A 72,089-nucleotide genomic window follows, 5' to 3' on the forward strand; every position below is an offset into this window, starting at 1 on the left:
GACGTCTGTTTCTTCGATAGTGACCACGGGCTCGGCTTTGACCCATTTTGAGAAATAGTCGGTGGCGATTAAAAGGAACTTGAACCCTTCGGGAACAACGGGGAGCTTGTCGACGATATCCATGCCCCACTAAGAGAAGGGCCAAGGGCTAGTAAGGGGGCTAAGGTCCCGAGCTGGCTGGTGGATAATGGGGGCGAACATCTGGCATTTCTGACAACGCTTGACAAACTCTTCAGAATCCTTCTTCATTGTTGGCCACTAATACCCTTGGGAGATGGCTCGGTGAGCATGGGACCGTCCACCAGAGTGACAACCGCTGTCACCGGCATGGAGCTCTTTGATGATGCTCGGTACTTGGTGGGGGTGTGTGACCAGCAGATATGGGCTGGTAAATGATCTTCGGTAAAGCTTACTGTTCGGATTTAGCCAAAAGAAAGCGGCTTTATTTCGAAGTCGGTGAGCATCCTTCTTGTCGGTGGGGATGACATCATCTCACAGGTAGCCAATGATCTCATCCATCCAGCTCGGACCGAGCTCTATGCTGAGTACCTCTTGATTCAATACTTCAAGTTCGAAACTGGGCTTGTAAATGAAGCTGAATGAGATAGAACGATGTCTCAAGTAGGAGCAAGCCGAGGGGAGCCCTGCAAGAGCATCGGCATGGGAATTCTATTCCCTAGAGATATGTTCGACTCGGATAGCTTTGAAATTTTTGATGAGTCGGATGACAGAGCTAAGGTAAGTACGCATTCAGTCGTCCCGAGCTTCATATTCCTCCAAGAGCTGGTTGACTACTAATTAGGAATCACTGTAAACCACAAGTTCTTCGATGCCTAGGGCTTCGGCCGTTTTGAGCTTGGATTAGTGCCTCTTATTCAGCCTTGTTGTTGGAGGCTGGGAAGTTGATAGATAGGGAGCTTTCATGTAAAATGCCGGATGGGGAGAGGAGGACAACTCTGGCTCCTGCACCTTGGCTGTTGGAGGCGCCGTCGACATACATCTTCTATACATCTCTGTGAAAAAGCTTCCAGACAGTTGTCGGGTTTGCCTGGAGCACTGCTTTGGTGCTTGGGGCTGGAGTTGAAAGTAGGAGGATCGGTTGGAGTGAGTTCGGCGATGAAGTCGGCGAGGGCCTGAGCTTTGATTGCTGTCCAAGGCTGGAAGTGAATTTCATAGTTCACGAGCTTGACAGCCCATTGAGAGATTCGGTTTGAAAGGTCCGCCTTCTGGAGGAGAGACTTAAGAGGGTACTCGGTGAGGACGATGATTCGGTGTGACTGGAAGTAGGGAGCGAGCTTCTTGGAGGCTGAGACGATGGCGAGAACAAGTTTTTCCAGTGGTAGATAGAGTGTCTCGGCGGGGGTCATTGTCTTACTAGAGTAGTAGATGGGTTGGTGATCCTGTCCTTCTTGTCAGACGAGCACCGAGCTTATAGCGTGCGGAGAGACGACCAGGTATAGAAACAAATCCTCCTAGTCCCGAGGCGTGCCGAGGAATGGGGCCTCGAAAAGGTAAGTCTTCAACTGCTGGAGGGCTCGATCACAGTCTTCTGTCCAATTGAAGCTTCGTTGGTTGCTCTTTAGGAGGGTGAAAAATGACTGGCATTTGTCGGAGGAGCGACTGATGAATCAGTTCAGGGCGACGGCCATGCCCGTTAAGCGTTGAATGTCCTTCTTGTTGTGGGGAGTCGATAGTTTCTCAATGGCAAGAAGTTGAGCGGGGTCAGCTTCAATATCGCGTCGAGAGACGAGGTGACCGAGAAATTTGTCGGAGCTGACACTGAAGGCACACTTCTCGGCATTAAGGCGGAGCTTGTGTTTTTTGAGGATTTCGAAGGCTTCGGCGAGGTGGGTCAGGTGATCATCGACGAGCATGCTTTTGACCACCATGTCATCGATGTAAGCCATCATGGTGTCGCCAAGTAGGTCCTCAAACATCTTGGTTATCATTCGTTGAAAAGTGGCCCGGGCATTCTTCAAGCCAAAGGGCATAACGAGATATCTGAAGATTCCATGAGGGGTGATGAAGGCCATGTTTTCGACGTCTCATTCGCTCATGGCGATCTGATGGTAGCCCCGATAGGCATCCATAAAACTGAGTTGGGCATAGTCGGCTGTGGCATCGACGAGTTGGTCAATCCGTGGGAGGGGGAAGAAGTCCTTTGGGCAGACATCATTGAGATTGGAATAATTGACGCAGACCCGCCACTTGCCGTTCTTTTTCTTGACCACCACGGTATTGGCCAACCACCTGGGTTATTGCACTTCTCGGATGACCTTCGCATTTAGGAGCCGGTTGACCTCTTTAATGACAGCTTCGGAATGGACCGGGGAGGATCGCCTTACTCTTTGCATAACTGGGCATTTGGCTCGGTCAATGTTGAGCTCATGGCAGATAAATGAGGGATCGACCCTGGGCATCTCATACGGGGTCCATGCGAATACTTCTACGTTCTTGTTGAGGAAGTCAATCATCTCGTTCCATTTGGTGTCACTGAGTGAGAAACCAACAAGGAACGAACGGGAACCGTCTTCGGTGATGGGGACGGAGACAAGATTTTCTATTGCTTTCTCGTCAGCTGGTCTGTTGACGTCTACCAGGACTGGGGCCTTGGGAACCTCGATGAGGTTGACCCGGGAAGTCTGCTTACTCCTTCGGACCGCGTTGACATAACATCTTTTGGCCGCAGTTTGATCTCCATACAAGTCCTCCTGGTGTCCATTAGCACCAATGAAGCGGACTACCTGGTGATAAGTGGAAGCGATAGCCTTCAGTTTATGGAGCCAGGTGCGTCCGACAATTGCGTTGTAAGGGCTAGGAACATTGACAACCACAAACTCTATTTCAAGGATGGCCGATCTGGCACGGACGGGAAGGGTGATCGTGCCGAGGGGCCATACCACTGCCCCGTTGAACCCCACAAGGGAAACTTCAAAGGGACAGAGGTCGGTGTCGGAGATCTTCAAATCCTTAAATAGAGAATAGTACATGACCTCGGCCGAGCTACCTTGGTCCATGAGGACGCGCTGTACATTAAAGGTTCTGATGCGTAGCGTGACCACGAGGGCGTCATTATGTGGGAGTTAGACACAGTCGAGATCTTTTTCGGTAAAGGTAATGGTCCATTTAGAACCATCACCGGTTCTGGCGCGCTTTGGTTCGGGACTGACCAACATGACCTGCTTGGAAGAAATAGCGTCGTTCAACTTAGCACGGATGATAGGAGTGGCCTCGGGGTTTAGAGGGCCGTGGATAACATGGATCATTTGAACTTCTTCTTTGGAATGGTTCTAAGCACGCTGTGCTCGAGCCCTGGTCTTCTCATGGTCGATGAGGTTATCGAGATGGCCTCCTGCGATAAGCTGCTCCAAGTAAGCCTTGAAGGGCTTGCAGGCAGTGGTGAAGTGGCCTTGCTCGTTATGATAACTGCATTTGACGATAGGGTTCTTGATTTTCCCGTTCTCGGTGCCGAGTTTTTGGTTCGGGAATGAGAAGAAAGGCTGATCCTTTACTTGGTCGATAATCCGATAGATAGGAATGGTGAAGACGGTTTTCTTGGTGTTGAAGTCGATGGGCTTCGGTCCTTTCCTTGGTGGCTGCTTGATGTTGTTGACCTGCTTCTTAGGGGTTGACACAGGTGTGGGAGCCGGAGCAGCCGCCAAGGTTAACGGTGTCTTTGAGCTCGTGGGCTTCCCGATGCCCCTTTTTGCTTTGGATTCAATGAGCTGGCACCAGCCCTCGATGCGAGTCATGAGGTCTTTCATGGAATTGGGCTTGTGGCAGGCGAGATCGTGGTAGACTTGTTCGTCCTGGGAAGTGAGATCGAGCTTGAATCCTCGAGCCAAGATGACACTATCACAATCCTCTATTTCATTAAATAACTCCCAGTAGCGACCGACATACTGGCGGAGTGTTTCGTCATTTTGTTTTCGGAGAGCGAGGAGGGAATCGATTTCCTTCTCGTGCTTGTTGCTTATGATGAACCAAGCCATGAAGGCGTCACAGAGGGAGTCGAATGAGGAGATTGACCGGGCTGGGAGCTGGTTGAACCATGTGAGACCCAAGTTCCTGAGGCTGGCAGGGAAAATCTTGCACAAGAAGGCATCGTCCGAAGGTTCGTTTTGGAGGAAGAGAGACAAAACAAGTTTGTATTGAACCAAATGATTGTACGCCTCGGTCTTGTCGTCATACTTGGCAAACTTGGGTTGGGGAAATCCCTTTGGGGGGGGGGGGGGGGGGTGACCGAGTCAATCTCCCTCGTGAAGGGAGAGGTCGTGAGTTTTTCGAGTCTAGCATCGCGATGAGGTCGGATCGAACGGTCGGAATTGTCTGGACGCTCGATCGTTGTACGCTTCTTCGGGACAAGTTGATCCAACCTTTCATACTCCTTTCTCTTCAGAACGACGCTTGCCGACTTATTGGGGGAACGCTTATGGTGATCTCTTCGGTAGCTATCCCGAGGGGAAGGCTCGAGGTGCTCGGTGACTGGGCTTCTATTACGGGTTTCTTTAGGGTGTGAGACGATAGGGCTTTTGGTTCGGACGTTTTTCAAACGCTCACGGTATCCCTTCGTCTGGAACTCTAAGAGGCCGTCATTTTCCTTTGCAGCCCTTGTAAAGCTTGGGGTGGATTCACGCTGCCCCTTGCCGATCCAAACCGAATGAGTGGAAGAGGCTGAGACGCTTCTTGCTCCGAGCCTCTCGAAGGCGGATGGTTTCCGACGAGGTTGCTTAGGGGAACGGGAACGTTCCCTATGCCATGCACCCCTTTCGGTTTGACCATCCTCTGCACCTGGTGGCTCAAGGCGGTTTTTGACTGAGGGCCGAGGTCGGAGCTCCACCAGGTGGCCTCCTTCGCGATTGGGGGGAGGGCTATGATGGCTTTTTCTTTCGCCACGGCTTCCGGAAGAATGAGATGAGGAGTCTGTAAGAGATGTTTTATCTCCGCCAACTCGTCCCAAACGTTCTTGTCTCGTTCCACGACCGTTGTTAGGTCGTCGATTTTTCATTCTAGGTGGCGGATGTAGGTGTGGAGTTCAGAGGACGGGCCTCCATCCGACGTTGAGGTCCCAGCTCCAACTCTGATGAACATGTGAGCTTTCCCCAGGGCGTTGGCTCCGCTTAAGGCTAGGTTATGGTTCCCAAGGGGACCGAGCCCTAGGGTGGTGTCACTGCGATGCGTTTCTTTGACCTCCACCATATCTGGAGTAGGAATGATAAACGAAGTTTTCTGGAGAGAAGAAGATGAACGCTGAAAGGATGGCTAGGTCCCCAGCAGAGTCACCAATTATGGGGGTTCGATTTGACGGGACCTTGACCGTAGTTCGGGTTAGGTTCCTTCCTCCATGGCTTCGTGCCTCTACTGCTGAACCAGTAACAAGTCACTAGGGCTGAGATAGCCCAGTGACCCTCCGATGATCAAGTTAGATCTCAGGGGAAGAATATATATCTAGGATTAGGGTAGAATGGCATACCTCTCCAGGTGAGTATCCCTTTGTATTTATAGACCTAGGTTTACTTGGCCTTCAAGTTAGCGTGTGGAGGATATGCTCGGGTAACCACCTCGGGTGACGTCATATGTGACGAATGGGGAAAAACGGTTACGGAACATATGACCAAATCTGATCCAATGATTATGCTTGCCGCACAATCCTTATGGGTCCCATCTGGCATAACTACTTTTCTTAGGAGGCTCCGGGAACAACGGAACGGATACACTCTGTGCTGTTGATAATTACCGAAGCAAACACAGAGGCCTTGTCACCAAGCAATAAACCAAACAGCATGTTCGGAACCATTTAGTTTCTACCAAGCTGCTGACCAGACCATAACGGGGCATCGATTCAAACCACTTGGCATGGCCAGGTTACCGAGATGGTAACCGAGGCCACCACAAATACATGTATATTTTTTACTTGGTCAGGTAATGCTGAAATGATAATTTGAGAATTTACCCAAGAAATGTTTTGCTAGGTCTTTTTGGCAAATGAAAAAAGAATAAAAACTTGTACTTCTTTTTAGTTGAAGTTTGTAAGGCTTGCGGCCATGGAGCCTATCTTTTAAGGAGTTTTTAATTAAGTGTGGGCTATTACTGCATGTTGTAATAATATCGAATAATGTACCATTGACACATATGTACGTTTTTTTGGTTAATGATGGAGAGGTTGAAAATCTCATTTGTCTTTATGTTAAAATTTCCAGGTTTTATTATTGTTGACCATTTTGAAAAGCCCTTGAAACAACCACACCCTTTCGATTCTTTTTTTATTATTATATAAAAATCTTATCACATTTGGATGTGGCTTGAAAAGAGTTTTGTAGCATTTAAATTGAACCTTGTAGTAAAGATATAATTTTTTTTTAGTATGTAGTTTGCCCCGTCAACTCACATGCTTGGGATCGGGGCGTGACATTAGGAGTATATTTAGCCCTGCAAACAGAGATATGAAGACTCAAATCTGGACATTGTCAAACCAAGTCCAAATTTCTAACACTCAACCAACCCCTCATTGGTGTTTAGCCCCAGCAATTCAGAGTTTCTCCCTTTCATCAATCCTTCTACCTCCTCCTACAGCCACCACCAACCCTACATACCACAATATTTGTAACCCATGAGCTCTCCACCCTTCCTCTTGTCATCGCTACCCTCCCCCACCCTTCTACGGACCCTCTACACCCTTCTCCCTGCCATCAATAGCCCTCCCCAAGCCCTCCCTCTAGCCATTCAAGGACTCCCGCAATCACATCCCTACTCGTTTTGCCACCCTCCCCCACTGCTTCTTCGATTGATATTTGCAAAACCAACAACCAATCGCAATCCCAAGTTCGGACAACAAAAATACACATATTGTCTATCTTCGGCTTTACTACGATGCCCAATGATGTCAGAGAAAGATGACTGTAGCCGAACCAATGGCAAGTGGTTGCATTTCAACGGTCAAACTGTTGCACAACATTCGGAAAGGCCGAATGGTGCCTACGGTTTAGTTTTCAAGCGCTGAGAGAGAATAGCAACTTGATTGTCACAAATCTGAAGAGGGCATGATGAAGAAAGGATGGGGATGGACGTGGGATTTCAAACAGAAATGGCAAGACCATTTCAAGGGAATGAACGCAATGTATTGCAGTTGGTGGTTATTAAATTTTCAGAAAGAGCTATCATGGTGTGGTATGCGTTGGGCCCATGGAGAAGGTGGGGTGTTCAAAAGTTGGGTAGGTGAATGGGCGGTTGTTTGTAGTTGATGGCTAGCTTAGTGTCTAGAAATAGGGTTGTGGGTAGGCTAAGTGAGAAGGTTGAAGAATGGTGGATTAGTCATTTACTAGATGGACAAATTACAGCAAAAAAGAAGGAAAATAGAAACGTATGGGTCTTCAGACAATTTGGGGGTGTGAAAACTCTTACCCCACATTTCCGACAAATTTAACCAATAGCAACTCATAAAATAGGGGAAGGAGACTAAAACGGAGTTTCTGTTTTGTATCATTAATAGATACATGGGAGAAAACCCGAAAAGCTTTTGTAAAGGGAAAACGTCCCTCTCTCCAGCCCACAAAGAAACTCAAAACAACCACCAGCAAATAGAATAAAATGCACTAGAGACTTCTGACGAATGAAATTGAATCTCATAATTAGGGTTTAAGCAGACAACTTTCGTAGAAAACGTAAGTGATGAGAATACGGACTTCCACATCTACAGGTTTCGGTTAGATTGATGCGATCTTTACCTCTGCCTTTGAACATGACACCACATTTCGTAATGGTGCAAAACAACACCACTGCACCAAAGCCTTCCGATGTACAAGAAAGATGAAAATATAGTGAATTCAAGAAGCAGAGTTGGTTTCATTTCTTCCCATATCATCTCCTCGTTCTTATTAACTTGCCCCAAAATATCACCAATTTAAAAATGGTTTGGATTGTTCATATCTCATGTACAAGCAAAACTCAGAACTCAATATGGTACAGAAAGTTTGCCAATGACATGTTTCTGAAACAGCACGACGCAACTGTTAATCAAAATGCTCTGAACTAAGCAAAGAGTCATTTAGAAGCATAATAGTATAATACCAACAGATATGGACAGAAATACATACATAAGGTTCTGTGGAAGAATGAATCCTGTTAATACAAAGCTTACAGTGTGAGATGTATACAAGATCGATCAATTCATGCTGTTTACGGAACTAATGGATGACTCATCGACAAGCATTGAACTTGTATTATTCTTGTTAGTCAGCAGAAAATCATCGCTTTTGTTCACTCCAAGTCTTTCCTTCAAAAAATTCGGCCAGCATCCGTTCAAGATCCTCCGGACTAAATCTGATGTACTTCTGGGGATTTTTACCATTCTCAATCATAGGCCTAGAGCAAATGAAATCCACAGTTTTGACATGAGGTAGAAGGAGAAGGCAACATTTGATGAAAACAGAGCGTTAATGACACAGATGGCCCAAACTATAACGGCTATCACTTTCCATATCTAAAAACCGCATATCTAGAGCCCCTCAAGTATGACTATTTGCCTATCGGTCCGACATAGGGCTCGAATATGCAAGAGTGAGGCTCTTTGGGCCTATGTCCTGGGCTGGCTCCCACATTGGGAGTTTGAGTTGAGTTGTGTGTGTGTTTAAGGGTCTCATACCCTCCCCTAGTCAGTAATTGCTTAGTGGAAATAGTAAATGGAATTACCCTTCTATCCTCTGACAAAAAAGTATGACTATTTAAAGTTGCTTCAACGTTAGGAAGACAGCCAATAATTACTATTATCGATTTGAACGGTTGAGGAATACAAAGGGAAAGGAAGGGCATTTTTGTCATTATTGCTATCTATTTTAGTCACATGATAATTACTTGTTAACATCTACGACTACGAAATTATAGGAGGGGTGAAACTTGGAAGTGATACATGCTATACTGGAGGAGTTCTGTACATAAGAGAGTTTTAGTTGGAAGGTGGAGTGGGAATCAGTGATCTATGAGGCCTTGGTACTCCTAAGACCACGTCGTACTTGTACTTTATATGATACTTCCAAATATGAACCGGGTCGCATATCACGTACTGAATTTTTCTCTATAGTTTTTTCTATAGCCAAGAATTACCCCAATATATTTTCAAGCCGTACCTAGAACAGAGATTAAGCTAAGTTGATAAGACTCCTCTTTTTTTATGCTTAGTATGATTGTAGAATAAAAAAATCGTGTGTAGGTTTTTTGGTGTAATTACATTAAGTTCTTGTCTGTACGTTAATTTTGATGTCAAAGTGTTATTTGATGATGTAGAATTCTTAATTGCCTATTGCCAAAGTCATTGTGGCTATGTCCTTTATTATAATTGTGATTAATAAATGTAATACATTGCTCTAAATTATAAAAGCACATTTAATACAATTGTAGCCCAGCCGTACACGTACCCTACATTTTTTAGGTTTTGTCGTATCCATGTACACTTATCGTGCTAGTACCCGCACAAGTTTGCCGGTGATAGTTTTAGTGGCACACATATAATTAACCCTAGAGTAGAAAAGATCCAGCAAAATGTGAAAACATACCCAAAACGTCTAATGAAAGATCGAAAGGCAGGCAAAAGGACTTCAGCAACAGCCAGCCTGAGCGATTCGCGCAGCTCACTGTCTGGAACTGACCATTGCGATTGCCTTTGATGAAGCTCCTCGAACTGAATGTTGAAGGTCTTGAACCTTTCTTTCACCATTGCCCTTGAAAGTCCACTATTGCTGCCGCTATCACTTCCTAATTGTCCTCCGCTTGACGAAGAAAGACCCTGAACAGTGAGACACTGCAGAATCTGCAGCATAAGAAAAATATTGATTGCTTAGCATAGTCTATATCCCCACAAAATTAAAAGAACAATAATTGCATTCCTTGAGCTACAAAATGAGTTGAAAAGAAATCAGGGAAGGTCATGAGCTCCCCAGTTTTCTTGATATAGCACCACCACCAAAAGTTAACGTACGATAGTAAGTTGTAATAAAGAGTTGAACTGTCTATAATATGACCATGAGCTCTTTACAATTTGACCGCTATTGGAAGAACTATCTTCACCTCTACATTAGGGATCTTACGATTCAGGATATGTATCTAAGTATTCGATGTGTTAAGAAGTAAAGTCGATACGTATCATTAAATGTAATTTGGCGAGATGTTTATTAAACTATATGTATCTTATGATCATTACATTTAGGCAGTTAATTTATAGGTAAAACCGAGAAGTCTCCCTAAAATGTATCTTATGTTCATGTAAAGATTCTTGCGATACGTGACACTACATATAAACATGCAATTAATTTCTTTTAGTCATTTTCAGACAGAAGTAATTGGACTTAGTTTTTGCGAATTCTAATTGCTGAACTTCGGAAATATCTACTCCCTTCATGTTAACAATCTTATGTACGAAGTAAATGATAGTAGTCACTTAAATCGTGTATATTTGGAAAAAAATATGGGAAATTCGTTTGACTGCTTTAAATTTGTAGACTAAATGTTGAATCAAGACAATTGACATGATGGAAGAACTGAAGAATAGTAGACTTAATTAGTTTTCAAGATACGCTTGATATCTTGGTTTCTTTATCGAATTTAAGATCTCTCGTTAGTGTATGAGTTGTAAAGGCTTACAAAGCATACAAGTAAGGGATGTGTGGTGGATATTTAGATTGTAAGAGCCAAATAATCTTTATTCCAAGACCATTTTAGAACATTCTTAGTGGCCTAACTAAAATTGAATAATCAAAAGTTGTCACATCAGCTTTTGATTATGCATTTAAGGGATTGCCAAGGTAAGCAATGTCAAGTCCCACATTAGTTATTTTTTGCCCATAATCAAAATGAGTTGGCAAAAATTCAAATCTAACGGTCAATTTTTTCTTTCCAATTTAATGGTCTACATTGAATGGCATTCTAATAAATTAAGTGAAAGTGGAGGGCGTTTGCTAAAATCCATAAATTGATCAACATTGTTATATGTACAACCACTTGCCAAAATGGAAAATGAGTTTCACCTACCAATAAAGCATTTGCTTTATGGAGAGTGAGTTTCACTTACTAATGATGGTGGAACTTGATTGATTGAGAAGATATGGGGTCCAATAAATTTGATTATTGGCAAAAGGTTGATAATTTTGATTATTCAATGGCCAAAATTTGATGAATTTCTAAGAAGTTACTAAGTTTGGTTATTCCAATATGAGCTTTTTTTTGAGCAAACGTTGCTAACTTTAGCAATATTTTAGTTTTGATTATTCCACTACGGATGATCTTATATGGCAGGTGGAAGACATGAAATTTTATGTTAGTTTATTTGTTATTTATGCAATAGATTATGTACTTTACAACACATATAACTATTTTCCGGACTTATACTGCTCTTATTAACCTATCCTATGATACGATTCAGAAAATTAGAAAACTGACATACAACACATATCTCATAAGTGCTTAAATGTACCTATTTAAGCTCATGAGTTCATTTGTTCAGCCCATTTATCTTGTTAGTTGGTTGGCTGGATCCTGGATGTTGGTCAAGTCTGATCAGAGTACGTTGACCCCATTTTTTGCTGTAAATTTGCAATTCTGACACGTGTCGAAGGCCCAAACATATAATATATATGGGACCTTAATTCCTTTTCAGGGGTTTTAAACTTTTTGAAAGCTAGAGTGGGGCAAGAGAGAACACAAGCGATCCCCCATGTCTTTCATCATCGAAAGATTGAAGATCCAACCTTCCATGGGCAGCTAAATCACATTCTAGGGTAGAGCTGAAACTTCCTCCCCAGCTAATATTCGAAGTCGATTGTATGACAAGGATATATTTTTCATTATGTAAATTTGAATCGAATGTTTTCTATCTATCTTGTGTTTGTATCCATGATTTCAAATACAGTCATGCAATGATTCTAATTAGTTAGCGATAAAGGTAATTGAGATGGTTTATGCTTGTAAGATGAATCATGTTATTGGATGCTTCGTGCATCGACACGGATTGTACTAGTAAGATGATTTATGCTATAGGATAAACTATAGCCAATTAACGAACCATAAAGATCTGCTTTTCAAGCTAAAGGATAATTGTGCATCCACACGGATTGTATGTAAGATGATGTATGTGTAATCCCATCGATTTCAATTGCATGCTATCCGATTATTTTCTTCTCTCTTTCAGAACCCATGTCCTGTCCGTTTCTTGTTTCCGTGTTGTTTTTTCCTGGATTGTATCGCGAAAGGTTACTTTCCTCGCCCTTCTAATGACCTATAGTCATCTAGAGTATGTGGTATCCCAAAGATTTCAATCGTGTGGTATCCTACTCTTTTTCTTATCTCTATTTGTATAACTTTTTTTATATCTTTTTCTATTGACCAAGAGCCATTCTTTGTAGCCCATCTTTTAGTTTTCTTTTTCGTCAGAAAACTGTCATGACTACCACAGTTTATTATGCACAAGAATCCCACAATCTCTAAGATGGCCCACCGAAACAATTATCCAAACTCTGATATTATCCTAATTTCGTGTTACTTCCGCATCTTAGTAGTTCTTTTCTTTCTTTCTTTTTTTGTCACAATGATAACAGTTGTTATTTATACATTAGGAACGATACATCAGACGGGAGATCCGTCCCTCGAAAGGGGACCAAGTAACCACAACGGTAGGGATTCAGTCCAAAGACTATACCCCGAACCACTCAAACCCTTACTTGCCAACACATGAGCAATTAGGAGCGGATATCGAACTTTAAGAAAACAGGAACTAGTAAATCTAATCCCTCTGGGCTTTAATATTCATTTCTTTGTAGAATAAAGAAGAGACCATAGAGGAAAAATATTCAGATCACCTAGATGAAAATAACAAACCTTAGACCATGAAATCCTCTTGTACTGATTTGCATGCTGCTGAACAATCCTTCGGTGTATTTGTACCCAGTCATCACCTAACAAATCCTTTGCTTCTGACCTTCAAAAGATAATTTGTTTGTCAAACAAAATGAAACAAAACGAAAATTGCTAATCTCCCCTGACACACCCCCCCGGCCCCACCTCCCTTTTCCCATTCTACCCCCCCTCTCTCTCTCTCTCTCACACCCCCCCCGGCCCCACCTCCCTTTTCCCATTCTACCCCCCCCTCTCCCTCTCTCTCTCTCTCTTCCTTTTCTTTCTTTCTTTCTTTACCGTTTGGTTCTCTCTTTTTTTTTGCCTTTTCTTTTCAGTTTCAGTTTCGTTTTTTTTTCATTTTATTTTCAGTTTCGTTTTTTTTTTCATTTTTTTTTCAGTTTCATTTTATTTTCAGTTTCGTTTTTTTTTGTCATTTTATTTCCTTTTCTTTCTTTCCAGTTTGAATTTTTTTTTCTCTTTAATAATAGGATCAAGTTTAATTCTAGGCTTTGTAAAGTAATTGAGAGAAAAAAAAAAAAGTGTTTCAATTGATCATGTTTATCCGACTGTTTTATTTTTATTTTTTTGTCCTTTATAGATTAAAAAATATAGTTACTAAAAAAAGTGTTTCAATTTTCAATCCGTTTGAACCGGTGCAAAGTTATTATTTTTCTGATCATTTCATCCTAAATGGTCCTAATAAATTTTTGGCTCCAAAGCCTTTCAATGAACACCCTAAGAGAGTTTTGAAACTAAATAATGAATCTTAGGGTATTTGTTGAAAGGCCTTAAACCAAAAAATTCATTATGACCATTTAAAATAAAATAATAATAAAAACGATCTTTGCTCTGATTTAACTGAATTGAAAATTAAAGCACTTAATTCTTGAATTATATTTTTAAATATACAAATGGTGTATTTATAGAAATTAAATAAATAAGGTATAAATAATTAAATAAAAAAATAAATTAAAAAGTAGGGGGACCCGGGGGCTCAACTGCTCTCATTGGCACAGTAGCCCTACGAAGCCTCTAAAACGTTTCCGAAGCCCCATAAATAATAGTTAACAAATTTATTAAATTGTACTATAGTTAAAAAAAAAGTAATCCTAAATATAACATTTGTATTTTGAATTAGTATGTCGTTTGCAAAATACATTTCGTAATTAGTTCCCGAACACTAATTGTAATCTTAATTAAAAATAGAATTTGAGTTAACCAAAAAAAAATAAGAAGGGAGGTAAATGGGAAAAGAAACAAATAAAGAAAATAATTGAAAAATAAAAAAAAAGATTCAAAGTGGAAGGAAATAAAAGGAAATAAAGAGAAAAAAAACGAAAAAAAAATCCAGCCGAAAAGAAACAAAAAGAAAATAAAGAGGGAAAAAGAAAAGTAAATGGGCGGAGGGGGGAAGCAGGAGAAGAAGGGAGGAAAAAAAAAAGAAAATGGGGGGAGGGAGGAGCAGGAGAAGTAGAACGGGGGAGGGGAGGGGTAATATGGGAAATGGGGTGTGGGGCCGGGGGGTGGGGGGGGGGGGGGGGGGGGGGGGGTGAAAGCAGCCCTCAAACAAAACGAGGCTCTTTGTTGCGCATGAGTGAATGTTCTATCTTGATTTGTATATGACAAACCTCCGCACAGATCGAACAATATAGTGAATGTTGTTCATAAGAAACAACTGAGTCAGGGCAGGATCTTTATACTGCTTAGATTTCCCATCGAGGTTACTCTGAAGAGCCTGCATTATTCTGGTTGTTACAGCTGTCAACCGGGCATCCGCATCACCTTCATCAAATTCTTGGAAAAGTAGCTTAAGTGTTGATTGATAGCTGTGGACATGTAACACATAGAACAACAATAGACCAACAATAGAACAGTAGAGTTTCTCTCCATTTAGTACAGTATAACAACAGCAGTGGAAGGGGAGGAAAAGGAAAAATACAAGAGAATTGTCAGGGAAATAACAAGGACACATACAGATTGCAGAGGACAAATACTGGGAAAGGAAACAAGACAGAAGGATAAAGGCAGATTAGAAATTTAGCAACCTTTAGATGCAAAGGCATGCAGAAAACAACAAGTGGAAGAACACAGCAAGCAACACAGTCAAACTCGTTCATGCAAAATTCACCCAACACGAATGAATTAAATAACACATGGCAATACGTAGTAGGCTGTGAACTTACTCAAAAAGAAACTTCACATAGTTTATCACATAGCTAGTGAGAGGATGGACAGTTCCATCTAGAACAGCTGTTTTTGTAGCATCTTTTTCTACTGCTTCCTCAAAATCTCCGAACGTTTCTTGGGCTGTTTGGGCTAGACGCTTTGTCAAAACTACGGCAGATTCTCGCATTTCCATGCAATATTTACCTTGAAAATTTGTTTCCATCTGAACGGGGTGCAGCCAAAGAGAAAAAAAAAAAAGGTAAATAAACAAACAAGATCCAACACAGCAATACCAGCTTTACATGCAAACAAGATTCTGCATCAAATGCAATTAATGCGTCATTTATAAATTCCAACAGCCAACCATGTATCAAAACAGCAACAGGGAAGCATCATTTCACCCTTTCAGCAAAAACTAAGACTGGCCAATACAAGCAGGGAAAATGTACACAAGCTTTGACCCATTCAGTATGTCTAAAACATATAAGAAAGACAACACAAAATTGAGGTCCAATGCTGATGGTAGGAATCTTGAGAAGTTATAGATCCGACTCGATATGTTTCCACTGTCTAGGACATAATGGAAAACGACAGAGGCCATTACCTGATGCTGATGCCTAATAACTAATGTTGCAGACATTGGTAGACAAGATATAAACCTAACTCTATTTGCAAAGACACAAGGAATTCTAGTGAAACAAAAAGGCTGCTACATTTTGTTTTCTACGCATACCTGAGGAGTAATAATGTATGACCACTAATTGACTCCACTAAAACATATCAGGCCTGTAAGAGCTTTTACTTGGTGTGGTGATGCAGGCATATAAAATAAGAAATAGTCTCTCTTAATTCTAAATTCAAAGCAAAACATTCTAGGTTCCACGTTTTCTCTTTTCTATTTTATAGGTGTTGAACTTTGAGGGAGATTCATTATGTCTAAATGTGCTTTGTTAATATACTACCTAAGTTCAGAGGATCAGCCCACTTTAGTCTCTTAGTTAATATTTATATATTACCTTAATAAAAACAACACTTGTACTTGTGCCTAGGCTGGCGCCCTCAGAGTATCCACAGGAGCCATATAACGTGTGCTCCTGCAGATCCCTAAAACACTAAATAAAAATTGAAGTCAGCCTTCAAAATTCTTCTCTCTTCAAATTTGGAGGATGCTTCTCACCCCTCATATACCAAAATAATACTATTACATTATTTTTCTTCTTGCTAAGTCATATCTAAATTGGGTTTTAAGACCATTGCTATTGCTGTTCTTTTCCAAACTTCAAACCCCATTACCATTGTAAAATAATACTCCCTCCGTCCCAATTTAAGTGTTCTCTACAGTAAATAGTGCTTTTTAAGAAGTGGAAAATTTTGCTCTAAACTTCCAAAATTAACATTAAAAACTGTGAAGTTGATTATATGTATTGAAATCACTTATATCTTTTAATATGAATCTCAAAAAATATACAATATGGATCTTGTTTGATAGATCTCAATTAGTTTAATTATACAAAGTTTTCAAAATCATGAACAATATTATAAATTGAAAGATATTATCAATCTAAAAATAAAACGAATATAAAAAATTATTTTGATGGTTATTTTTAGAAAGCGGACACTTGTTTTAAGACATTCCAAAATAGAAACGTTGACACTTAAATCGAGACGGAAGGAGTATATCAATTTTTTAATTTCACCAACTTGGATATAAACAAATTAATCCATTCTTCACATATTTCACAACCAAAATAACCACACCTCTCGCCTATCTTCCATTCATTTGTGTTTCTTATATCAATTCAAAAATGAGTTCTAGATGTGATTAAGCTTATGAGTTGAAGTGGTTGAGAAATGTTTAAGTATCTGAGTTGAAATAATCTCATTTCTTACTTCCATAAACTTGGGAATATTAATATAACTATTTAGGTTTTCAAAAAAAAAAGAGATTATAATTGAAGTATTTCGCAATAAAGAAGAGTGACCACAAAAATTTGTGATCCAAAAGACATCATCTTACATTTCGATCAACAAAATTAGAAATATGCAAAAATTAATCAAAATTCAAAATAATAAAGTTTGAAGGATCGAACGGAGAGCACCACAAAAACTCACTCTTCAAATTCTTAAGTATGGTAGCAAAGTAAAATTTTGAGGTATTTGGTAAAGATGCTCTTTAGCACATTCCATAAGTTATTCTTGACACTCTTTTTTTTTTTTTTTTTTAATTTCTCACCTATGGAATGCCCATTCTCTCTCTCTCTCTCTCACTTTGCTTCCATCCCTCCATGAGGGAAATTAATTAAGGCTCAAAGTTTACCATTAGGGATCTTACTAGCAATTGAGTTTACAGGCAGGAGTAGAAGCAAGTATGTTTTTAGCTAATTTTGAGGTATTTGGTAAAGATGATAGTTTCACTTTACGAGTAGTTATAAAACTCTAAACTCCTAGTCTCTCTATCTCAATCTGGGCACTGGTATAATATATAATACCCAAGAGCTTAGCTCTCGGTCAAATGTTCACTAGGAATCAGAAACGAAATAAAATTCCCCTAACGTAGATATTTCATATGCTGCATGGGTAGACTATAGCAGCAAGGTAGTAAGTCTGATTCAAGCTGGTAGAAAATCAGGAAAATAGCTCTTATACTACCTCCACATAACCAGTTCAATAAAAAATGCATTGGTTAGCAATAAAACAGTTCAAAAAAACAAGTAAATCCAAAACAAACAACTTTAGATGAAAGAATGAAAGGCATATATTAGTTTAACCAACTTCAAATGTATTTGTTATGCAATGATTGTAGTCGTCATACCTCTGGCTGAAGCTCTCTCATTAACTCATACATATCTAGAAGAACGAATAACTTTTCAGGCGACCTCTTGCTTTTGGCAATAGCCTCTCCAAAACTAAGGAGAACAGCAACACTGGTCGCTGTAACGTCTGCAAAACATTGCTCTTTGAGTGAATCGACACCTTCGAAGATTTGATCACAGACTTTCTTTTCCCCGGCAAAAAGCAGTTTGACCTGTTTGAGTTACAGAGAAATGTTGGGATATGAACTCTTAATAACTCGTACAATTCAACGCAAATCCTTACAGAAATACGCATGAAATGAATCCAATTTCCAATTTTAGCCTCTAAAACCTCCCATTGCATTCTTTGGACATCTTCTTTACCAAGTTTTTCTACACCTAGTTTCCGGAGGCTTTGTTCCAAAACCGCTGCACGGGTTTCCCTGGACATGAACAGAAAGTGATTGGCAATTTTAGGTGGAATGTGAAGAAAGAAATGCCAGCACAAACTATAACATAACATATGTATACGCAAGTATTTTTAACAGAAGAACACCTTCAAGTTGTGAAAAAGAAAAGATGATTCCATGTTGCTGTAAACCAGATTACTCAGAACCCTAATATATATCAACCAGTACTAATCTTCCAATGTCTTCATAACTTTAAGTGATACGGAAGATAATAGCCAGAAAATGTAAAGCCTCTTAAGAACTAAAACCACAACATGGCTTACCAAAAACACAAATTTTGTAATGACATCGACCTAGTACTGCCAAAAGTTGACAGCAATGCTATGGTGATTCTAGCACCGTATACTAATGACAGTAGTACTGCAATGATGACTCAACCCCAAGCTGTTCCTCCTGCATCAATATATGAAATGTTTTGATCTAGGTTTCAATGCTATCAATAGACAACCTATACTTTCCTTGAAGACCTCTCCTATTAGAATAATATCAAAGTACGGCCATAAAATGTACATTGTTTCAATCAACCAAGAACTTATTTTTCATTTGCGAACCTAACTAACCGATACCTTAGTATCGGAAATTTATCACCTTAGCCATCCAAAACAACTGAAGTGCTGAAAAGAACAATGACCTAAAAGAAAAGCCTCTAATACTATCCGCTAATCTTCCTGATAGGCAACGAATGAAAAGAACCCCTCTTTACCCATAAAAGGAGGTGACACTAAAGTCCAATCAAAGACAAATAACACATAGAATAATATAAATCTTCTAGTTCAAGAAACTTGTCCTCAGAGATAGTGGTGGTGGAGTGGTGGCAGGAGTGAAACAGTTGAGTGATGGTAGTGGTGACGGTAGTGGAGCGGTGGTTGTACTGGTAGTGGTAGCATTAGTGATGGTGGCAGTGTAGTGGTGGTGCTAGTGATAGCAGTAGGGGTGGTGGAGCAGCGACTGCAGTGGAGCGGTGGTGGTTCGGGTGATCTTGGTGGAATGGTGGTAGTGGTGGTGAGGATTGTGGCCTTGGAGTGGTGGTGGTAGACATGCAGACAAAGATTGCCGAACTGGAGAAGAAACAGAAAGAAATGGAAACCGAACATGTCAAGGCGCTGAAAGTTGAAAGTTTTGGAAGACAAGGCTTATGACGACGGATGGAAGGCTGCAGGTGAGGCTCTGAAGAAGGAAGTGAAGAAGATATGCGCCGAGATCCACGTCAAGTGCTTCAAGAATATATGGCTTCAAGGCTGGATATGAGGCTGGGGCACTTAAGGTCATGGATGACTAGAAGGCTTTGCTGGACTCCACTTATCGGCTAGCTCCAATTCAGGTGCCGGTGCCCGAGGTGGAGGTCCCAGCCGAATACATTGTGCCCGAAGAAGAGAATGAGCCACCAGCCGAGGAAAATTATGCAGTTGTGCTGGCCGTCATCGATGACTGATCTTTCCAATCCCCCTCTTGGGTTTACAAAACTTTTATAACATTTGATATTTGGACTGGACGGCTCCGAACATTATGCGATACCAGTAAGTCTGTAATAATGTTTTGTGTGCTCCTGGCACCGAACATTAGGCCCATGCCAGGGCACATTTTCAATTTCCACAGCACTTACAGTTTTTATGCTAATGTTCGGTATCATCCTTTTGCACATCATTGGTTTTCAATGCCTTAGACATTTTTTCCAATTTTTGCATGTGATGAACGTAGCTTGTTATTTTCTGTAATAGCCCCCACTTTGGTTAAGGGCTCGGCCAAGTTGCCAGTCCTTAGCCGAAGCAAAAGACTTAGTAAATTCAGAACAAGTTAATTTGTTAGGACCGAACGTTTGACCAGCCAGAGCGCTAGCATTCGGTAATATAGGATGTCATGTATCCCACAGTTACGCCAAAGCACAAGTCCCAGCCAAGATGTGGGGAATTAAGCTCGGCAGGAACATACTCTCCGAAGGGTGCTTGTGGGCCTCATATCAGACCGAAGCGATGGCAAAACGCCGTAGGGTCGACCATAGTGCCAAAGAAAAACACTTAACACAGCTTTAAAGCTGAACCAATTTGAATTTCCATTGATAACTTGTGGTTACACGGTTGAGATGAGACAAAAAGAAGTCAAAACTTGCCTTTTAACATGGATGGCCGAAGCCGAATTAAAACTCTTGTCAGTACATCATCTAAAAATGAAGACAAATGATGGCCGAGCTAAAACTCGTCGTTAATGAGATAAAGTTGGCAGAAGCCGAACTGATTACAGGTATGCTTTCTTAAGATTCTCTGCATTCCATGGATTGGCAACAGCTTTGCCATCCAAATCTTCCAATTTGTAGGCTCCCTCACCAGCTAACTTCACAACTTGGAATGGCCCTTCCCAGTTAGGCTTAAACAAAGTTTTCTTACTTGCCTGGACCACTAAGTCATTCGGCTTGAATGTCTTCAGCCGAACACTGCGACCATAACCCCGGGCCACCTCATGCTGGTAATTGGCAAGCTTAAACCGAGCATCATCCCTCTTTTCTTCGGCCAAGTCCAGTTCCATCTCGATGGCAGCATCATTGGCCTAGGGATCAAAGTGCATGGTTCTGAATATCAAAAACTTCAACTCTAGAGGTGTAACAGCTTCCATGCCAAAGGCCATGGCAAAAGGCGTTTGGCTAGTAGAACTCCTTGGTGTTGTACGATAGGCCCACAGAACGAGTGGAAGCACCTCAGCCCACCTGCCCCTTTTAGAGTTCAACTGCCATTTGATTCCCACACAGACTGTCTTGTTTGATGCATCAACCTGACCATTCCCCTGAGAGTAGGCCGGCGTTGAGCTGAAGAATCAGATGCTGAACTCGTCACATAGCCTTGTTAGGTCTTTGCATACAAATTGGGATCCGTTGTTCGAGACAATGGCGTTGGGGACGCCAAACCTGGTGATGATATTCCTCCACACAGAGCGATGAACGTGGGCTTCGGTTGTTGTGACCAGTGGTTCAGCCTTCACCCATTTTGAAAAATAGTCCATCGCAGTGACCAAAAACTTGAACCCTCCGAGAGCCGTTGGCAATCAAGCCCCCATTGAGCGGGCAACAACATCTTCCTTGAAAAATAGATGGGTTGATCCTCGGCCCCTTTGCGTCGGACAAGGGCCGAGCTAACTGTGTGTGGTGATACAATGAGGTAGAGATAGAGGTCTTCATACCCCCTTGTTGTTACAAGCAGTGGTGCCGAGCCCAAATACTCAGTTCCTCCAAACTTTGATCGCACTCCAGTGTCCACCTGAACTATCGCCGACTGCCCTTCAATGCCTGGAAGAAGGCGTGGCATTTATCTAAAGACCGGCTAATAAACCGATTCAGTGTCACTGCTATCCCAGTCAACTTTTGAACTTCACGTATTGTGGTCGGCGCCTTTAACTGTGTGACGGATGTTATCTGGTTCGGATCAACTTCAATTCCTTTTTGCATCACGAAATGACCCAAAAACTTGCCCGAGCCAACACCAAATGCACACTTCTTAGCATTAAGTCTCAGCTTGTTCATTTTGAGAATGTTGAAGACCAGCCAGGTGTTGCAGATGTTAGGACTCTTTCTTGCTTTTGACGACCATATCGTCAATGTTTGCCTCCATCGTGTCACCAAGCTGCGCACCGAACATCAAAGATACCATTCGCTGCTAGGTTGCAACAGCATTTTTAAAGCCGAAGGGCATAACCTTGTAGCAGTAGATGCCCCTCGGCATAATAAAAGTCGTCACCCCTCGGAAGTAATAAAAGTCGTCTTTTCAATATCATCAGAATCCATGGCAATTTGATGGTAGCCACGGTAGGCATCCATAAAGCTCGGCCAAGCATGCCCGGCCATGGCGTCCACCAAGTCTATCCTCGGCAAAGGAAAGCAGTCTTTAAGACAGGCGTCGTTAAGGTTGATGTAATCAACGCACACCCTCCACTTCCCATTTTTCTTCTTAACCACCACCGTGTTCACCAACTAAATGGGGTACTTGACATCTTACATGGCACCGGCCTTCAGGAGTCGATCAACCTCTTCAATTACAGCATCGACGTGCTCTGGAGCCGATCGTCTAGCTTTCTACACAATTGGTTTTTGACCTATTTGAACATTGAGTTTGTGGCAGATAAACTTTTGGTCGACGCCCGACATTTCGAACGACGTCCAAGCAAAGACTTCAATGTTCTCCTTCAACAATTGTACCAACTCTTCTCGCTTGGCATCCTCCATGGTGGAGCCGACCAGAAAAGAAACGAGATCCATCTTAATTAATTGGTACCATCACCAACTCCTCAGTTGCTTTTTCCTCTACCTTGGCCCCAATGTCTTCCAAAACAGGCTTGTCAGGGACCTCCACCCAACGGACCCGCTTTGGGTTAGTGGAATTTCTGACGGCCGACACATAACACTACTTTGAGGCGACTTCATCGCTGTAGAGGTCTTCTTGCCGACCAGTGGTACTAATGTAGCAGACCACCTGGTGGTAAGTTGAGGCTACGACTTTCATGTCATGCAACCAACTTCGTCCCAGTAAGGTAAGACAAGTCAGCCAAGAGGCCAGACCGGGGCCTCGTTAAATCTGACCAACGGGACCTCGATCGGTAAGAGTTCATCCTTTGGGATATTGAGTAGTTTAAATAGAGAGTAATACATGACCTCGACAGAGTTGCCTTGATCCACCAGGACTGTTTCCACTGCATGTGCTTCGATCTGGACTATAACCACCAACACATCGTTGTGAGGGACTTGTAGCCTTTGTATGTCGCGCTCGGCGAAGGTTATAGTCCATGGTTGGTCTTTAATCTTTGGTCGCATCGACGCGCTCCTGACCGAGAAGACTTGTTCAGTTGCCTTTGCTCAGTCAAGCTCGCTGCGAAGTTGTTTTTCAGTTTCTTTGTTGACCAGGCCATGGATGACGTTTATGACCGACAAGCGCAACTCCCTAAGGGTTGCGACCTACAGTGTTCGGTTGGTGGTAGGGTGTCTTGGCCTGGTCGATCCACTGGTCCAAGTGACCCTGGGCTGCCAACTGCTCCAGATGAGCTTTGAACAGCTAACAGGCCTTTGTGCAATGGCCTAGTTCATCATGGTACGAACTCCTGTTCTTGGTATCTCGGTTAGGTGATCTCGAGTCGGTGTCGAGTTTCCCCTTCGGCCAACAGAAGAACAACAACCTCATTATCGTCCGAAGCAACACAGACATGATGAATACAGTTGTCTCGGCCACGAAGTCATGCTCCTTCAGTACCCTTCAGCCACCTACCTTGATATTGTTCACCTGCTTCTTTGGTGGTGTCAGTGTCACGAGCTTCGATGCTGCAAGGAGAGGAGTAGGGGCAGCCTGCACAACAGTAAGAGTGGGAATGCCAAGTGATTCAAGCTCGGCATACATCTCTTCGAGATCGCAGAACTTTTCCACCATCAGCAATAGTTCGTCCATATCATATGGAGATCGATGGCTAGCTCGTCCAGGATCTTACTCCCAGATTCCAAGCCATTCTTGAACAAAAGCGTAGCCCAGTATTGATCCACCCCAGGGATCTCGTTGAACATTTGCCAATAACAGTCGACATATTGCCGAAGCATTTCACTCAAGCGTTTCCTCATTTGGGAGAGTGCATTAGACTCCTTAGCTTGTTTCTTACTCATTATAAATCGATCTTGTTTCTTACTCATTATAAATAGAGTATTAAAGGCTCGCTCGAGTCTGGCGTAGCTTCTAATAGACCCGGTTGGGAGTTTGTTAAACTAGAGCAACCCCAAGTTTCCCAAGCTTGAAGGGAAGGCTTTGCACATAATGGCATCACTAGTAGTATAGAGGGAGATTGTGTTTCGAAAGTGGATAGGATGGGTATACGCCTCGGTTACCTTTGGATCAAATTTAGTAAACTTTGGAAAATGGGAGCCTGGCTTGGGGATCTCGGGATCAATTTTAGCAAAGAAGGGGGAAATGTCGAGCTATTTGAGCGTGTAGTCATGGCCCAGCCATGGCGGTCGGTCGTGACTCTTGCCTTTCAGTCCTTGACTTATTGTATCTCTATGCTGGCCCAGTGTCTGTGGGCCGAACACTCTTTCTTTTGAGCACCAGCTCATTATGGAGCTTCCTGCAGTGGCTCATCGGTTTGGTAGACTTGGCGTTTGCCCCGACGGTCATTGTTCTGGATTACGACGCTAACGCCTTTTCCTCTTGCTTTGCGTCGATCATCCCTGTCGTCTCCCAGGCTCCCCTGGGGGGCCTTACCTAGGCAGTCGGCAAGAGACCGAGTCGATTCATGAAGTGGGTACATCACTACGTCGTTAAGCTCTTCATCTCCCAGTGGATGGGTTTCATAACTCTCCATGCCACAGGAGTATTCATAACGTCCGGTGGAGTAGGAGTTGATGTAAGAGGCACTGCTCACCCTGGAGTGGCTCTATGCTCGGTCACCCCCAAGTGACGCTCGGCTGAGGAAGCTGGTTGTCTAAAAACAACCACCTCCCTTACCCAGCAATCCTCAGTGAGCAGAGCAAGCCTATCATGGACCGAATCGCGCTTACGAGGCTCACTTTGTGGCACATACGGTGATGGAGGGGGGTGAAACGATCTCCTCTTTCGCCCTGCACCTGATCTGGAGTTCAAGGAGTTGGAGCGCGCCATCATCTCCACCATCCATGCCATTTCTTCTTTCATGGGGGCCATCTCCTCCTCCCTTTGTCAAGCATCCACGTGTAGGCTTTTGTGTCCTCAAGAGTAGGAGACAAATCTGAGGAGGGCTGGTGAGAGATAGCAATATGGTCTCCAACAAGCGGCGGCGATAGTGGATCCTTCGATCCACTGTAGATTTGGACTTCACGTCAGATTCACCAATTGTGGGGTTCGAGATCTTTGGTCAGGTTGAGTGTCTGGTTTAGTATGGTTAGATCCTGGCACTTGCACCTGGCTACACAAGGAAGCATGGCTACATAACCACATCGGAGGGACTCCAGGATGGTCCTCCGGTATGTGGATGAGAGTGTAAAGCGCTATAGAGCACGGGTATCAGTACGCGGTACGGGTACGGGAAATGGTAAAATCCCAAAAAGTAGGGTATGGGTACGGCGATGGCGATATATATAGAGTCCCCTTCAGGTAAGGGCGCCCTTACCTTGTTAAGGTAAGGGCTTCCCTTTTTCTCCCTTTTCCCGATCGAATTTCGATGATCCGAGCCGCTCAATGTGTTCAGAACGTGATTTTAAGGGTACCCGCGAGAAATCAGCAAAAAAAAATATTAAGAAGGGCTTCATTCGAACAGTTTTTATTTGAACCGTTCGATAAAAAATAAACAAAAACTGCTCGGATAAAGCCCTTCCCGGTCATTTTTTTTGCCGATTTCTTGCGAGTACCCTTAAAATCACGTTCTAAACACATTGAGCGGCTCGGATCATCGAAATTCGATCGAAAAATGGGAGGTCCTTACCTTAACAAGGTAAGGGCGCCCTTACCTGATTGAATCTGTATATATATATATAAATTTTTACTGTTTTTTATTGCATAAAATGAAATATAAACACCCATTTTATGAAAATATTTATTTTTTATATCATTTTTTATTTGGATAATAAGTTTTTTTGTTTTTTTTTAAACCTTTGACATAGAAAGAATAGAGTTTAAAAGAAATAGAGCCCATAGAATAAAATTAAAAGAATAGAGCCCAAAAGAAATAGTGGCCCAACCCAAGAATAGATGGCCCAACAAAGTACTAGAATGCCCTAGCCCTCAAACTAAAACAAACAGCAACAATAGTAATCCATTCAAAAAAAAAAAGTAGCAGTCAGCACCTGCGATCATCAGCTCTCTCTCTCTCTCTCTCTCTCTCTCTCTCTCTCTCTCTCTCTCCTCTTCTTCTTCTTCTTCTTCTTCTTCAATCGCAACTAGAAGAATCAAAGCCAGCAGCTCTTCTTCTTCGTCCAGGTCTCTCTCTCTCTCTCTCTCTCTCTCTCTCTCTCTCTCTCTCTCTCTCTCTCTCTCTTCTTTTCCTTCTTCTTCTTCAATCACTGCCAGAAGAATCGAAGCCAGCAGCTCTTCTTCTTCTTCATCCATGTCTCTCTCTCTCTCTCTCTCTCTCTCTCTCTCTCTCTCTTCTTCGTCCAGGCTAAAACGTACCCGCGAAGTACCCACGGCGTACCAACGCCGTACCCTTGCCATACCCAAAGATACCAAAAGTACCTGGTACAATTTTGTCGTACCGGGTATGTTTTTGCCATACCCGTGCCGTACCCGTACCTGGTGCGCGTACAATGATATTTCCGGAGTACCCGTGCTTCATAGGTAGAGCAAGAAGGGAAGTGCTAGGGTTTTAAGGTAGGTGATTGTGCAGTACCTCTTACGGGTGGCCTCGCTTCCCTTTTATAGAGCATCCTTCTTTGCTCCCCAAGTTTGGTCATGTGGCCACCACACGTCGGCTGAAGTCACATGTGACGTAGTAGATAAGGCATTTGACATTCAGATGCATCAGCTGTCAGCCCCATGTGCGCTCATGATTACTCCGTTGCATAACCACCCGGATGACGTCATACTCGTCACTCCTGATAGGGCAGTTGCAAGCACGTGGGTGAGCTAGCATGATGACCACCACCGAGCCTAGGGGCCGAACGCTGGGTTTGCCGTAATGAGTTGTCCTTCATTCTGAACGAGCCAAAGCTCACAGCAACTAGACCGAGTGCTGACATGGCCAAACCATGACCCCGAGCCTAAAAGCTCACTCATGGGTTCAACTTTGATCGAGATTTAGAGACTGGTCCCTATTGCCGAGACTAGGCTCAACCATCTCATAAAGTGACTGAACCATGAGATTAGGACCCACTACACAATGATACACACAAGTGCTCTTTTCGAGAAAGAGCAGCCTAGAGAAGTTTCTGAAGATTTCCTTCATGGAGAAGAACCCAAAAAGACTACTGAGAACCTCAGACAGCAAACCCTCAGGTTGGAGGTATCGCAGGAACTCCACCAGCAATAGCTAACTTGGTGAGAACTTCGGCACAAGTCACTTTAGCAACACCTCAAGTGGTCACTCCCCACCTCAGAGTTCCTCAATTTGGGGAGCCTCTGTAACGCAGCTAAGAACCTCACAAAACAACACAAGCTTCAGGTAGCTAACCTTCAGCGCCTCGTTTTCAATCACCCTCTGGAACACGTTTTCAGGGATCCTTTGCATCCCATTTTCGGACACATTCATGGGGAACCAACGGCCTTTGCCATTTAAGCCTCAAGACCATGGGGGTGATGATAAAACAAAGAGATTTTAAGAACCACACCCCTTCCCCTCTATTGAAAAAGTGAAGGCTTTTCTCGAAGCATTTATTGCCGAAGTGAAGGTCACCCTCTCTAAAGAGTATCAATACTTCTCGTTTGAGGTCTTTAAGGAGTCGCCGGTCATAGGCGAGTGTTGTCGGTCTTCGGTGAAGCTTCAGAGTGGTTCATCGGGGTGTGGCAGTTCTCCGATGAGTTGTAGAGTATCTGGTGAATGTAACAATGTACGGTGCAACAACAGAAAGGGTTGGATCCAATATTGTAACAAGGAGGAGAAGATGTATGTGATTGCTACTCTGACAAGATGCAATGTCGGTACAGCTCTCATACCATGATAGATTTCCGAGAGAAAAAAAAAATTTGTATTAGGAAAAGATGATTAATAGGACAAGAATAACAAGGTCTGTACAGGCTAACCCTATTAAACTGAAGCAAACACCTAATGCGATAAAAAGACAACGCTACCCTCACAATGAAAATGACAAAATAGTCCAAATATAAAATAAACTCTAACTTTCACGACATGTACCAAAGCAAATGGAGAAACTGGCATAAGGTTCCATGCTTTCTTCTAGAACTGTCCAAAGCTCCAGTCATGTAATTGACCAACAAAGCAAACCATACTTGGTTTGATAAAAATCAGTTTCATCTTTAGCAATTTTGCTCATCTTGAGTATTGCCAAGAGAAATAGAACTAGTTTTTAAACCGAAAAAGGAGAAAAGAAATCTCAGTAACATGAGCTGATTCTCAGGGATATTATGTCGCTAACCAAGAACATCAAGTCTACAAACAATCCATTTTGAATCTCACACAAGTTGAAAAACAAAGCATATAAGAAGAAAAGGACTGTTGGAACTTTTATAGAAACTATCATAGAAACCTTTTGGATAAGGACTGTTGAAAGTTGAAACTAATACAAAATTACACTAGCATACTTCAAATAAATCTTACTAAGTCAGAAATTGTAAACTGAAAATTTCCAACAAGTTAGAGAAATTATTTTAGAAACCTTTAGATAAGGACTGTTGAAGCTTATAGAAAATTACACTAAATAAATCTCACTAAGTCAGAAATGGTTATCTGAAAGTTTCCAACAAGTCCGGATAAATATAAGAAGAAATAAAAGGGATTGCTGACGTACCGCTGCAGGATATATTGAAGGCATAATTTTCACCTGTAAATAGTGAAGAGCTGCTGTTGGTGGCCAGCATGAACCATTTGTTGGGCTAAATCGTGTAGCAATGGCAGAATTCTGGGAGGAATTAGGGTTGGAACTGTGAAAATAGCAGCTTCTAGTTTGTGATTCGTTGAAGATAGTTTCTTTCCATTAGCATCACCTTGGCCAGGCGATCCTGACGATGGCCGCAGACAATTCGGTAGGCAATCAAAAAGACGATCAGGTTCCACAGGTTTGCTGGAATCCAGATGAGAGCTGCCTTATTTTGAAGAATATTGATTTTTTTTTCTGATAAGTCTTACTTGGAATAATAATTGTAAATCAAATAATCTCTACAAGAACTCACGCAGAGCATAAAGATGCATCATAGATTCAAACAAGCATTCATTTGACTACCTTACTCGATGGATATGCAGTCTAAGTATAACACTTAAAGTTTCCAACGTTAAATTTCACAGAAACTAAATCAGGCATATGAATAAAATAATATCCACTTGAGGATAATGTGAAGCTTATCTCAGTTGCTAATTACTAAAAACAACACAAGGTAACAGAATTAATCAAGAACTTGTATGACCAAAACAAAAAGGAGAATTAAGGTTCTCATAAAAACGATTGATATTTTGTTTTGGTGCAATTATACTGTCACCTCAGAAAGAATGTTTTTTAAATAGATGGGTAGTAAAAATATTATTTAAACATGGGGAACAGTTTGGAAACCTAAACTAAAACCAACACATAAGGAACTCTAATATTGATCAGTTACTATTTAAGGGCCAACATTCATCACCAAAAGGCATGACTGTGCAATCCTTATGTAATTACCAATGGAACCAAAAACCTGTTAAAAAAAATTAATCATTTTTCCCAAAGACAAGGTTGTATAAATCTCTACTTCGCATATTATGGATCAACTGCTTTGTGGAGCTAATGCTAGTAAGATAATAATCATAGTGGTAAATTGGCTACATCGCATATTATGGATCAGTTTCAAATCTGTAAGAGTTTAGCATAGTACCAAAGATGGTCTTCTGGAGGCTTTGGGAGAGAGCAATTAAAATTCAGAATAATGACAAACCTGTATGATGTTAGGAGTTGTCGGAACTCCTCTTCTAATTTTAGTATAGCCTTCGAAAGCAAGTTGTTAGCATGGTTAAGCACCCCAATACTACTTTGTAGGCTCTTGTTTCCGCTAAAAAAATGTACAATGCTCCGCAGCTGATCAACTGCTTCTAGGTAACTTTCTAAATCCTCATGTGGCCCTCTCAAAATCTTAGCCTCCGCCTGAAGTGAAGTGAAGTTACATTAGGACAAAAAAAAAATCGTGTGTCCTAGTGAACTAGGTATGTATTAAATGAAAGACATAACAAAGCTATCCCATTCCCAACTACCATTACATCTTTAACTCCTGTAGAATTATTTGATCATAATCAGCACAGTTAGCTCCTACTTAACAGATTTTCTGCTGTTTTTAAGTTTTATACTTCTAAAGTCGATGGAAAACTTCACATGATTCATGCTTCAAGTCATATCTGCCAAACTTTCGAGCCCAAGTCCGGACAAAAGAGGAGGGTTGTACGTTAGGATGCTGACATCCAACACATAAAAAAAATCCTGTTAGATCCACATGACATGAATCCGATTGGGAAAATAGATTAATGTAGCCAACTCCAAATGGTTGGGATTTAAGGCTTGTTTTTGTAAAGTTAATGGGACAAGAATATGAAGCATGACCCGAATAATCCTTTTTTAATTTTTTTTTCTATACAAACTCTACTCCTTTGTATCCGACAACCGATTGTTCCCAGTATCCTATTTACGTAATATTTTACCCAAGATGGTCAACGTTAGTCAATGCAACTCTCCATTTTATTTTCTCTTTATCCCTAATCAAATACAACCCTCTTTCAACCAATTCACATGTTTATCTCATTTCATTTGTAATAAAAGCCAAATGGCAACATTGCAAGAAAGAAAACAAAAAATTACTGTCTATAAATTAAGAATTTAAAATTATCATAGGAACAGCAAAGATTCAAAGTTCAAAAACATCCAACACTGTTGTAACAACAGCCACAAGCATTCATATAATGACGCATCAAATAAATCAGAGGGAAGAACAATCAACCTGGCGTGAAAGATCAAATTGGCCCAAAAAGACCTCAGCAGCCTTCAGTGTCTTATCAATGTTCTCATGCGCCCTCCGCATTGAATGCGTCCTTATCTACTTCAACAAACCGAAAATACATCAAAATGACGGAAAATTCAATACGAAAATCACATCCTTTTCTTATCTTTGCACATTGCATATGTCACAGGGATGATTACAGCACTCCACTTTGGTCTGCTAACTCTAATAGTTTGTTGACGGAAATATCACATTTCCGAGAGTATTTTTTACCATTTATTCGTACAATATGTAGATTCTTTTATAATTATAGGAGAGGAGCCACCCCTAATATTGGTATCTCTACATAGTATAGCGATATAATTTCGATTCAATTCCATAAGAATTTGAAAATTCTGTATGGCACTTCTTAGTTCTTACCTCTTCTCTTCTCTGGATCTCTCCCCGATTCTATGCTTTCACAAGGAAAGGCCAAATAAGGAAACAGCAATTCATGCTTTCATTTGCAAAATAAGGAAATTAAGAGCAGCAAAATCCCTTCTTAAAAAACCTTCTCTCTTGTGGCCATCAGGTCATCCACAGTGGTATAATCAAAAATGGATAATCAAAAGTTGACACATCAGCTTTTGACTATTCACTTAAGAGGTTACTAAGTTTAACAACGTTGAAGTTCACAATGATCACTTCTAGTCCATAACCAAAATAAGAAGTCTACTACAATTTCACACAATCTATCTCTCTCCCTCTGTTTCCCGCCATTTACTTCCCTTCATTATGGTTTTTTTTTTGGGCAAAAATATATCGAACATATGGTGTTCATCCTAGTGTTATTTATCAAAACAACACCGAAACTTTTTTTTTCTTCCTATTCCTGTAGCCTATATCACAAATCCACCACTCTCTTAATCTTTCAAAAAAAAATCAGATGTGTTCTTGAAATTGAAAAATAATGCAAGGTTCTTCTCTTTTTTTTTTTTTTGCAAGGTTCTTCATTTACTAAACTATAAGGGGACGAACAAAAAAGAATAACCACTTTTTAGTTGAAAATTTTATTTATTTTGCTAAAAAGTAATTATTTCTCAAAATACTTGGGTAAAAGTAAAAAAAAAAAATTCCCGATTTCTCTCGTCGAGATGAATCAATAACTCATAAAAGTTTGGCGCAAAATTAACAAATGCGAAAAAAAATCAAATAAAGACAATATTCAGATTTAAGTTAAGTTCATAAAAATGCAGCCTAAAATAGAAACGGGAAAAAAGAATGAAATACCGTAATCCGGCAATGATGGGTTAAATTGTAGATGATCGAAAAATATGAGCTTCACTTTTGGAAGAAAAGAAAGAGAAACAGTTTGTAGTTGAAGTGAAAAAGATATAAAGCAGGTAAAGAAGAGAAGAAGAAAATATTAGTTAAAATACGTGTGTATATAAATTTTGGAACCAATTAACTTATGTGGTGTGGGGTTCACAAATTTTGATTATTGAAAAAGGTTGTTAGTTTTGGTTATCCAAAGCCTAAAATTTGATTATTTTTAAGGATGTTGTTAAGTTTGATTATACCATTGTGAGCCATTTTTTGCACCAATATTGTTAATTTTAACAACAATTAGCTTTTGATTATACCACTGTGGATGGCCTCAGTAGGGTAATAATAGTAATCTATCCAACTAAGAATATTCCAAAGCAATACAGCAAAGAAGACCATATTTTTCCTACTGAAAAATTAAAAATAAATAAAAAGAAAAAGAAAAGAAAAGAAGCAGTGGGCTTTCCTTCGCTTCTTTCTGAAAGTAAAACCACCACTCCTTAGCAACACCCTCCTATCCATCACATCATTCAAACAACCTACTATCCTAAATTACGTGCAACAGCAATCTAGAGTAAAACCCTCAACTTCCGGCACCTTGAGTTACACGGGTTAGCACACTTGCCTTTGTGTTTGGTTTTATTTAGCTTTTCATTCATGCTTCCAGTGCCTTCGTCTTTTAAAGAAGCTTATGAAACTGTACTATTGTTAGCACAAGAAAGCTTTTCATTAATTACTGCATTCATGCATCCAAACACAATTTTAAAGAAGCACCACTTGTATATACTAAGCAAGCGTAGCCCACGCGGCGCTCTCTTTCATATAATATTTTCCAAAGCTGACTACTTTACCACCAGCCCAATAAAAGGTATTTAGATTTTGATATCGCAACTATTGTTAACACAAATTTGGCACAGGAGAGCAAGAGCACAAACGACAGGAAGTTACGGAATATCAACCACCCAACTCACATTGAGGAGAAACAAAAGTAATTAATTTATACAAGGTTTAGCAAATACTACATAATTTAAATAATTATATTCTTAAATAAAAAATCATAAATTTTTTTAAATAGCTGTACTAGTAAAGGTGCAATGGTAGTGGGAGTAACAAACCGTACATAGCGGGAATCGGTTGCAGCAGCCGTGAATTTTTCAAAATCACTTTTGGTGCAAAAGCACTTGAAGTGGCCAAAGCGGTCTACTATCGGCCGTAGCACCTTTGAAGCGGGAAAAAAATCGAATATGCAGAAATACATATAGGGAATCGGCCGATACAAGTGTAAATTTTTTGTAGCAACAATATATCGAGTTGTAGCACTATCACAGGGCCGAAAAACCATATACACGACAAAGCGGCCCATATTTAAATCAATGATGACGTATAATTCAAGTAAAGACAGTGGCGGCTCTTCATGGAGGGGAAGATGGTCACCTTACCACCCCAAAAAAAAAAAATCCTTCATAGAATACATGAAAAAATTGTACTATTGTAGGTTAGTTCATCAATTGAACACCCAGCCCAAATATGAATAAACACCCAACCAAAAACATTAGCCACAAATCAATCCATTTGAACACTCAGACTTATATTGTGAACACCCATCAATTCAAGTAATTCATAATCAAACACCGAATACATTAGCCCAAACAAGGTATGATGCAGTAGGATATAGGGTCGTTTGTGTCCTTAGTGTTGTTAGGATATTGAGTTTATAAATAGGAGAGTTGTTCTTTCATTTGGTAGCTTTTGATTATTAAGAATATTGAATATATAATTGAGATATAGTTTCTCTCTCTATCATTTGGGGTTTATCATCATGAATGGGATTTTGCTCATTTTCTTAGAATCTTTAATTCCCTTTGGCATCATTTGATATCAGAGCCTAGGCTCAAATCCTAGCCCTTCATCTTGCCGGAAATCTCGTCGGAAACCTTAACCTCACCGGAAAATCTCGCCAAAGCCTCAATCCACTTCGAAAATCATAGATCTAGCCAACCCAAGACCATAAACCACAATTTAGACCCTTAAAACTCTCCATTAAACCATTTCAAAACTGATTATCACTATCTCAAACACCCAAAACCCATTTCGGAGCTGTACAATTGATTTTTTGTACTTTTTGAAGCCCAAACAACCTCGAAACCCACAGATCTATGCTCGATTTTGCTTTTCAAGCTTGACCCAGCCTTATCCGAGCCCCGAATAGATAGAAACCAGATTTAAATAGGCCAATTGAGGGTCGTACAGCCTTAGTTGGACTCTACAGCCTCGATTGGACTCGTACAACCTTTGATTGGCTTTGAAATTGTTGATTAGTTGTTGAACAGCCTTTGATTCAAGTCGAATCTATTGATTAACCATCTTTCGACACTCAAAAACAGTGGTAAGGGTCTCCGAAGTACTCTTTTGGCACTTGAATCTAAAATTTAGGCTTGATTTTAGCTGGATTTGTTCATTTGTTATTAATTGTTGCGATTTATTGTGGGTTGATAGCATTTGGGGATCATTGGTGTTCATTGTTTGGGATTAATTTGATTGTGTGGGAGTGAATGAGTCATAGAGCTAGTTTCTGACTGACTTTGCTGGGTTGTGTGCTGAGTTGACCAACTTTGGGTTAGAAATTGCTGACATGACTGGGTTTCTTGTCAAACAAATGGCTCAAAAAGGTAGAGGAAGAAGAGGTAGAGGTTGAAATGTTATGGGAGATTTTGGTAATGAAATTGATACTTACTATTGTAGGTTATTTCATCAATTGAACACCCAGCCCAAATATGAATGAACACCTACCCAAAACATTAGCCACAAATCAATCCATTTGAACACTCAGCCTTATATTGTGAACAACCATCAATTCAAGTAATTCATAATCAAACACCGAATACATTAGCCCAAACAAGGCATGTTGCAGTAGGATTTAGGGTCGTTTGTGTCTTTTTGTGTCCTTAGTGTTGTTAGGATATTGAGTCTATAAATAGGTGAGTTGTTCTTTCATTTGGTAGCTTTTGATTATTAAGAATATTGAATATATAATTGAGACATAGTTTCTCTCTCTACCCTATGAGGCTTATCCTCTTGAATGAGATTTTGCTCATTTTCTTTCAATCTTTAATTCCCTTTGGCATCATTTGATATCAGAGCCTAGGCTCAAATCCTAGCCTTTCATCTTGCCGGAAATCTCGCCAGAAACCTTAACCTCACCGGAAAATCTCGCCAAAGCCTCATTCCACTTGGAAAATCACAGATCTACCTAACCCAAGACCATATACCACAATTTAGACCCTTAAAACTCTCCATTAAACCATTTCAAAGCTGATTTTCACTATCTCGAACACCAAAAACCCATTTCGGAGCTGTACGATTGATTTTTTGTACTTTTTGAAGCCCAAATAACCTCGAAACCCACAGATCTATGATCGGTTTTGCTTTTCAAGCTTGACCCAGCCTTATCCGAGCTCCGAATAGATAGAAACCAGATTGAAATAGGCCAATTGAGGCTCGTACAACCTCGATCGGTTGGACTCTACAGCCTCGATTGGACACGTACAGCCTATGATTGACTTTGAAACTGTTGATTAGTTGTTGAACAGCATTTGATTCAAGGCGAATCTATCGATTAACCATCTTTCAGCACTCAAAAACAGTGGTAAGGGTCTCCGAAGTACTCTTTTGGCAATTGAATCTGAAATTTAGGCTTGATTTTAGCTGGATTTGTTCATTTGTTATTAATTGCTGCGATTTATTATGGGTTGATAGCATTTGGGGATCATTGGTGTTGATTGTTTGGGATTAATTTGATTGTGTGGGAGTGAATGAGTCATAGAGCTAGTTTGTGACTGACTTTGCTGGGTTGTGTGCTGAGTTAACCAACTTTGGGTTGGAAGTTGCTGACTTGACTGGGTTTCTTGTCAAACAAATGACTCAATGAGGTAGAGGAAGAAGAGGTAGAGGTTGAAATGTTATGGGAGATTTTGGTAATGAAATTGATACTTACTATTGTAGGTTATTTCATCAATTGAACACTCAGCCCAAATATGAATGAACACCTACCCAAAACATTAGCCACAAATCAATCCATTTGAACACTCAGCCTTATATTGTGAACACCCATCAATTCAAGTAATTCATAATCAAACACCTAATACATTAGCCCAAACAGGGCATGATGCAGTAGGATTTAGGGTCGTTTGTGTCTTTTTGTGTCCTTAGTGTTGTTAGGATATTGAGTCTATAAATAGGTGAGTTGTTCTTTGATTTGGTAGCTTTTGATTATTAAGAATATGGAATATATAATTGAGACATAGTTTCTCTCTCTACCCTACGAGGCTTATCCTCTTGAATGAGATTTTGCTCATTTTCTTTGAATCTTTAATTCCCTTTGCCATCATTTGATATCAGAGCCTAGGCCCAAATCCTAGCCCTTCATCTTGCCGAAAATCTTGCCAGAAACCTTAACCTCATCGAAAAATCTCGCCAAAGCCTCATTCCACTCTGAAAATCACAGATCTACCTAACCCAAGACCATATACCACAATATATACCCTTAAAACTCTCCATTAAACCATTTCAAAGCTGATTTTCACTATCTCAAACACCCAAAACCCATTTCGGAGCTGTACGATTGATTTTCTGTACTTTTTGAAGCCCAAACAACCTCGAAACCCACAGATCTGTGCTCAGTTTTGCTTTTCAAGCTTGACCTAGCCTTATTCGAGCTCTGAATAGATAGAAACGAGATTGAAATAGGCCAATCTAGGCTCATACAACCTCGGTTGGACTCTACAGCCTCGATTGGACACGTACAGCCTTTGATTGACTTTGAAAACGTTGATTAGTTGTTGAACAGCCTTTGATTCAAGGCGAATCTATCGATTAACCATCTTTCGGCACTCAAAAACAGTGGTAAGGGTCTCTGAAGTACTCTTTTGGCACTTGAATCTAAAATTTAGGCTTGATTTTAGCTTGATTTGTTCATTTGTTGTTAATTGTTGCGATTTACTGTGGGTTGATACATTTGGGGATCATTGGTGTTGATTGTTTGGGATTAATTTGATTGTGTGGGTGTGAATGAGTCATAGAGTTAGTTTGTTACTGACTTTGCTGGGTTGTGTGCTGAGTTGACCAAGTTTGGGTTAAAAATTGCTGACTTGACTGGGTTTCTTGTGAAACAAATTGCTCAAAGAGGTAGAGGAAGAAGAGGTAGAGGTTGAAATGTTATGGGAGATTTTGGTGATGAAATTGATACTTACTACTGTAGGTTATTTCATCAATTGAACACCCAGCCCAAATATAAATGAACACCCACCCAAAACATTAGCCACAAATCAATCCATTTGAACACTCAGCCTTATATTGCGAACACCCATCAATTCAAGCAATTCATAATCAAACACCAAATACATTAGCCCAAACAAGGTATGATGCAGTAGGATTTAGGGTCGTTTGTGTCTTTTTGTGTCCTTAGTGTTGTTAGGGTATTGAGTCTATAAATAGGTGAGTTGTTCTTACATTTGGTAGCTTTTGATTATTAAGAATATTGAATATATAATTGAGACATAGTTTCTCTCTCTACCCTTTGGGGTTTATCCTCTTGAATGAGATTTTGCTCATTTTCTTTGAATCCTTAATTCCCTTCGGCATCATTTGATATCAGTGCCTAGGCTCAAATCCTAGCCCTTCATCTTGCCGAAAATCTCGCCGGAAACCTTAACCTCAACGGAAAATCTCGCCAAAGCCTCAATCCACTTCAAAAATCACACATCTATCCTACCCAACCCAAGACCATAAACAACAATTTAGACTCTTTAAACTTTCCAATAAACCATTTCAAAGCTGATTTTCACTGTCTCGAACACCCAAAACCCATTTCGGAGCTGTACAATTGATTTTCTGTACTTTTTGAAGCCCAAAAACCACGAAACCCATAGATCTGTGCTCGGTTTTGCTTTTCGAGCTTGACCCAACCTTATCCGAGCTCCAAATAGATAGAAACTAGATTGAAATAGGCCAATTGAGGCTCATACAGCCTCGGTTGGACTCTACAGCTTCGATTGGACTCGTACAACCTTTGATTGACTTTGAAACTGTTGATTAGTTGTTGAACAGCCTTTGATCCAAGTCGAATCTGTTGATTAACCATCTTTCAGCACTCAAAAACAGTGGTAAGGGTCTCCGAAGTACTCTTTTGGCACTTGAATCTAAAATTTAGGCTTGATTTTAGCTGGGTTTGTTCATTTGATGTTAATTGCTGCGATTTTTTGTTGGTTGATAGCATTTGGGGATCATTGGTGTTGATTGTTTGGGATTAATTTGATTGTGTGGGTGTGAACGAGTCATAGAGCTAGTTTATGACTGAGTTTGCTGGGTTGTGTGCTAAGTTGACCAAGTTTGGGTTAGAAATTGCTTAGTTGATTGGGTTTCTTGTGAAACAAATGGCTCAAAGAGGTAGAGGTAGAGATGTTATGGGAGATTTTGGTGATGAAATTGATACATATGGCAATTCAAATTGCAAGAGAAATGGGATTAAAGAGTTGAGTGAAAAAGTTGCTACCTTGTATGACAAGGTGCGGTGTTTGCAACGTCCTACCGAAAGGAAGGATTGCATTGCATTGAAAATTCGTTACGGTGCTCCGTATTGGGGTAGAGCAAATTTGGTTGGATTTGAATACACATCGGTGAAGGATGTTGTTAATGAGTTTTGTGGAAGCCCACTAGAGTTCGTTGGTTGGTTGAACACCATTGAGAGTGTTTTCGAATATTGTTTTGTTACCGAAGAAAAGAAGGTAAAGTTGGCATCTACTTGTCTTAAAGGGAGAGCTTCGGATTGGTGGACACAACTCAAAGTTAGTCGACAAAGGAGAGACAAAGAAAAGATTAGGGAATGAGGTAAGATGAAGAAGAAGCTCAAGGAGGAATTCTTACATTTCAATCAACTTCCCAATGCCGATTCCTTGACTAGTTTTGGTAAGAGTAAGTCTTTAGGGCCGGTCCCAAATGAAAATCAACTTTTAATCAGCACCTTGGAGGCTAGAAATCCATCATCTAGCGGAATATTCAAATGCTTCAAGCTTGGAGAACCATTTCTTGAGTTGGAAGTTGGTGAAAAGGCTTGTGAGCCCATTGTTGATGCTCTCTTTGTCAACGAGGTCAAAGAACCAAGTTGTGATGATGATTATGGGTATACTAATGTTCCAATCTTTGATGAATATCCAAGTGAAGAACTTAAGGGTGTTCTTCAAGATGAGTGTGTATTTGAGATTGAAGATGACTTTGAGGATTTGCCCATCTTTGTTGAATCTCCAAATGAAGACTTTGGAGGTGAATTTGAAGATGTGCCCGTCTTTGATAAGTTTGATGTTGATAATGACAAGGGAATGCTTATTGATATGCTCAAGGAGAGTTTCCTTAGGCCTAGACAAGATGGTGAGGAACTTTTGGAGGAGGGTTATGGAGAAGATGGAAGTCGTGACCTTGAGATTGAAGATTGCTCTCAAGAATTGAGTTTCAAGTTGCCTTTGGTACAATACACTCAACTTGAAGAGTATGAGAATGATATGGAAGCTCCACCATTTGATGAAGAGTTGGTTGAACCAAAGGTCAAGGGTTGCTTCCAACTATTGGCCCAAACAAGGTATGTTGCCATGATGCAGTAGGATTCATAATGTGACATTGTGACTTGGTCTATGAAAATAAAAATATTGTGGCTTGTTTTAATACCAATTTTTTTGCGTAACATTGACTGAGACTTTAGCAAGACTACTAACCTTCATTGCCCTAAATAGTGATATATAATGTCATACTGTATGGTAAGTGTGACCATAACAATCTGTAAAAAACGTGTTACTAAGAATTACAACTAGTTGGAATAATACTTTTAGTGGCAAGTATTTTCATATATAGTGGTACTTGTTTTCATGTATAATGGTAAGTGTAATCTAAACAAACTTATACCGTATCAACGAGATATATAGTTGGGACGATCTTTTGCTCCAAAATAAAAAAAATTCATTGTGTTCAAAATCTATGAATCACGGCTACAATAAGCTTAATATTGTACCTAAAAAGTTGTTAAAAATGTCTTAATACATAGTAAGTATCTTCTTTAAGAAAGGTAAGTACTAGCCAAAAACCATAGTATTTTGCTTTAAGAAGTAATGTCGACTGTTCTGGTGGTAAGTATTATCAAGTTTTGTGATATCAATAGCCTTATTCCATGGTAAGTATTGTATTAGGCAATGTGGTATGTACAGCCTTACACTACTAGCAAAATGAAATTTGGTGACGAAAAAGTGGTGACGAAATTTAATTTCGTCTCCAAATGAGTATATTTGGCGATGAAAAAATAAATTCGTCACTGTTTTGACAACTTTCGTTACGAAATAATTTTGTCACCAATTATACCTGTTTAGCGACGAAAAAAATATTTTCGTCACCAAAGGTACCGACCATTTGGCAATGAAATACATTTTTTGTTGCCGAAAGCTTAAAAAAGGTGACGAAATTATTTTTTGTCACCAAATATAATCATTTGGAGAAAAAATATATATTTCATCACCAAATGGGACCAATTTAGTGACGAAATATTTTTTTCGTCACCAAACACTTAACTTTGGTGACGAAAAAAAATTTTGTCAACATTTTAACGTTTTCGGCAATGAAAAATATATTTTGTCATCAAATGGGTACCTTTGGTGACGAAATTTATGAATTGTGTTTTGTCACTAAATATATTTCGGACATAACTCTTTACTAAGAACTCCGATTGAGATAATTCAAATTGGGTTTGAACAATACTCAAATGCCTACAACTTTCATGTTTATCAAAATTGTTAATTTTAATATTTAAAGGTTCAAAACTACATTCAAAATATATTTCATGTTAAACATATATGTTATAAATTAGATATTTCAAATATGTACTGAAAAGTGTGTGTGGTGCAGTTGGTCGAAACTTACCAGAAAAACTCAGGGGACTTGGGTTTGAAACCGAGCAAGAAAGAGGGAATGTTTTTTTAACATGTGTCTTTTGCAACGAAAAATTTCATCACCGATTTCTTATATTGGTGACGAATTTTTTTGTTACCAATGTGACCCGTCGGTGACAAATTTTTTCATCACCAAAAGGAATAATGGATGACAATTTTTCGTCGTCAAAAAGCACAATAGGTTACGTCACCAATTATTCACTTTTTGATGACGAAATATTTCGTCATCAAAAGACACTATAGATGACGAAAAATAGATTTCGTCATCAAAAGACACTATAGATGACGAAAAATAGATTTCCTCACCAGGTAGGAATCCTCGACAACCTTTAGTCGACAAATTTTTTTTCGTCACCTATATTATTTGTGACGAAAAATATGCAATTTGTGACGATTTTCATTCGTCACCCAATATAATTTTTCTTGTAGTGTTATTTTGTGGTAAGTATGAAATTAATGACATTTAGGTACGCATTTATGTAATATAACTAATGCACTATAGTGAGGGTAGTTAATCAGGTAAGTACCACAATAAATTCGATATTGCTTAGTTCTACTTAATTTCTGTTACCTTGTAATTAAAGTATAATACCTTAAGGATTAATGAAACTAAATGATTGATGTTTGGTCAAATAATATTTTGGGAGTGTGTGCTCAGAGATCTTTTGTTAGTGTTTTGTTGTACTGAAGACATGTCAAATGGATTGCTTATTCACACCTAAGTATGGCCACGGTGGATGTATACAAGAACAAGCTCATATTGAAGATTGGTTGTGCACAGGGTGACGCGTTGACCAAGGAACACTTCTATGTTTTCTTTATTTAGTTGTCTTGTATCCAACTTGAGGATAAGTTGTTTTCTTTAGAGGGGATGTATGATGCAATAGGATTTAGGGTCATTTGTGTCTTTTTGCGTTCTTAGTGTTGTTAGGGTATTGAGTCTATAAATAGGAGAGTTGTTCGATCATTTGGTAGCTTTTAATTATTAAAAATATTGAATATATGATTGAGACATACCTGATTTTGCTCATTTTTTTTGAATCTTTGATTCCCTTTAGCATCAAGGTACATATTATTATGAAAAAATTATAAAAAAAATTGAGAGAAAAAGAATGACCTATTGGTATCGGTATCATGCTCTACCTCTCACTCTCCATCTCCATCTCTTAAAAGAAGAGAATATGTTCTAAAAGATCTGTGCCAACTTTTTCGTCTCAATTTTCCCTAAAAGAATGTTAGTAGATTTATGCACCTATTTAATCTTGCTTGGTTGAAATGGAAATTTTGTCAAGAAAAATTGTAAAATCTATGTATTTCTACATTTTCTAATTGCAATATTATACTTCCTCCGTCTCAAATTGATAGTTTCCTTTGAAAAGACATGCAATTTTAGAATAAAATTAAATATTTTCGTACATGGGTTTTCGAGTTTCTTCGCTCCTAATTAAATATTTCGACCATTTCTCTAATTTGGTGAAGAAAAAATTATGAATGCAAATATTAATTTTTTTGATTTAAAAAACTGTCTTTTCGTTAAAGACCATCATTTTGGGACATAAGGAGTACAAAATTTTGAGTATATTCTATACTTCTTATATAGGGAATAGATTTAAAGTAATTCTAGAACACCCTCTTAAAAAATCCTGGTGCCGCCGCCACAAGCGCACTGAGTAAAGATTAATACTGTATATTTTATGGAGAACTTTACCAAACGCTTATACATGCATCAAACTCGACGTAGCTTGTACATGTATATATCAACAAGTATATGTATCAGAGTTGGAATCGTTAATGCATTCTAATACATAAGATCTATTCTAATATATAAAGGTTGAGCACCACTTTGGTGTTTCCCCTTCATGTATTTCCCTTACCCAAAAATACCCTCTTAAAAAAGAAAACACACAAAACAAAACAGTTATTGTGAGGATATCTATCCTAATATCTATTCTAACAAAAAAGATTAGTAAATGATGGTTGTGTGGGATAGAGGTCAACTAATTTCACGTTAGACCATTTTAACTTGATTTTGAAGATGAGTAGGTTTGTCAAAACTTTTATATACACTAGACGCCGGGTACATGCGATGTGTGTGCAAGTCAGATTTTGGACAAATTTGTGAACATTCGATCAAATAAAAAAACATGAAGAAATTTTGTCAAAATCTGATTTGCACACGCATCGCTTATGCCCTGGCGTCTAGTTTAAATAAATGGGGGACCTGAGTGGGGCGCATGGCGGTTTCAAGGGCGGAGAGGCGGTGGTCGAAGGAGCCAAGAATGGCAACCATGTTTTCGGTGATGCTCTGACTCTTCTGCAGAGATTCCCTCATGAATGCTGCCCTCTCTGCTAATGTTTCCATGACAAGAGTACCAACCCTCATTTCTCCTCCATGTATATATTCCTTTCCTTATCACTCGTGGTTTCTGTTTCTCTGTGACCATGAAAATTTGAGGGAGAGAGAGAGAGAACGCGAACGACGGAACAAATGCCTATGAAATTGGCTCATATTCCCTTCAAGTTTGTTGGTGGGTTTGGTTGTGATGCCCCAAGGTGGTTTTGGGGCATCAATGCCCCCAAATCATTCTAGCCATTGGATTCCCAAAAGTAATCTCAACCATTCACTCCCAATGAGCAAACCGGTTACCACCAGTACAAAAAGCTCACTGATACGATCAGAGTCTCCTCTCTCCCATCTCTTTACTCCTTTTTTTTTGGTCAAAATCCTCTGTCTCCCATCTTTCTCTCCTCTTCTTCTATGCACAGAATCTTAAATTGGGCATGCAATCGTTTGAAGAAACTCTGAAGATGACTGAATCTAGTCACAATTGGTGGTAGCGCCTCTCCCTCTCCCTCTCACACACACACACACAAAAATCAAGTTGGGGGAAGAAAGCAATTGGTTCTGTTGTAATTTGAGGATCTAAAAAAAAGCAATAGAAGGAACCACTGCTTTTCTCTTTTTCTTCACTCTGGAGTTCTATAAAAGAGAGCCAATTCACTCTATGCTCTCAGTACCTTTTTGTGTTATCAAATAGTAGAGAGAAAGCCTTATGAATGTACTGTTCTATTCTCGGTGTATTTTGGTATTAATGAGACAAGCTTTGATTTTATTTATTTATTTATTTATTTTATTTTATTTTATTTTATTTTTTTTTGGGGGGGGGGGGGGGGGGGGGGGGGGGGGTGGAGGTTGGAGATGATGCGTATCTATATGCAGGTTGTGAATTGAGACCTTTTTGGTGGCTGATAGGGGAAAATATATATATTTGAGACCGCAGTGTGAATTGTGTTTAAGAGTTAATAGTCAACTAAAAATAGACGTTATTATCCAAAAGAATCAATGGTTTGATCTTGATTGTAGTGTTGCAATATTCATAATGTGACATTGTGACTTGGTCCGCGAAAAAATAAAAAATATTGTGGCTTGTTTTAATACCAATTTTATGTATAATATTGACTGAGACTTTAGCAAGACCACTAATCTTCATTGCCTAAGTAGTGATATATAATGTCATACAGTATGGTAAGTGTGACCATAACAATCTGTAAAAAATGTGTTACTAAGAATTACAACTATTTGGAATAATACTTTTAGTGGCAATTATTTTCACGTATAGTGGTACTTATTTTCATGTATAATGGTAAGCGTAATCTAAACAAACTTATATCGCATCAACGAGATATATAGCTGGGATGATCTTTTGCTCAAAAACAAAAATCTCAATGTGTTCAAAATCTATGAATCACGGCTACAATAAGCTTAATATTGTACCTAAAAAGTTGTTAAAAATGTCTTAATACATAGTAAGTATCTTCTTTTAGAAAGGTAAGTACTAGCAAAAAACCATAGTATTTTGCATTAAGAAGTAATGTCGACTATTCTGGTGGTAAGTATTATCAAGTTTTGTGATATTAATAGCCTTATTCCATGGTAAGTATTGTATTAGTTTTGTGATATTAATAGCCTTATTCCATGGTAAGTATTGTATTAGGTAGTGTGGTATGTACAGCCTTATTTTGTGGTAAGTATGACATTAATGACATTTAGGTACGCATTTATGTAATATAACTAATGCACTATAGTGAGGGTAGTTAATAAGGTAACTACTACAATAAATTCGATATTGCTTAGTTCCACTTAATTTGTGTTACCTTGTAATTAAAGTATAATACATTAATGATTAATGAAACTAAATGATTTAGGCTTATCTACTTTTATGGTCCTTACAAAATTGGCTCGGTTTCAATTTTGTCCTCACAAATTTTTTTGTTTCAATTTTACCCTTCGAGTTTTTAACAGATTTCAATGTTACCCTTTCCGTCAAACTTGGATGGAAAAATGCCCAAGGGGCTATCGGAAAATGCTGACATGGCTAACATGTGCTTAGTTGGCGATGACAAGAATCCCAGATAGTGCCAATTAAGCCGTAACCCACACAAATCATAACCAAAGAGGCAAAGACCCACACAATCTCAAGCCTTAACCCACATAAATCACACCCAAGGACCCAAGCCCACCTATGAACAATCTGATTTTAATTTTCAGAACTGCACCCACAACAATCTGTTGTTTGGCATAAATCCCACTTGATGGCCCGTGCCAAACATAATTGATTTTCAGATTGGGTTGTGAAAGTTGGAATCCAATTGGGTCCTCTATCGACCATTAATGCCCCGTGCCAAACGTAATTGATTTCAGATTGGGCTGTGAAAGTTGGAATCCAATTGGCTCCTCTATCAACCATCTCCTCCCATTTCCTTCCCCTTCTTGATCGATTGCTAGCAGTAACAGAATGACCCACTTCTCAAAACAGAAAAAAAAAATCCCTCCAGTAAAAAAGAACAGAAAAATCCCTAATTTTTAACCCAATTGATTATGATTTACGATAGTTTTTGGCTTAAAGTTAGTGCATAGCAATGGGATTTAGTACTGTGTGGCCCGTGATCTCTTCTGGCTCGAGTCCTTCCTCCGCTGGTCCAATGTTTGCCTAGCCTTCTCCTCGCCGCCTGCACAATGAGCGCACGACTAAGACCTGGCCGGGGGTTGCCCGGCAAGGCCCTCCGGCGAGAGGATAAGTACGTGTAGGAAGAGAGGAAAGAGACTAGGGTTTTGAGTGGTTAATCGCGTATGAGAGTGCGTACCTCTACAGAGGCGTTATCCTTCAATATTTATAGAGTCTCCTTGACTTGCTCTCCAAGCACGGGCATGTGCCTTGCACGGGTCAGGCGACGTCGCCATGACGTCACCGGGTGAATCTGGTAACCGTTTTGGTGCGAGCTGGCACACCCCACGTGCGCCCATGATTATCCTTTGGCGTAACCGCCTCAGCACGCGGGGCGACACGTGAGTGTGCAGGTGGCCGAGCATGATCGATCGTTCGGGTAGCCGAGCGTATGGGATATCCGAGCATGAAGAGAAGCCGACCTTAAAAGGGAAGCCGAACTTGAAAGGTAGCCGAGCCTGAAGGGACTCCAGGCTAAGAAAAATAGCCTACGGGGCCACCTCCTAAAGGTGGCCGAGCTTGACATGGTTCTTTCCGTTGATGAATGCGAAGTGATGGCAAAGCCGACGACCGGCATGTCTCGGTGAAGCCGAACACTGGCGAGGCCAGAGCCGGGTTCGGTCCGCTACAATAGCCCCTCAATCTCTACTGATGCCGAGCGCGAGGTAGGGATTGATATCAAGCCTTGGCCGAACACAAGGACTACCGAACGTCACTTTACTTTTGTTCAAGGAAGAGATTCAGCCGTGCTTTATCCCATCCTTTCTTGGGAAGCAATATCAGCCGTTGGTGCAGAATCTCAGTGGGAGGGTGCCAGATGTCGCTCCATGGCTGGGTACGGCCAGCGAGAGGACGGCTGGCAAGCTTTGCAGGTTGTCCTCTTCTTGCCACGTGTTAATCGCTGAATAGTCAAAAGTTCGGCGGTGTAATGATGGGCGGGAGTTTCAAACCTCAAACCCTAATCCTATATAAAGGGTGAGGGGAGGAGAGAGAAGCTACGTTTTCTCTCTCTCTCTCTAGAACTCCATTTCCAGAACTCGAAGTTACACCCACTCGACTTCTGATCTTGATCTCCTGGGATTTCTTCAGCAGATCTTCGTTAAAAACCTCAGGTATGAGTTCTTTCTTCTAACATTATGGTGGTTTATGCAAGTTTTATTCATAGTCTGTTCGTTTTTTGGGTTCGCTGCCTCAAGTAAACAGTGGGTCGCTGGAGATGGCAGACTGTTCATCTTCAGCCCTAACATGTTCTTCCGAGCCCCAATCCTTGTTGTTGACGATCTGGGCCGATGACAAGGTCTGGCCGAGCATCAGTATGTTGTTAACAAGCTTGGCCGACAACGGATTTGGCCGAGGACGTCAACATACGTCCTCGATTTCCGAACACGGACCTGTGGATTGTGATAATAGAGTGGGCCAGTTTTAAGTAGCCGAACGTAGAATGGCCTCTGTCTTCTAGCCGACGACGAGGATTTTTCATTTTTTCAATCTTTTCTTTGTTAGGTCTGGCTCACTCGATTATCATCATTTCATCCGACTCTGAAAGTTCAGGGGACGATTCCACAAACCTCGTGATCCGAGCGTACGTGGAGAGGTACAGAAGCCGACGACAGGCCTCTTCAATTGCCTCCAATATGTCTGGATCTAGTGACTCCAATGCCGAGCGCGACTATGAATACGACGGCGGGTACGACACTGCGCCTGAGATAACTTTTACCACAAGTACGGAATCTATTTCCGAGCACGAACTTGGTCCCGAGGCGGAGTCCAGGCTCCGAGCCCAAACCGAGGCCACAACTTCTTCACGTACTGTTCCGGCCGAAACTTCATCAGAGAACAGGGAGGTTGCTGATCTATACGAGCGAGGGCAGGTTTGTCCATATGCCCACTATTTCAGCGGCCAGCCTGATGAGTACGATGCTTTCTGCCGAACGTACAATATCCCTGACGACGTCGTCGTTAGCCAGGTGGCCAGTAACAAAATAAGGGATAAGAGGGAAGACCACCCCGAACACATAACGGTTCCTCTCATGGCAATCTGTGAAGCTGGACTCCGTTTTCCTCTTCACCCATTTTTGAGGGAACTGCTGGCCAAATTCGGCATAGTTCCTCATTTCTTTGCTATAAATAGCTATAGGATAGTGATGTCGGCGATCAAACTGAAGGAGCTCCATAATCTAGAATTCACGGTCGCCGACCTCTTCCACACTTATATCATGTCCAGGCACGGCAAGACCGACCGTAGGTACTTGTCGACACGTAGTGGCAAGGATCCCTTGATAAATGGTCTTCCCGATACTGATAAATGGGCCAATTTTTATGTTGAAGTTAGTGGAAATTATGAGTTTGGCGACCAGTTGCTGAGGCTGCACTCAGTGCCGAAGATAAAAGATTTTCGAGGTTCAACTCCTTTCCCTTTATATGCCGAGCACAATTTAATTTCTACTGCAATTTTAACTCTTTATTTGGCCGACGATCTCTCTTCACAGATCACCGAGCAATTACCAAGAGGCAGCAGTCCTTTGCCGTAGAAGGGCACGTCGAGACGCTAAAGGCTCAGATCTGTCGTGACGCGCCGACGTTGCTTGGCTACGTACCTTCGTACAAGGGAAAATTGAAGAGAAGGGGGCGAGAAGCAGGACCGAGCACGAAGGGTAAAGGGAAGAAGACAGTCGGTGAACAAGAGGCTGGAGGTGTTGCCCCCAATCCTGGTAAGAAGAAGGAGCCAAGGGTGAAGTTTCCCACTCTAAAGAAGTCCGCGGATTTTTGGTTTCAAGAGAGTCAGCCGGCTGAGTTTCTAGGTGCCAGCATCCCACCAATCCGAACACTAATACCTGAATTTGCCGAAGATATGGGCAGAAGGAACGTGGTGAAGATTAACCTCAGGGACGGTGCTCTCGCTCGGCAGAAGGAGGCCGAAACGACTGAGCCTGCCTCAAAGAAACAGAAGGTTACTCGTGACTTCTTTCCAACCAGGCCGCCGACGCCAGTGCTAAAGGATCAAACTGATTCATCTGCTGCTGGTGGCTCCAAAGCCGTGGAGAAGTCGGCGGGCTCTGCGGGTCAAGTGACCTTGCAGGAGTTCGCGCCTTCATTTGCTACGGCCGAGGGTAGAGTTATAAGTGTTGACGATAGTGTCAAGCTGGAACCAGGCCTCGCCGTTACCGTGCTGCATGGTTTGGCTCTTCCGAGGGATATGGAGAGGGTTCCCCGGGAGCTGCAGCCGAGCATTGCTCATGCTAGCGCCTACCTCGTTCAGGTATTTTGTTACTCGATTCCTTAGATATGGAGTTTTTTGGCATTTGTTTTTGCTTTTGGGCATAACTGTTTTGTTCTTTGTAGGCAGGACAGGCTCTGCTGCGAGTTTCTGATCAGGCTGATCTGCTGGCGGCCGAGAGGACGCGTTATCGTGATGACGCAAAAGCCGAGCGTGAAAAAACAAAGGCTGCAAAGAACGCCTTGAAGTCGGCCAAGACTAAGATTGCCGAGCTCGAGAAGGAGAGGGATGATGCATTGGAGAAGGTCAAAAAATCCGAGCGCGAGCTTGGTCAGGTGTTAAGAAGAGAGAAGAGGAAGATGAAAGAAGTTGATGAAAAAGCCTACCAGGCTGGGTATGACAGAGCAGGAGCCGAGTATGTTCGGGAGGCTAGATCGATGGTTAATGAAGAGATCAAAACCCGGGTCCCCATTGCGTACCGTGGGGGATACAAGGCTGGGGTAAAAGCTGCGTGTGGGGTCTTGCAGCTCGAGGCGGACATGAATTTGACAAAGTCGATTCCTGCAGCCGAGGTGCCCGAGCTTGTGTTGCCTTATACCGACGATGAGTGTGCACCACTTCCTCCAGAGGAGTTTTCGGAGAGTGAGGAGGATGTAGATGACCTGACTGTTGCCGACAACGAAGGTGGTGGAGGTTTAAGTGGAAAGAGGGCAGATGAAGCCGAAGGAGGCGCGACTGAAGCTGCCAGTCAGGATGCTGCGCGAGCTCAAGTTAGTGATGGGAAAGCTGCCGAAGACGGGAGTGGAAAGAATGCTGATGTCGCTGCTGATGATCTTCCCCAAGTTTAGGATTTTCTCTTATTTTTTGTTGGACTGGACGGCTCTGAATTTAGAAGTTTTGCCGTACCAGGTGTAATGGTTGTTTTGGCTTGTGGATGTTTTTACCGAACTCGTCTTTTCAATGCTTTCTTTTTAATGGATGACTAGCGTTTTGCAATGCTTGCTCCCTGATATTCTGTAGTTTGTTCAAGTGTGTAGTTGCTAAGTTTTTGCCGAGCTTGGACCAAAGTAATGTAAGAGATTGGTATGAACAAAGTGCCGGGCATGGTGCTGTGCTCGGTTAAATTAGCGTGGCCACAGGTTTTGAGTGTTCTTACATGATATGTATCCGTAGCCCCCACTTTGGTCTATGTTCGGCTAAAGCATATGGGTATTTGCTCGACGTTGTAGTTTAGAGCTGTGGATTTGCCGAGCCTGTAGTTCTGCTTGGTCGTTTATGTTAGTCATTTCAAGTGTATTGAGTGGTGGGGCTTTGTCGAGGTGCAAGCCCCTAGCTAAGTTGGTTGAGGGATATGTTTGTGGGTGGTTTGCTCACCAAAATGTGAGTGTAACCAGGCTATGGCCGACCTTAGAGTCTTGCCGAGCCGAACCGGAGCCAGACTGTTTTGTCGGGCTCGGTGGACCTGATGTCCGTTGTGCTTCTTTTGGGCAGTAATAGTGGCCGAAGCGGAGGCATAGTAGCCGTTTGTGGGTGTGACCGAGGTCATCGTTTGTGGTCGGCTAGTGTTGCCGAAGAAAAGCACAGAACAAAGAATTTTTTTGGAGTTTGCAAAAGACAACTGTAGGACAATTTTTCCTTGATTTCCCAAACATGGAATTACAATTTGAAATAAAAAGACTTGGGCCGAAGCCAACTTAAAGGAAAATAGGATAGACAGTTGCCGAACATGGGGCATACTGCTCGGGATTTCAACTACATGTACGCCTTCTTGAGATTCTGTGCATTCCATGGGTTAGTTAGAACTTTCCCATTCATGTCCTCCAGCACGTAGGCACCTTCACCAGCAACTTTTACGATTCGAAAAGGCCCCTCCCAATTGGGCTTGAATTTGGTTTTCTTGCTGGCTTGCACAACTTTTCTCCAAACCAAATCGTCCGGCTTGAATTTTTTGATTCGCACGCCACGATTATATCCCTTGGCCACCTGTTGCTGGTAATCAGCAAGGTGCAGGCGAGCGTCATCACGCTTCTCTTCCGCCAAAATTAGCTCCTGTGCGATGGCATCGTCGTTTGTTCTGGGATCAAACGTTTCTGTCCTGAGAGTTGGAAACTTGGACTCCAATGGGATGACGGCTTCCATGCCAAACGCCATTGAAAATGGTGTTTGGCCCGTTGATCGCCTTGGTGTTGATCGGTAGGCCCATAGAACGCGTGGTAGTTCTTCAGCCCATTTTCCTCTCTTGGAGTTCAGTCGACGCTTGATGCCGGCACAGACAGTTTTGTTCGTGGCCTCTGCTTGTCCATTTCCTTGTGGGTAGGCTGGGGTGGAGTTGAAGAAGCGTATCCCAAATTCGGCACAAAGGTTTGTGAGGTCCTTGCCGACGAATTGAGTTCCATTATCGGAGACGATTGCGTATGGGACGCCGAATCTGGTAACAATGTTTCGCCATACGAATCTTCGGACATCCGCCTCAGTTGTTGTTATGAGAGGCTCTGCTTCAACCCATTTGGAGAAGTAGTCTGTGGCTGTAATCAGAAACTTGAAGCCTCCAGGAGCTGTAGGCAGCTTTCCCACGATGTCAAGCCCCCATTGGGCAAAGGGCCAGGGACTAGTGATGGGCGAGAGGTCCTGAGCTGGCTTTTTTGGGATAGGTGAAAACAGCTGGCACGGTCGACATTTGCGGACAACCTCTTCGCAGTCTTTCTTCATGTTCTTCAAGAAGTAGCCTTGACTCATGGCGCGTTGACACAGGGAGCGGCCGCCAGAGTGACAGCCGCAACTTCCTGAATGAAGTTCCGTCAGAATTTCAGGTATTTGGGTGGGGTGGACAACGAGGAGGTATGGCCCAGAGATGGATTTCCTGTACAGTTGGCCGCTTTCAGAAAGCCAGTAGTAAGCGGCCTTATTTCGCACACGGTAAGCTTCCTTCTTGTCTGTGGGAAGGGTGTCGTGCTTTAGAAACGCAACGATTTCATCCATCCAGCTGGGACCGAGTTCGACATTGAGTACCTCTAGAGTGGGTTCATAGGATGGGTGGTCAATGCTGCCGAAGTTGATGGTTCTGAATTCTGAGGTTCTGGATGCCGAGGCGAGGCCCGCAAGTGCGTCCGCGTGCGCGTTGTGCTCGCGGTTGATCTGTTCAATGCTGAAATTATGGAAATGGGAGATGAGCCTGGCTGTTTCGGTTTGGTATTTCAGCATTCTAGGGTCCCGCGCTTCATAGTCGCCAAGTACTTGGTTGACGATGAGCTGGGAATCGCAGTAGACAGCGAGGTTGGTGACATTCATTGCGACGGCTGAGCGTAAGCCGGCGAGGAGGGCCTCATATTCTGCTTCGTTGTTGGTGGCTGGGAAGTCGATGGTGATGGAGCTTTCATGAAGTGTTCCACAAGGTGAGACCAAGACTACCCCGGCTCCGGCTCCGTTGCTGTTGGAAGCCCCGTCGACGTTAAGCCGCCAAGTTTCTCCTTGAAAAAGGTGCCATTGTTTGGTTGATGGGCTAGTATCTGCAACTTCCGTTGGGATAGGAGCATTGAGTACCACTGTGTCTTCTGGGGTGAGTTCCGCTATGAAGTCGGCCAACACTTGGCCTTTGACTGCTGTTCGTGGCTCAAAGCTGATGTCGAAGTTTGCAAGTTCGACAGCCCATTTTGATACACGGTTGGAGAGATCTGCCTTTCGAAAGATAGCTTTGAGCGGGTGCTCCGTTAAGACGACGATGGGATGTGATTGGAAATAAGGCAGAAGTTTCCTGCCCGCTGTGACGAGAGCAAGTGCCAATTTTTCAAGTGGTAGGTAGCGTGTCTGAGCTGGAAGGAGCGTCTTGCTTGTGAAGTAGATGGGTTTGTCTTCGGCGCCCTCCCGTCGTATGAGTGCGGAACTTGTTGCGTGGGCGGACACGGCGAGATAGAGATATAGAATTTCGAACTCTTTAGGTTTCACCAGCAGCGGGGCGGAATTTAGATAGTCTTTGAGTTCGGTCAGAGCAAATTCGCAATCCGGGGTCCATTCAAAGCTGCGCCGGCTTTTTCCCTTCAAGGCGTGGAAGAACGCTTGGCACTTGTCCGATGATTTGCTGATGAATCGGTTCAAAGCGGCTGCCATCCCAGTGAGCCGCTGTACTTCCTTGATTGTTCTTGGTGGGCGCAACTCTTTAACAGCCTTGATTTGGTTGGGGTCGGCTTCAATACCTCTTCGAGTGACAAGGTGCCCGAGGAACTTTCCTGCGCTTACTCCGAATGCGCACTTCTCTGGGTTCAGTCGAAGCTTGTGGTACTTGAGAATTTCGATGACTTCCGCCAAGTCTCGCAAGTGGTTGGATTCCTGCTTGCTCTTGACGACCAAATCGTCAATGTAAGCCTCCACGGTGTAGCCAATTTGTTCTTGCAACATCTTGAATATTGCTCTGTTGAACGTCGCACCAGAATTCTTGAGTCCAAAGGGCATGACGCGGTAGCAGAAGATGCCATAAGGCGTGATGAAAGCAGTTTTCTCCATGTCGTCAGGGTCCATGGCAATTTGGTGGTAGCCACGGTAAGCATCCAGAAAGCTTAGCCGAGCATGTCCTGCTGTTGCATCCACGAGTTGGTCAATCTTTGGAAGTGGGAACCAATCTTTTGGGCAAGCGTCGTTGAGATTGGTGTAATCCACGCAGACTCGCCATTTGCCGTTTTTCTTCTTAACGACAACGGTGTTGGACAGCCACGTTGGGTATTGCACTTCTTGAATTGCATTTGCTTCTAGCAGACGCTTGACCTCTTCGGTGACGGCGTCGGCGTGTTCGGCTGCGGAGCGCCTGGCCTTTTGGACGACTGGTTTTGCGTCTTTCTTGATATTGAGAGAGTGGCTGATGAAATTTGGATCGACCCCCGGCATTTCGTTGGGGGTCCAGGCAAAGACTTCCATGTTCTCCTTGAGGTACTGAAACATTTCTTCGCGGTCGACCTCGCTGATAGAAGAGCTGATCAAGAAGAAACGGGAGCCATCTTCGTTGATCGGCATTTTGACGAGATCTTCCTCTGCTTTGTCTTCGGCTTTTTGGCCAACGTCGTCGGTCACGTTCAAATTGGGTACTTCAACACATTGTACTTCTTTAGCTTTGGCGGAGTTATGGACGGCTGAGACGTAGCACTTTTTCGAGGCGACTTGGTCACCTCTTAGATCTTCTTGTCGTCCGTCGGAGCCGATGAAGCGAACAACTTGGTGGTAGGTTGAAGCGATTGCTTGCATGTTGTGAAGCCAGGTTCGGCCAAGGATTGCGTTGTACGGGCTTGGCACGTTGACGACGATGAATTCGACGGTCAACGTTTTTGAACCTGCGACGACCGGAAGGAAGATCCGTCCAAGTGGCCAAACTGGTGCCCCGTTGAATCCGATGAGAGGGACTTCGGCGGGTTGTAGGGCCGATTCTGGAAGGTCGAGTTTTTTGAACAAGTCGTAATACATCACCTCTGCTGAGCTTCCCTGGTCGATGAGAATTCGCTTAACATCATGGACTCCGATTTGCACGGTGACGACAAGAGCATCAGAATGTGGAGTTTGTACGAACTCGAGGTCGCGCTCCGTGAAAGTGATGGTCCACCTGGGTGTTTCGTCCGGACGCGGGCGTTTTGACCCGGGTCTTACCGCAAGCACTTGTTTAGAAGTGGAGGCACGATCGAGGTCGGCTTTGAGATGTGCTTCGGATTCCTTTGTCATTGGGCCGTGGATGACATGTATCGTTGGCCGCGGCTCGTTGGGGTTGGGATTTCCGACAGGTGGGCGGGCTGGCGTCTTTGCTCGATCAATGTATTGGTCGAGATGGCCTTGGGCTGCCAGTCGTTCCAACAATGCTTTGTATGGAGCACATGCCGTTGTGTAGTGGCCGAGCTCATTGTGGTATGAGCACTTCTTTCTTGGGTTCTGATCCGCCTGGCCGTTGTCCGTGCCCAGTTTGCCTTGCGGCCACTCAAACCATGGTTGCCTCATGATTTCCTTTAGGAAGGACCAGATGGGTTCTTTGAAGTGGGTGGTTTCAGCCACGTAGTCGTGCTCCTTTGGCTGGCGTTTCTTCCCTTCCTTGATGTTGTTGACGTGCTTCTTTGGGTGGGATTGTTGAGTTGCGACTGGTGTCTGCAGCTGAGGGGTTGTTGTTGTTAGGGAAGCTGTCGAGTTGGGAATCCCCTGAGCGGCCCGGTCTGCGTAGAACTCTTCAAGAGCACAAAAACGTTCCACGACACGCATTAATTCTCCCATGCCGTGCGGAGGTCGAATGGCCAGTTCATCGAGTATTTTGCTCCCAGATTCTAACCCATTTTTGAAGGTACGCGCGGCCCAATACTCATCGATTCCGGGAATTTCATTGAAAAGTTGCCAGTACCGCTCCGCGTAGTGCCTGAGTGTTTCATTTGGGAGCTTCCTCAACTGGGTCAAGGATTCAGGCTCCTTCGCTGTTCTATTACTGGTAATAAAACGGGTGTTGAAGGCGCGTTCAAGGTCAGCCAGGTTCCGTATGGATCCAGCGGGCAATTTGTTGAACCACTGGAGTCCAAGAGAGCCGAGGCTGGATGGGAACGCTTTGCATTTAATCTCGTCCTTTGTAGTGCACAACTCGATGGTTTGACGAAAGTGAATGAGGTGAGTGTAAGCTTCACAGGTGCTTGGGTCGAACTTGGTGAATTTTGGTAGGTGGAAATTGGGTTCGGCGATAGTGTTGATGATGTGGGAGGTGAAGGGTGAGATACCGAGGTCTTTTAGTTGCCGTTCGAATCCAGGGCGCGGTGGTTTGCCAAGCTCGTCCGTCCGCGGCCTCTTTGGGTGCTTCTCTCTTTCTGAGGTTTTCTCGCGTACACGGCTGCGAAGCTTGTCCCGTAGGTCCGTTGTCTCCCTACGGGGGTGGTTAACCGACTTCTCTTTATCGTAATAGGTTTTGTTCCCATCCTCCGCCCCTTCGATCCGCACGCTTTTGCCATTCCGCCGAACGTCGTTTTCATTATCCAAGTTTTCTGGTGGTATCCCCCCGAGGCGTTCAGAGACGTGGCGCCTGGTTTCGACGGAGTCTCGGCTTCGGCGTGAGGCCGTCGTGCGAGAGAACTCCGCGCGACCAGTCGAGTACGTGCTCGTGAATGATTCGGTGTCCCTGGTGCGGGTCCGCTCATGGTGGGACCTTGAATGGTGTGTACCAGATGTTGCAGGTCGTTTGTAGAGGATAATTTCCCGGGCGTCTCCCTTTTCTGGCGTAAACCCTAGGCGGTCTTTGACGGAGACGCGATGGCCCGCCTCGTTGGTGTGGTCCCGCGGCGGAGGGGGAGGAGGGGGAGGAGAGTTTCTTCGCTTCCGTCGTCCGCCTCCGGTGGATCTGGAGGCAGCTGGGGTTGCGTCCTGCATATGTTGCTTCATCTGGGCTACTTCCGCCCTCAGCGCTGCGAGTTCGTTGTCTCTTTCGTCGTCTCGCCGTTGCAGAAGGCGGATGTAGGCCGTTGTTATGTCGTCTGCGGCCGGAGAGAGCCCAGAATCCGGTGGTAGTGAGATGGACATGTGCCTTTCTGCAAACGGTGGGAGGATCGCGTTTCCACTGGTGTCTTTGGCTCCAGAAACTGAGACGTTTGGTGGATCTCCGCCCATCGCCGCTGAGTTTTCGTTCGTCTTTTTGAGAGGAAGGTGAATTGTAAGAGCGTTTGAGCCGTTTGGATCAGAGGCTGAGAAGTTTCACGTCGGGTTCACCAATTGTGTGGCCCGTGATCTCTTCTGGCTCGAGTCCTTCCTCCGCTGGTCCAATGTTTGCCTAGCCTTCTCCTCGCCGCCTGCACAATGAGCGCACGACTAAGACCTGGCCGGGGGTTGCCCGGCAAGGCCCTCCGGCGAGAGGATAAGTACGTGTAGGAAGAGAGGAAAGAGACTAGGGTTTTGAGTGGTTAATCGCGTATGAGAGTGCGTACCTCTACAGAGGCGTTATCCTTCAATATTTATAGAGTCTCCTTGACTTGCTCTCCAAGCACGGGCATGTGCCTTGCACGGGTCAGGCGACGTCGCCATGACGTCACCGGGTGAATCTGGTAACCGTTTTGGTGCGAGCTGGCACACCCCACGTGCGCCCATGATTATCCTTTGGCGTAACCGCCTCAGCACGCGGGGCGACACGTGAGTGTGCAGGTGGCCGAGCATGATCGATCGTTCGGGTAGCCGAGCGTATGGGATATCCGAGCATGAAGAGAAGCCGACCTTAAAAGGGAAGCCGAACTTGAAAGGTAGCCGAGCATGAAGGGACTCCAGGCTAAGAAAAATAGCCTACGGGGCCACCTCCTAAAGGTGGTCGAGCTTGACATGGTTCTTTCCGTTGATGAATGCGAAGTGATGGCAAAGCCGACGACCGGCATGTCTCGGTGAAGCCGAACACTGGCGAGGCCAGAGCCGGGTTCGGTCCGCTACAAGTACATTAAAAGGCATGATTAAAATTGATTTAGAAATTAACGTTCTTTATCAACTGGGTTTTGTAGCCGAGAAAGAAACCTACTGGGTTTTGTAGCCGAGCAAAAAAAAGAAGTGGTTTTGTTTGAACACTTGAAGTTGAAATTAAAACAATGGTATGCCCAATTTTGTAGAGGTTAGGGATGAGATACAGTAAACAATTTCAACACAATGAACGAAATGGAAATTATGGAATCTTTCAACTGAAAAAAATGTTTGGATATGATTTGTGTGGGTTAAGTCTGTTGTGGGTCTTTGATTATGATTCTTGTGGGTTAAGTCTTAAGTGGCACTATATGAGATTCTTTCCATAGCCAACTAAGCACATGTTAGCCATGTCAGCATTTTCCGTCCAAGGTTGACAGAAAGGGTAACATTGAAATCCGTTAGAAACTTGAAGGGTAAAATTAAAACCAAAAAATTTGTAAGGATGAAATTGAAACCGAGTCTATTTTGTAGGGACCAAAAAAGTAGATAAGCCAATGATTTATTGAATGGGCATTAGGGATCAATAGTTAGTGGTTAATCTTACATAAGCCAATTGTATCAATCACACATTGATCGCAACCAACACTACTGTTAATTACTACATCTACTAATTATATTGATCACTATCAACCTACATTAACCAATTCATTTTAGCCAATTGTGTTAATGTTCAATTATCAATATATCATTAGTACAATTGGCCAATGACTTTGGCTACTATAGTCAATCATTGCTTATTGAATATGATCAATCAATTAAGCTCTTAGTCAATTAGCTATAGTAGTACTCTGACTACTATAGTCAATTATAGCGATTAATTGTCACCCTACCACAAATTGAATAGTCTAATGTCAATTATAGCTACTAATTGTTACAATATCACATCAATCGATTGCATAATTAATTTCAAATAAATTTTTTAAATATAATTTGAAAATTAATATAACTATATGATTTATATTTTTTGGAGAGGGTAAAATCCAATTACATAGGAAAATACCCAAGCACATGCGAACCACGTGCTCAGCTTGGACACCACGTGAAAGTGGCTCAAGTCGGGGGGACCACGTGAAGGTGCACAAGAACATTGCCAAGCACGAGTGCAAGGTGTGCAATGAGGAGAGAATTGAAGAACATGAAATAAGCATGACAGATGAGCAACATCACCGTAGAGGCCGTTTCAGCCTTATCAAGAAAGTTGTTGTGCGCAAACTTGGAAGTGTAGACAACGAGCCAAAATCCATTCAAGGGACTAATCTAGTTGGAAAGCCATTGTGTTGAATATAACGAACGTCAAACGCATGAGACTACTGCAAGTAACACAACTGTTGTAAAGGCAGCGGTGAGCTTTTACCGTCATTGATGAATAACAATGACGATCAAAGCTGGGGAGCAATTGAAGAGGGTAAAATCCAATTACATAGCAAAATACCCAAGCACATGCGAACCACGTGATCAGTTTGGACACCACGTGAGAGTGTCTCAATTCGGGGGACCACATAAAGGTGCACCAGGTTATAGCCGAGCAGGGTAGGCCAGTTGTATGGCCAGAACACCACCACGAGATGGTGGCCAGCAGTACCATGAGAGGGTGCATAGGGCCAGTGCCGAGCAAAGTATCTGATTGACAACATCATATAAAGAAGCGCAAGTACATTGCCGAGCTTGGTATAATTATTTAGCTAACCACCGACGTGATAAGGTGGTGCCCCGTTATAAAAGAATCTAGAACATCCTCTTACGTAATAAGAAATAAATTCCGAGAATTAACGGATTACCATTAAGCTTCCATATTGGACAAAAAGTCCAATACGGACATAGAATCCTTACGAGAAGAGGGTTCTAATTGTATTGCATTATGGGACGAATCTGAAAAGAGAAAGGACTCCTAACGTAAAGAGGATCCCGATGTAGGCAAGGATTCCTAACGTGAATAGGATCCTTGCAAAATAAGGAATGCATTGTTATATGGAATGAGTCCCTTATAGGAAAGGATTCCTAATGTGAATAGGATCCTTAGACAACGAGGACCCCACATCTATAAATAAGGTACAATAACTATGAAGAAAGGTACACTGTAATTCGTGGTTTACATGCTTTGAGTGATTTTTGGTTTCCTCCGAGTATGAGATACTGACTTAGGCATCGGAGGGCCTTTGCCAATGAGAGGCAAAGGTGCTCTAACCTTTTGTCTGTTTTGAAGTAATAGGGTTCCGGCGGGGGAGCATATTGTTGATCTCATAGAGGCATGGAAATAGCATACCCGGATTTTTCCCCTCTAGAAATTTGTTATAAGAAACATATATACACAAAGTAAAAATTTAACGGAATATATTAAAAATAGACAGCCACTGCCTCCACATGGTTGTTTTGCATACCAAGGCCTATTTTGCACTTTTGATGGTTCCTACAAGTCATAAATAATATATGGGACTGTGTTGAAGCATTGGATTCCAAATGTCGCGCTTAACGAAGCTTTCGGACCCCCAACGGCCCGTTTCAAGTACAAATCAAGGTTTCGGAAGGTCAAAATCCATCCCGAGGACTTTTGCCAAGTTTTGTCATACTGTACATGTCAAATGCACCTAATATGACTGTACGGAGGTGTCGGTTTTAGTCCATGACTAAAATTTGTCATCTTTGGCATCTTATGTCCATTTTTGAGGCATTTTTAGCATTTTTCGGTTTATTTCTCGCCTCGAGGAGTGCCACCCGCTATCTTGTGAAACTCCTTCTCCATGGCTAGCATCAAGCGGGCAGCCTCCCGCGCCCATTCAACTGGCACCTGTTTTACATTTTGGAAATGAAGTCAGGATATGGTTTAAATATAGTGCAAGTACGAGGAAATAAACAAAGTTGAAAGTTCGTCATACCGGTCCCATGATATGTGACGGCTCTGTCCTAGCTAGCACAAACCAAACTGTGGTAGCCTCTCCCTGTGCATCCCGTACCGCTAGTGTCCACGAGAGTCGAGGAAGTCCGGTCGCTACTGCATAGCCACTCCTCTCCCTCGAGCGAGCTGCCCTACCCCTCTATATGGTTTTACAAAAGTGACAGTTTCCCCTGTTTAGGAGAATTTCGAGTTTTGGCCCATTAATGCCCAAAATTTCAATTATTTTCCGTGTGTCTAAGGATACGTGTCGTATCCTGGGACTTTTCTTCCCATTTCTTTCGAGCTAGTCAAGTTTTGTACATACGCGCGTGTTTATTTGTCGATTCAGATTATTCAATCAATGCAAGTTGGATATTAGTGGTTGGTTTATACATTCTTTTATCAATTTTCTTTACAAAGAGAATTAATAAACAGAATATGCAAATTTTATACGCTGCTATATCAATATCTGAAAAGCAAAAGGGGGAACAATGTATGTAGTGGCACAAATGGCCCGAGCAAAAGTAATATCAACAAGGCACATGCGCCAAAAAATCAAAGAGGGCACGCAGGCCCAACCATCCTTCAAAATGTCAAGTCTAGGGCACGCCGGCCCGCCATCAAATCTATCTACTTGGACATGCAGGGCGAATGTAGAGACGCATTTTTTTTTTAATTATTTAGGGATTTTGTAAAATATTAGAATACGGATTTCACATGAGAGAATGTCATAGTTGTTTATTTTGGAGGTAAAGCGAATTAATGTGAGGGCATAAGAGTAAATAGATGAGAGGTGCATGTGTGAGTGTGTGGTATGAGGGCATGGGATTATTTCTCCCACCTCTATTATTCCCAGGAAACACTTTCCCCTTCTCATTCTCTCTCGGCTGTCTCTCTCTCTAATTCTTTCATCTCTCTCCGGCCCTCATTTCTCTCTCCCGACCTCTCTACCAAAAGCCCACCAAATTGGTACAAAACCCATAAATACCCACCTCTATTTTGGCTTCTGTACGCGATTCCAACCTTGAATCTCGTGGGTCTTGTTCAGAGGAGGAGTATTCGGTTGATTTCGAAGTTTAAAGAGCTAGGGCTTGCTCAACTTGCGTGGGTTTCGCTTCTCGACTTGAGGTAGGGAATTTTACCTCTCTTTATATGTTATATGAGTGATTTGGTGCATGAAATCGTAATTGTAATGTTGTGTTTAAGTTTGGATTGAAAATTCGTTGTTGCTGTAAGAATTGTCTGTTTCTCCTGGATTCCTACCGGTAGGCCTGTCCTTTCTGTCGGTAGAACGTTGTTGCTTTGCCAGAAAATCGATTTCCTACCGATAGGAGCTTTTTCTCTACCGGTAGAACAAGTGAGGAATTCTTAATAAGCAGCTCAAACGTATAGCAACAGCTCAACAAGCTGCTCAACGTAACTAACTTCTACCTGTCCAAATCCCATACCTACCGGTAGGTCAAGCACGAATTGGAGTATTGGCCATTCTGTTTTCAGTTTCTACCGGTAGAGATTTTTCACCTACCGGTAGGTCAAGTTCTACCGGTAGGATTTGCCTGCCTGCTACCTACCGGTAGGATTTGCCTGCCTGCTTTCAGTATCTTTCAGCTGTTTTCTTGAGCTACTACAGTACCTTTCAGCTGCTTCCCTATATTTTCCAACTCCTATTTTGAAGCCTTTCATCGACTCTAATGAGTTTGTTTTTGTATCCTTTCAAGTGTTTTGGAGAGTATTACTCGTTTCTCACTTAGAGTGGTATCCAATGGACTAGAGTGAACATGTCTAGGGATCCGATGAGTAGTATTGCAATCCGTTCTCCCTCAACTCGTAAAATTCTTAGATTCCTTTAATACATGCTTTTATGGACTCCGAGTATAGAAACTAGATAACCGGGCATCGCAGAGTCTAGTCGTGGGTTAATATGTGGCTTATGAAAGTACGGGGGATGTACTTAGAGGTACGGTGAGGACGTGTGGGAGTGTGGAATGCTCAAAGGAAAAAGGCGTGCATTAATTGATTAATCGGAGTCTTGATATGGATGACAGTTTGGAACGGTTTGAAATGTAATCAACATGGTGGATTGGTAGATTGTTTAGAATGCTTGAAGTGAAAATCGATGTGAGAAAGAAGTGTTTGAGATGATAAAATAACTTGTGCCCTCACGACTCATCAAATCTTTTAATCCTTTCGACACTTTCCCTATGGGGTTCAAGTGTAGAAACTAACGGATAAAGTATGGTAGAATTATATGTACGGGCTTAGTATGCTATGTCAGATGCGAATGGGTAAACTAATGAAAAGGCATGAACATGTTCATTTGTGGAGTCACGTGATGATTAACTAAAATTCAGTGGTATAACCGTTGAAGGGATGACGAAATTGATTATGAAATGATGTCGATTGTGAAAAGTTTGAAAGGTGACCCAAGTGGTCGTTATTGCGGAAAAAGACTCGGGGTGACCCTACGCTCGAGGGAACAAGACCCGAGGTGACCCCAACTGATTATTATTATTGCGGGAAAAGACTCGGGGTGACCCTACGCTAGAGGAAACTAGACCCGAGGTGACCCCAACTGATTATTATTATTGAGGGAAAAGACTCGAGGTGACCCTGCGCTCGAGGGAACTAGACCCGAGGTGACCCTAGTGATTTTTGATGGGAAATACCAGATTAAAGGAAAAGAAAGGTTTTGCAATAAAGGGATTTGATGAAGATCAATGTGGACACGAGAACAATTGTTGTACTGTACGACGAATAATAAGATGTTTTTGAATTGATAATAGATAAATGTGGAACGACGTGAGTTGATTAATGTATTTAGTTGAAGAAGTAAACGGCTAGTGACATTTATGTGAAGTCTAGGACCCTTAGACGATAATTTGTAGCTTGTTGGTAGTCACTCGTACTATAGGCGTATCTGTCAATACTCATTCATTCTCGGTGTATGATTCATTCAAATTACATATAGCGTGAGCTTAGAATTTTCTACTGGGCTAGTGAAGCTCAACCAAATCTTTCTTTTCAGGTTCAGACACTGGGCAAAAGATTGCATGCATTGTGTGCTTGGCAGTGACAGACTCTGGAAGCTGACATCATTGTATTTCGTCATCGTTGTGTGGATCTCATTTTGTAAAAGACGGTCTTGTAACTAACTACTCTTGAATTTTCATTTTGACTAAAGTTGTAACTATCTAAACTTAAGGATTTGTTTATAAATTAAACAGGTGGGAAACTCTTTGGGTAACGTATATGTTAAGCGAGACTATTTTACTAAAAATGTATTGTTTAATTATGTTGAAAATCGAGGGCGTGACAACTTGGTATCAGAGCATAAGTTAGAACACCTCGTGACCGTGGGGAGACTTCTAGTCTCATGGGTTCAAAAAAAAAAAAATTGCTGCATCTTTTTACAAAATCACATGTGTGCTTGCATGAGTGGTGTTAGTCCGTCGATGTGTCATTGCATTGATATTACGATAGAGTGGCGTAGGATTGTTAGCCTCAAATTGAAAGGTTGGAGACTCGCATCAGATAGAGATGTAATTAGTGTTGATGTTTTCTTCCTTATGCTTTTATAGTAGGATGTCTTCGAGATGTGGAAATAGGTGTGGTGAGACCGAGGATCGTGAGCACCAGGGCTATAGTGCATACGGGGAGAATGAAGCGAGTCAATGTACCAGGGACGAAGCGATGTTTCCTGAGATCGTTGAGTGTGCAAAGAGTGTTGACATTCTGGAGAGTCCACAGAATGGTGTGAATGTGGGGGAAACTAGACTTCGAGTCGTTAGCGCGAGATCTCTTCAGAGAGTGTTACGAGTTCAGGAAGGAAGAAATCTAGAGTATCAGATCGCTCTATTTAGGGCCAGCAGGGCTTTAAGCCACCTCCTTATACCGGGACTCCAAGAGTTCTTCTCAAGCGTCAAACTGTGTGTTATCGATGTCGTCAGTTTGGTCATATTCGTTCTCAATGTCCATGGCGTGGGGGATCTTGTTATACTTGCGGCGAACGTGGCCACTTGGCTAGGAATTGTCCTCGGGAATTGGGAGTACCTGGTGAGTCGAGCTCAATGCAGCAGGATACACAAACGTCGAAACAAAAACAGATGCAGTTCCGTAGCTAAACTACCACTTCGTACTATTCTCTAGCTCTTAGAAACATCACTTGTTGAGGTATTGTCTTTTCTAGTTGTTTTACTCATTCGCTATAGTAATTTTGATTCAGAAGCACTTCACTCACTGAAAATCCCATTCTTGTTCATGTTTGGAATCGAAAATATGAAATCTTAGTCCACGTGTGTTGAGAAATATCGATAGATAATATTTGCCGAGATTCGGGGTTAATCGTTCCATATAGAAGTGTTGTCTTTGACTTCTTTAATTTAAGCATGGTGATGATTGATATAATTTGAGGTAGAGACTGGTTGTAACCATGATAGTTGGTGATATTCCGAACCCGATCTCATGAGAGTTGCTTCTTTATTTACCCTCTTTCGCTGGCCTGGCTAAATCTTGTTAGAATTCTATCGTAAGTTATTTTCGTGAAGTCTGTTGTATTGTTGACCTGCCAAAATTCTTGATATTTGAGTTAATCGTTACGCAATCCATTCCTGGCTTTTCTCGGATATATTCAAATTCTTATGGTGAAGTACCTTTTAACACTTTTGCTGTTGAGAGAAATTGATGAATGTTCCTCGTTTTCCATTCGAAGTTTTATATTGACATCATCATGTTTGGGATAAGCTTTCGTTGGTCATTTTAGGTCCCTCTGTCGCAACTTTCATTTTCATCGTTTGCCTGTAACATTCAGTCTACGGGAGTATTTATTTTGCAACTTCAACCTATTAAACCAATTTATGGTCACATACTTTATGATATTTAAATCCATTGATATTGTTCAATTCAGACTTTGATGCTACCGTTACCAACTTGGAGCTACCATTTGTTTTGATTCCTTAACTATGAAATCGAGTGATTTGAACTTGTATCCTCTCTGTGTTCGTTTGTTTGCATAGATCCATTTGGTTGGTTTGAACTTCATTGCTACAGTTACTAGTCTATCTATTGAAATTTGTTACCCTAGTTGAGTTCTTATGTCGTAATTGGCGCAAAATCTTGTGGTAACATATTTATTGAAATCTATTGGCTGGTGTCGATCAATCTGAATTCACTTGTTGAGGTTTCTCTCGGTGTCATTCAACTCTATTATGGTTTTTTTTTCAACTCTGGAGACACATGATGATTCATTCTGTAACGCTCGGCCTTAACTTCTTGGAAGTTCTTATCATTCCCGGTATTGGACAAATTTTTGGTCTTGTATCAGTTAGCTTACCAGAGATCTGTTTCACTTCCTTGTATTAATCCTTAGTATCAATATCGTTCAGTTGCCAAAGGTTATTCACTCACTCTGTTGACTCGTGGAGCAATAAGAAAGTTACGATCAGTCATTTCAAATTTCTTGGGTTATCATAAAAAGGTACTTTGAATTGTTGCCAAACCGCCCTGAAGATTCCACGTGTTCTTTGAATTTCAGATGTCTTGTTATCGTTCTTTGAACTCTTGATTGATGTTGCTTGAGTTTTGGAGCTTGCTAGTCTCATTTGAGATAACAATTGAATCCTTCTAATAGCCTAGAATAACCTAACCTGGAGTGAGAAGTTAATGTGACTCTTAGAAGGATTGGTGTGAGTTCTGGAACCGCTAGATTTAGTATCGAAGAATGTGATGAAATCTATTTGCCAATGACGTTCGAGAACTAAAGAGAAACAACTAAACAAATCAAAGTGATTCGTCAAGACTACTAGCTGCACAAGATCGACCGAAGGACAATGTCAATTGACGTCGACACCCATTGTCACTTCGAATGGGAGATTCTGTATTTCATAAGGTGTTACCGCATTGGAGTTTGTCTCGTCTTAGGAAGGAAAGGAAGCATTCACCGCTAGAGAGATAGATTAAGTATCGAATACTATGTGCGTCTTTTGGATAACCAGACGACAACCGATGAAATCCAATTGGAAGAGGTGCTTGATCACCACACCTTCTAGATGGAAGTCTCGGGAAGTCAAATGGATAATCTGGTTATACTTAGGAGGTAAGATCTCTATGGTGAGATAGATAATTGTATATAGGAATTTTGTAATAAAGAAAAGCTTGGAAACTGTGAACCGTTTGACATTGCCGCCTAAATTTTTCAATATATATGATGCATTATGTATACGGAGATTGAGGAGGTACGAAATAAATCCATTACATGTGTTAGAAAGGTCCGAAATTGAATTAGGAGCTAAAGTGTCCTATGATGAGAAATTAATGCGTATCCTAGACTCGCGTAGTCAAATGTTGAAAAGTAAGCCGATGTTGTTAGTGCATGGTTATGTGGAAATGGGGGAAAATGAAATTAGAAAGATATACTCGCTTTTATTGTGGTTTGATTGATATAAATCTTTGACAAAGATTTTGATGGTTATTGAATTATTGTATGATGGATAGTGCTACGGTTTGAGTATATTGACAGGTTGCTTGGCATGGTTGGATTAAGTTTATCAAATTTCGAGGATGAAATTTCTTTAAGGAGGGTAGGATGTAGAGACCCATATTTTTTTTTAATTATTTAGGGATTTTGTAAAATATTAGAATACGGATTTCACGTGAGAGAATGTCGTAGTTGTTTATTTTGGAGGTAAAGCGAATTAATGTAAGGGCATAAGAGTAAATAGATGAGAGGTGCATGTGTGAGTGTGTGGTATGAGGGCATGGGATTATTTCTCCCACCTTTATTATTCCCAGGAAACACTTTCCCCTTCTCATTCTCTCTCAGCTGTCTCTCTCTTTAATTCTTTCATCTCTCTCCGGCCCTCATTTCTCTCTCCTGACCTCTCTACCAAAAGCCCACCAAATTGGTACAAAACCCATACAAACCCACCTCTATTTTGGCTTCTATACGCGATTCCAACCTTGAATCTCATGGGTCTTGTTCAGAGGAGGAGTATTTGGTTGATTTCGAAGTTTAGAGAGCTAGGGCTTGCTCAACTTGCGTGGGTTTCGCTTCTCGACTCAAGGTAGGGAATTTTACCTCTCTTTATATGTTATATGAGTGATTTGGTGCATGAAATCGTACTTGTAATGTCGTGTTTAAGTTTGGATTGAAAATTTGTTGTTGCTGTAAGAATTGTCTGTTTCTCCTGGATTCCTACCGGTAGGCTCGTCCTTTCTATCGGTAGAATGTTGTTGCTTTGCCAGAAAATCAATTTCCTATCGGTAGGAGCTTTTTCCCTACCGGTAGAACAAGTGAGAAATTCTTAATAAGCAGCTCAAACGTATAGCAACAGCTCAACAAGCTGCTCAACGTAACTAACTTCTACCGGTATGAATCCCTTACCTACCGGTAGGTCAAGCACGAATCGGAGTATTGGCCATTCTGTTTTCAGTTCCTACCGGTAGGGACTTTTCACCTACCGCTAGGATATGCCTGCATGCTTTCAGATGCTGCAGTATCTTTCAGCTGCTTCCTTATATCTTTCAACTCCTATTTTGAAGCCTTTCATCGACTCTAATGAGTTTGTTTTTGCATCCTTCCAAGTGTTTTGGAGAGTATTACTCGTTTCTCACTTAGAGTGGTATCCAATGGACTAGAGTGAACATGTCTAGGGATCCGATGAGTAGTATTGCAATCCGTTCTCCCTCGACTCGTAAAATACTTAGATTCCTTTAGTACATGCTTTTATGGACTCCGAATATAGAAACTAGATAACCGGGCATCGCAGAGTCTAGTCGTGGGTTAATATGTGGCTTGTGAAAGTACGGGGGATGTACTTAGAGGTACGGTGAGGACGTGTGGGAGTGTGGAATGCTCAAAGGAAAAAGGCGTGCATTAATTGATTAATTGGAGTCTTGATATGGATGACAGTTTGGAACGGTTTGAAATGTAATCAACGTGGTGGATTGGTAGATTGTTTAGAATGCTTGAAGTGAAAATCGATGTGAGAAAGAAGTGTTTGAGATGATAAAATAACTTGTGCCCTCACGACTCGTCAAATCTTTTAATCCTTTCGACACTCTCCCTATGGGGTTCAAGTGTAGAAACTAACGGATAAAGTATGGTAGAATTATATGTACGGGCTTAGTATGCTATGTCAGATGCGAATGGGTAAACTAATGAAAAGGCATGAACATGTTCATTTGTGGAGTCACGTGATGATTAACTAAAATTCAGTGGTATAACCGTCAGAGGGATGACGAAATTGATTATGAAATGATGTCGATTGTGAAAAGTTTGAAAGGTGACCCAAGTGGTCGTTATTGCGGGAAAAGACTCGGGGTGACCCTATGCTCGAGGGAACTAGACCCGAGGTGACCCCAACTGATTATTATTATTGCGGGAAAAGACTCGGGGTGACCCTACGCTCGAGGGAACTAGACCCGAGGTGACCCCAACTGATTATTATTATTGAGAGAAAAGACTCGGGGTGACCCTGCGCTCGAGGGAACTAGACCCGAGGTGACCCTAGTGATTTTTGATGGGAAATACCAGATTAAAGGAAAAGAAAGGTTTTGCAATAAAGGGATTTGATGAAGATCAATGTGGACACGAGAACAATTGTTGTACTGTACGACGAATAATAAGATGTTTTTGAATTGATAATAGATAAATGTGGAACGACGTGAGTTTATTAATGTATTTAGTTGAAGAAGTAAACGGCTAGTGACATTTATGTGAAGTCTAGGACCCTTAGACGATGATTTGCAGCTTGTTGGTAGTCACTCGTACTATAGGCGTATCTGTCAATACTCATTCATTCTCGGTGTATGATTCATTCAAATTATATATAGCGTGAGCTTAGAATTTTCTACTGGGCTAGTGAAGCTCAACCAAATCTTTCTTTTCAGGTTCAGACACTGGGCAAAAGATTGCATGCATTGTGTGCTTGGCAGTGACAGACTCTGGAAGCTGACATCATTGTATTTCATCATCGTTGTGTGGATCTCATTTTGTAAAAGACGGTCTTGTAACTAACTACTCCTGAATTTTCATTTTGACTAAAGTTGTAACTATCTAAACTTAAGGATCTGTTTGTAAATTAAACAAGTGGGAAACTCTTTGGGTAACGTATAAGTTAAGCAAGACTATTTTACTGAAAATGTATTTTTAATTATGTTGAAAATCGAGGGCATGACACCGAAATCAAAAGAAAAAGGCAATAAAACAAATGAGGCTCGATTATAGCCCTCAGTCATCAAAAAGGTCCTCGTCGTCATCCTCCTCGTAATCGTCTTCTCTCTCTCTTGGATCCATCTTATACTTGGGATAATCGGCGGAGTTGTCGGAGCCGCTACTAAAAGGCGAACGCTCCTCTTCCTCTTCATCTTCATCTTCTTCCTCCTCGCTCTCCGCAGCTCGAAAAGTGGTGGCTCCTATTCTTTTCTTCTGAGCCGGCCCCTGCACTGGTTTCTTCTGCGCTGGCTTCTTCCTCAGTTCTCTGTGAAACTGTGGCTCGTCGCTAGTCGAGATAATATCTACTCCTCTTTGCACAGTGGCCGCTAGTCGTGAAGCGCTTTTTTGTTTCTGGCTGCGGTAGGATTAGTAGAAGCGCTCGCCATCTTTTGTTGAGGTGGAGGTCATGCACTTTTTTGCTTAGGAGCTGCCCTAGCTTGTCCCTACATTGCCATTCTTTCAATCATTTCAATATATATTGTGCATATTTTGTATATATCTAATGCTAAAAATAGGTATCAAGAGCAATTCTATTAAGCATACATTGTATCGAAAGCAAGCTTATCTAAGTATTGAAAGCAGAACGGAACAAATTTCTGGGGTTTATACCTGAGGCCATATAGTAGGAGCCGGAGCCGCCGGTGGGTACTGCAACTGCAGAGCAGTGCCACCCGCTATCTTGTGAAAATCCTTCTCCATGGATCGCATCAAGCGGGCAGCCTCCCACGCCCATTCAACTGGCACTTGTTTTACATTTTGGAAATAAAGTCAGGATATGGTTTAAATACAGTGCAAGTACGAGGAAATAAAAAAAGCTGAAAGTTTGTCGTACCGGTCCCATGATCTGTGACGGCTCTGTCCTAGCTAGCTCAAACCGAACTATGGTAGCATCTCCCTGTGCATCCCGTACCGCTAGTGTCCGTGAGAGTTGAGGAAGTCTGGTCGCCGTAGCATAGCCACTCCTCTCCCTCGAGCGAGCTGCCCTGCCCCTCTTTATGGTCTTACAAAAGTGTCAGTTTCCCCTATTTTGGAGAATTTCGAGTTTTGGACCATTAATGCCCAAAATTTCTATTATTTTTCGTGTGTCTAAGGATACGTGTCATATCCTGGGACTTTTCTTGCCATTTCTTTCGAGCTAGTAAAGTTTTGTACATACACGCGTGTTTATTTGTCGATTCAAATTATTCAATCAATGCAAGTTGGATATTAGTGGTTGGTTTATACATTCTTTTATCAATTTTCTTTACAAAGAGAATTAATAAATAGAATATACAAATTTTATAAGCTGCTATATCAATAACTGAAAAGCAAAAGGTGGAACAATGTATAGCAGCACAAATGACCTGAGCAGGCACATGCGCCAAAAAGTCAAAGAGGGCACGTAGGCCCAACCATCCTTCAAAATGTCAAGTCTAGGGCACGCCGGCCCGCCATCAAATCTGTCTACATGGACATGCAAGTCCAAATCAAAAGCAAAAGGCTGTAAAACAAATGAGGCTCGGTTATAGCCCTCAGTCATCAAAAAGGTCCTCGTCGTCGTCGTCCTCATCGTCGTCGTCTCTCTCTCTTGGATTCATCTTATACTTGAGATCATCGGCGGAGTCGTCGGAGCTGCTACTGAAAGGCAAACACTCCTCTTCCTCTTCCCCTTTCTTTTCTTCCTCCACGCTTTCCGCAGCTCAGGAAGTGGTGGCTCCTTTTCTTTTCGTCTGAGCTGGCCCCTGTGCTAGTTTCTTCTGCGCTGGCCTCTTCCTCACTTCTTTGCGAAACTATGGCTCATCTCTAGTCGGGATAATCTCTACTCCTCTTTGCACACTGGTCGCTGGTCGTGAAGCGCTTACCTGTTTCTGAGCTGCGGTAGAAGTAGTAGAAGCACTCGCCATCTTCTGTTGAGGAGGAGGTCATGCACTTTTTTGCCTAGGAGCTGCCATAGCTTGTCCCTGCATTGCCATTCATTCAATCATTTCAGTATATATTGTGCATATTTTGTATATATCAAATGCTGAAAATAGGTATCAAGAGCAGTTCTATAAGGCATACATTGTTTCGAAAGCAAGCTTATCTAAGTATCGAAAGCAGAATGGAACAAATTTATGGGGTTTATACCTGAGGCCATACAGTAGGAGTCGGAGCCACCGGTGGGTAGTGCAACTGCAGAGTAATGCCACCGCTATCTTGTGAAAATCCTTCTCCATGGATC

General features: G+C 41.9%; 2 protein-coding genes across 3 annotated transcripts; both read right to left on the reverse strand.

Moving 5' to 3' along the window:
- Window positions 1–7,899: 7,899 nt before the first annotated feature.
- Window positions 7,900–43,631, reverse strand: LOC131322495 (exocyst complex component EXO70A1). Of its 2 annotated transcripts, none has more exons than XM_058353837.1 (11): window positions 43,372–43,631; window positions 30,862–30,957; window positions 29,812–30,017; window positions 28,731–28,970; window positions 18,142–18,280; window positions 17,858–18,070; window positions 15,063–15,268; window positions 14,508–14,705; window positions 12,862–12,961; window positions 9,549–9,802; window positions 7,900–8,361 (listed from the first exon to the last, which is right to left on the reverse strand). In XM_058353837.1, the coding sequence occupies exons 1-11, from the start codon at window positions 43,531–43,533 to the stop codon at window positions 8,244–8,246; spliced, it is 1,932 nt and encodes a 643-aa protein (XP_058209820.1). In that variant the 5' UTR covers window positions 43,534–43,631; the 3' UTR covers window positions 7,900–8,243. The 2 variants fall into 2 exon arrangements, with proteins under 2 accessions (XP_058209820.1, XP_058209821.1); XM_058353838.1 differs by having other exon boundaries at window positions 30,862–30,960; window positions 43,372–43,510.
- A 26,273-nt stretch (window positions 43,632–69,904) lies between these two features.
- Window positions 69,905–70,622, reverse strand: LOC131323854 (uncharacterized). The gene is made up of 3 exons (XM_058355694.1): window positions 70,499–70,622; window positions 70,337–70,394; window positions 69,905–70,244 (listed from the first exon to the last, which is right to left on the reverse strand). Exons 1-3 carry the CDS (start codon window positions 70,620–70,622, stop codon window positions 69,905–69,907), a joined length of 522 nt encoding a protein of 173 aa, XP_058211677.1.
- Window positions 70,623–72,089: the final 1,467 nt, after the last annotated feature.

This window comes from Rhododendron vialii, chromosome 4a (assembly GCF_030253575.1).
Source record: "Rhododendron vialii isolate Sample 1 chromosome 4a, ASM3025357v1".
In the NCBI taxonomy this organism is placed as follows: Eukaryota; Viridiplantae; Streptophyta; class Magnoliopsida; order Ericales; family Ericaceae; genus Rhododendron; species Rhododendron vialii.

Excerpts from the sequence above, each read along its gene's own strand:
- LOC131322495 (XM_058353837.1), bottom strand. The coding sequence starts at position 43,533 with ATGAGGGTTGGTACTCTTGTCATGGAAACATTAGCAGAGAGGGCAGCA. Across the intron at positions 18,281-28,730 it reads CAGCTCTTCACTATTTACAG|GGAAACCCGTGCAGCGGTTT; the intron begins GTGAAAATTATG and ends GTTCATGTCCAG. Across the intron at positions 14,706-15,062 it reads TATGTGAAGTTTCTTTTTGA|CTATCAATCAACACTTAAGC; the intron begins GTAAGTTCACAG and ends ACATGTCCACAG.
- LOC131323854 (XM_058355694.1), bottom strand. The coding sequence starts at position 70,622 with ATGGGCGTGGGAGGCTGCCCGCTTGATGCGATCCATGGAGAAGGATTT. Across the intron at positions 70,395-70,498 it reads CTCCTACTATATGGCCTCAG|CATTAGATATATACAAAATA; the intron begins GTATAAACCCCA and ends ACCTATTTTTAG. Across the intron at positions 70,245-70,336 it reads ATGATTGAAAGAATGGCAAT|CCAGAAACAAAAAAGCGCTT; the intron begins GTAGGGACAAGC and ends ATCCTACCGCAG.